Genomic DNA, 72,089 nt, shown 5'->3' with positions numbered 1-72,089 from the left:
GTGCTGCAATGAACACAGGGGTGCATGTATCTTTGAATTATAGTTTTGTCCAGATATATGCCCAGGTGTGGGATTGCTGGATAATACAGCAACTCTATTTTTAGGGTTTTTTTTTTTTTTTTGAGGAAACTTCATACTGTTTTCCATAGTGGCTATAGCATATAAACATCAGTTTTCACTCTTTATCCCCTCTTTGAGCAAGCATATTCAGGAAAAAGAGAAAAGTACATTAAAATTTCCCAAATCACTGCCGTCATTACACCTTTCCCCATTAGGAAGCTATCATAATGGTCTAGCTGAGACATAAGTATAGCTTGCTTTCTGATGGAAAGAAGTAGAGAGCAAGAAAGGGAGAGGAAAGTAGGCAGGTGTTGGAAATATTTCAGAAGTATAACTAGTAGAATTGGCTGCTGGATTAGATGGTAGGGGGTGAAGAAAATGGGAAGCCAAGAATGACTCCTGAGTAATAGGCAGATGGTGGGCCATTTTTCTGGAATGGAGGATACTGGGGAAGAAACAGGTTTGGGGTGGGAAAAGTCAAGGATTCTGTTTTGCACCTAGTAAGTCTGAAATCCAATTAGTCATCCAAGTGATAACACCACTCAGAAGGGAGGTCATAGGTAATGACAAAAATCTGGGAGTCAGCAGCATACAGATGATGCCTAAAGCCCCAAACTCTGATGAAGAAAGGCTCGAGCCATGCATAACTGTAGTACTAGACCTGGAAACTTCTATAGGCCAAGCCATGTCAGGACAAGGGGGAAAATCCTGACCCAATTCAAGCCCACCTCAACGCAAGTTCTCAGAGGCAGTTAACATTTAAGGTCCTGATGCAGGCACCACAAACCCATTTGATTTTAGTGATAGCCACAGAGAGAGAACATGCATTTGTTGGAACTAGGCATCCATTTTCGTACAGACTTTTATCCCAGAGAAAGTAGCGAATAATTATTTGCAACCTGTCATCATGGAGCAAATGCCTGTGCAAGCAGGAGACCAACAAGAAACAAAGTGCTCCCTCCTAATTCTTTTCTCAAAAAGGAGGTGATAATGGACCACCTTGTCAGCCAGAAGCCACCTGGAGGCTGGGCTCTCTAATTTATTCAAAAGGACTGTGGTCTAGCTTTTCACATATACTCAGACATTTTTGTGGTTAGATAGGAACAAGGGGGAAAGAATGCATAGAGCCTTCTAACTAAATAAAGGGAGGGGGCAGAGTGGGGCATTGGGGTGAAAGGACTAATACTCTTTCCAAAAAAATAGCCCCACCCTCTGAAACTCATTTCCATCAGGGTTCCTTTAGAATCACCCTTCTGAAACTATAGGAGATCTCTTCCACCATAAGGGAAATGGGAGGCTGACAAGCAGAAAACAGACACACTCAATAAGGGTTTAGAGACAAGGAGGGGGGAGTTGGGGGCGGGTTGGAGTGGGAGGTTGTGGTTAGCAGACCAGACGTAAGCTATTATACATGGAGGGGATAAACAACAAGGCCCTACTGAAGAGCAGAAAAATATATTCAATGTCCTATGATAAACCAGAAGGGAAAAGAACATTTTTTAAAGAGTGTATTATATATACACTCTTTTTATGTATGTGTGTGTGTGTGTGTGTGTGTGTGTATCTGAATCACTTCACTGTACAGCAGAAATTAACACAGTAAATCAACTACATCAATAAAAATTAAAAAATTAAAAATAAGGGTTTAGGGAAACCTATGTGCACGTCACATAAAGGAATCAGGAAAACAGAAGATGGAAAAGAGGATGTGATTCTTCAAAATGGAGGGTGGAAGAGAAAGAGAAATGAGAAGAGAGAGAAAGGAGGGGAGGGAAAGAGAAGAGAGACAGGAAACAGAAGAGTTTTTTCAGGACTACTACTTAACTGTAACACTTTTGCTCCCTCTGGAGGTCAAGGTCATAAATAACATGTCTGTAAAAGAAAAAAAAAAATCACTGTACTAGAAGCCAAGGCTTCATTTTTCACAGCACCCTTCTTCTTCACTTTAAAATAAGTCAATATTAAAATAAAAGGACAAACAAAGACAAGAAATTAAAATTCTTCTGGCCTTTGGGCACTTTCCACATACTCTGAAATTTGAAGCCCAAGAATTTGGGGTGCTTTGTAAGCAAAGCCAGACTTACAGACTAATCAAGTAACTAAGACAGGCCTTATAAGATGGGAAAAAGGTATAATATTGCACCAGCCTTCACTAATGTATTTCTCCAGACTGCTCGTTGTTTATTTTGAAAACAGGAGGAGTCTGTAGGATAGTATTCCTCCTCTCACCAATATTAAAGTCATTCTGGAAGGATAATGTCTAGACTTTGTTCTAGGTTTTCTATATTTTGACAAGGATATCATCACTGCCAGGCAACTTTGGACTCCAGAAGCAGGTGCATGCAAAAGTTAAATGACCTCATAATTCTAATGACTCTATTCTGGCAGTAATCACCGTATTATTATTATTTGTCTACATAGATCCAGCAGATGATAAAGAAGAAAGCCAAGGAGCCAAAGACAATGAACCTTAATAAAGACAGTGCTCATGAGGCTATTCTTCAAGGTTTCAAGATATTGAAAGTAGCACTGAGAGTAATTTTAGAAAACTTCATTTCAGACTAATAATTTTACAATATAACTGATAATATTTGGATGTAAGAGCAATGTCTCATAGCTTTGGGTTCAATTTGGGTAGGAGTGTTTTATAAATACATAGCCAGAAGGTATATTTCTCCAGCTTTCAAGATTATTGGTGCAATAATTAACTATTCTTTCAGAAGAACAAACACCTATCTGGAATGCTATTTGTGGCCACAGGCGATGAAAAAACAGCATAAGACAAGCCACACCATGACAAAGTACAAAAAGAAACAGAAATGAATTTTTAAAGGTGATTGCAAGCAATTTATTATATAATAGAAGTGACATCTCAATTCACTGAGGGAAAGATCAGCTTTTTAATCAATGGTGTCAGGACAAATGGGTAGCTATTTATCAAAAAACCAGCAAAGTTAAATCTGTATTTCATGCCACAGAAAAGAATAAACTCTAAATATATCAGATACCTAAGTGCAAAAAATGAAACTATACAGGGACTAGAAAAAAATGAGCAAATTCCTCTTCAATCTCAGTGTAGAAACAAAGACTTAAAATACAGAGGCAATAAAAGCAAAGATAATCTGACCACATGAAAATAAATACAAAACATGGCAAAACAAACAAAAACCCACCATAAACAAATAAAAGACAAGTAACAAAATGGGTGAAAGTATTTGCAAAAGGCATATCCCTAATATATAACAAACTCTTAAAAATTAAGGGAGAAAGGCCCAAACTCCCAGTAGAAAAAGGGGAAAAAACTACAAAGAGACAATTCACCTAAAAAATCTAAAAATGGCCTTTATAGTTAGGGAAACTAAAAACAATATTGCAAGACCGTTTCTTATTTATGAGACTGGCAATAATTAGAAAACATGATAATACATCCTGTTGACAAGGCTTATTACTGGTGGGAATGAAGACTAGTATAACCCTTCTATAAGAAAATTGGACAATACTTAATAAAAACTATAGATGCCCTTAACTTTTGTCTCAGCAATCCCATTTTTAGGAATCTACTCCGAAGATAAATTCCCAACATTACAAAATGAGTATTGACAAGATTATTCATTGCAACATTGTAGTTGCAAAATATTAGAAGCAACATAGCTCAATGCCATACATAGATAGGATAGGGGCTAAACTCTCTCGTGGATAAACCATGACACATCCACACACTGGAGTACAAAACAGCTATTAAAAAGGAAAAAGATCTCCATGAATTTATATGGAGTGATTTTTTTCCAGGACACATTAAATTTAAAAAGAAAAATGCAAGAGTATCTATACTATGCTAACTTTCATACAAGACAGAAGAGTGTGTGAATATATATATTGAATATTCATATGTAATCTATATATTCATTTATACTCATTTTTATACAAATGAATGAATACATTTGTATACAAATGAAATGCCACAAGGACCAACCCTAAATTAATGAGATTGGTTATCTGCAGTGAGTGGGAACAGGGCAGAAAAAAATGGGGAAAGAGAAACAGAGTAGTTAAGGGAGGGAGAGGAAATATTCTGAGTATACTTGTTTTAAATAACTCTGATACGTAATGACTGTACAACAGTGTGAATGTATTTAATGCCACTAAACTGTATATTTGAAAAGTTAAAATAGTAAATTTTATGTTATATATATTATACCACAATTTTAAAATAATGTGGGTAAAAAAATAACTCTGATACTTAAAACAATAATGTTTCACATACACCCAAAATAAATAAACGATTAAAATAAACTAGGAGGGAGTTCCCATTGTGGTACAGCAGAAACAAATCCTACTAGGAACCATGAGGTTGCGGGTTCGATCCCTGGCCTCACTCAGTGAGTTAAGGATTTGGCATTGCCATGAGCTGTGGTGTAGGTCACAGACATGGCTTGGATCCCACATTGCTGTGGCTATGGTGTAGGCCGGCAGCTGTAGCTCTGATTAGACCCCTAGCTTGGGAACCTCCATATGCCATAGGTGCAGCCCTGAGAAGCAAAAAATAAAATAAAATAAAATAAAACTAGGAGGTGGCGAGAACCCAAGATGGAATAAGCAGTAACAAATGAACTTAACTGGATTACAGATGAATGATGTACCCACAAGAAGGAGGTGGGAAAACGAAGAGCTATCCTAAGAAGCAGTTATTTTGATGATCTAGTACAAAAAGAAGCAAAGACAGAAAGAAATGTACACAAATATTATACTCAGCAAATTTGTGAATACTGGTTATGAACAAACAAGTACATATTTTTTGATTAATGGGAGCTAGGTTTCTCACTATCAAAGGAAGACATTACAAATAAGGAAGAGGTGGTGAAGTGCTGGAATGAAGCCTATGGTATTAGACTAATATTTATATGGATATCTAAAGAAATAGATAAAAATGTGTGTGTATATATATAGGTTATTTTTTATTTTTTTTTAGGGCCGCATCTGAGGCATATGGAAGTACCCAGGCTAGGGGTTGAATTGTAGCTGCAGCTGCTGGCCTACACCACAGCCACAGCAATGCAAGATCCTTAACCCACTGAGTGAGGCAAAGGATCAAACCCGCAACCTAATGAATACTAGTCGGGTTCTTAACCTGCTGAGCCACAATGGGAACTCCAATGCATGGATTAATGTTGATACACATATTTCCTAGCTCCATCCTCTGAGAGGGCCTAGAGCCAATGAGCACATCTCACTCTAAGATCTTGGTTTCCAAATACCATTCTCAGTAACTGGGACCAAACCTCCTTGGAGAAATGGCTGATTCCAAGCCTGGGGCAGGAAACAGAATATGTACCTGGAACATCTTCTGGTGCTCGAAAAATGACAGGGGCATGCTGAAAGGACACAGGAGCCAAGTGGAAGGAGCCAAGGTAGGAACAGCACATGTTTTGACACTTGAGCTCAATATACACAATGATAGTGATGGATTAGATCCATGAGTACAAATTGATAAAATAAATCAGTATTCCAATTAATAAATGTGGAAGGAATAATGGAAATAGAAAATCAGAGTGAGGCAAACACCATAATTGCAGAGAATGAGCCATCAGTGAATGGTAAAATTAGTAGGCAGTATTTCCTGTCATGGTTCAGCAGTTAGTGAATCTGACTAGCATCCATGAATACATGGGTTCGATCCCTGGCCTTGCTCAGTGGGTTAAGGATCCAGCGTTGCCATGAGCTGTGGTGTAGATTGCAGATGTGGCTCGGACCCCATGTGGCTGTGGCTGTGGCTGTGGTGTAGGCAGGTAGCTACAACTCCAACTGGACCCCTAGCCTGGGAATCTCCATATGCCACAGGTGCAGCCCTAAAAAGACTAAATAAATAAATAAATAAAATTACTAGGCATATTATTATTGGACATAGGACAGTCTCAAAGTAGCTCCCTGCAAGACACTTAGTGATTATAAAGGGGGGAAACAGTCACCTTACAGTGCAGAAACCTGGCATACAACACCCTAATTAAGTGACCAAAGTGAACATCACCAGTAATGAGACATGGCAACACCAGGTACCCCTGATGGGACGCACTGAGAAGGACACACAGAACTCCTCTAGTATTCTTACCAAAAATGCATCAGCTCAGTCTAATCATGAGAAATCATCAAACTCAAATTGAGGGATATTCTACAAAATAATTGACCAGTACTCCCCAAAAGTGTCAAGGTCATGAAAGACAAAGACTATTAGAGAGCTTACAGAGACATACCACTAAATGCAACACGTGATCCTGGACTAGGATCCAGGAGCAGAAGAATTTCTTCAATATTAGTAGGAAAATGTTGAATTTGAATAAAGTTTACAGATTAGCTTATGGTAGATTATCAATGTAAATATCCTTATTATTCTATTCAATAAGTGTAAACATGAGAGAAAGGTGGGTGAAGGGTATATGGGAACTCTATTTTATTTTTGCAAGTCTTGTCTTGCTTATTTCAAGATGGAAAGATTTTTAAAGGATGAAGAAGTGGTTCTGTGAAATGAAAACATGTCCATGTGGCACATTTCTGAAGGGTATTACATGTATAATGCTTTCTTATAATTACTGAGCTTAAATTGCTCTGCAGATGTGTAAATCCTGTAGGAAGAATGTTGGACACCAGAAAAAAACTTTAGCAGAACAATGCTTTATGTAAAAATCATAACATAACATAAAGTAAAATACAACCTACAGCCTATTTTTATTTATTTATTTATTTTTTATCTTTTTAGAGCCACACTCGTGGCACATGGATGTTCCCAGGCTAGGGGTCAAATTAGAGCTGTAGCCACCAGCCTGAGTCACAGCCATAGCAACACCAGTTCCGAGCTGCATCTGCAACCTACACCACAGCTCATGGCAACACTGGATCCTTAACCCACTGAGTGAGGCTAGGGTCAAACCTGCGGCCTCATGGATACTAGTGAGATTCATTTCCACTAGGCCACAAGGGGAACTCCAGTCTATTTCTCTATTTAGCAGATTTGGGGAAATAGGCATAATAATGAATAAGCATAAAAATGAATATTTGCGCTATTTCTAGTTTCAGAAATATAACAAAATAGTCACTAGATGCATAGTATGTGCTGAGAATTAAGCTGGAGCCTATTAAGTTTGCAAAATTTTAATAGATACCTCTTATGTACTTGCTGTAAATACTTTTGGTCCCACTTCTTGAAGTTAACACTTGCATGGCCAGCCTTAGCCAACAGGAGGCAGAAACCAATGGATAAATGCTTCCCGATTTTGTTCCCCAGGTAAACTGTCCTGGGACACATTTAAAAGAATATCCCATCAAGACTGAGTATCAGTCACCCACAGGAATGGACAAGTTAATAATGTATCACTAGAGAGAGAGGACAAGATGGCGGAGGAGTAGGGGGACACTCTCGCCCTCTCCCACAAACACAACAAAAAAAGCACATCTACAGAATAAATGACTCGCACAGAACAGCAACCAATCGCTGGCAGAGGAACCTAAACTCCAATAACGGCAAGAAGTTTGTGACATTACTGGGCAGAACGGGAGAAAAGAGGAGAGTGAGAGAAGGTGAATTCGATCGGGACGGGCGCTCCCGAAAGGGAACTGCGGAGGAGAAAGGGATCCTGCACCCTGGAAAGTCACCTACACGGGGGAAAGATCAAATGAACCGGAGGAATCTCCAGATGCAGAGAAGAGTGTAGCAGTAAGTTGGAGTACAGAAAAGCCAATCAAGAACCCAACGGACCATCTGAACTACGGGCACAGTCACCAAAAATTGAGACGCTTGGGTGGGGGCTGGGCACTGAATCCTCGGCTCCAGAGGTTAGTCCCCAGGAAAGGGCCGGGGGACGCCTGGGTGGGGGCTGGGCACCGAAACCTCAGCCCCAGAGGTTAGTCCCCAGGAAAGGGATGGGGGACGCCTGGATGGAGGCTGGGCACCGAGACCTCAGCTCCAGAGGTTAGTCCCCGGGCTGGGGGGGCGGGGTGGAGCAGAAACTGCTTGGGAGGTCTAGAAACCATTTGACTGCCTGGGAGACTAGAAAACAAAGCCGTCGCAGAGGAAGGGAGCAATACTCTAGGAGCGGGGAAGTGGAAAGCCGCATCAGAGGGAACCTGGGAGAAGAGCCTGGTCTGCGCCCGTGCTGGGGAGGGAAGAGAAGAAGGGGTGGGTCCCCATAGAATACCCCCCACGCCACAGCAAGCTTACAGGCCCGCTAGCTAGCTGAAAGCTGTGCTTCCCAGTGCAGCCCCTCCCCCCACCCCCGCCACCCCCTACGCTCTCACCGAACCTGGGGCTGCCTGCCATTCAGGAGGGCTGGCCTCAACAATTGCCTGAAGCCTACCACCGCAGGGGCTGTCCCTGCACAGGCCTGCTTGCCCTTTGGAGGGGCTACACTTCCGCAGAGTAGCACCAAACACCACTAGCCCCCGAGAAAAGGCCTGCAGCCCAGAAAAGCTAGAACAAGCCTAGCCAGGCAGTGAATAGATCTGCCTAATTCTCGGATGGTTTTTCTGAGTCGGGCTGCCCCGGAGAGGAGTCTCTTCGGTTTCCAATGGCCCTGCTACCCGCCCAAGCCCCCAGGGGATGACCTAGTGGATCAGCTGCATAGGACTGCCAGCTCCAAGCAGGACCCCCTGCAGCCCAGAGAAGCTGCAACAAGCTTGGCTGAGTCGGGAAAAGATCTCAGACGGTCTTTCTGAGTCGGGCTGCCCTGGGGAGGAGCCTCTTGGGTTTCCAGTGGCCCTGCTACCCGCCCAAGCCCCCAGGGGGTGCCCCAGTCCCGCAGAATAGCTGCTCAGCACCATCAGCCCCCTAGAAGAGCCCCTGCAGCCCAGAAAAGCTGCAACAAGCTTGGTCAGACTGTGAAAAGATCCACCTACATTCTCAGGCCGTCCTTCTGAGTTGGGCTACCCTAGGGAAGAGCCTCTTAGGTTCTCAGTGACCCAGATAGCTTCTCCAGCCCCCAGGGGGTGCTGCACTCCTGAGGAACAGCTGCCCAACACCGCCAACCCCCTGCAAGAACCCCACAGCCCAAAAACACCAGAGCAAGCTCTGCATGACCAAGTGAAATCTGCTACCATCGTGGTGTGGACCTCCCAGTCCTGTCTGCCCTCAGGAAGTCCTCCTTTGCTTCAAAGAAACACTGTTAGCCCCATCAACACTCCAGAAAAGCCACACTGCCTCAAAAAAGATTGACCAACAACGCCAGCCCTCAGGAAATATTCCACGGCAGTGACAAGGCAAGCACTGCCCGATCACGGACAGTACAACTCCCTCAGGAGAAAGAAAACAACAAGCAAGATGAAGAAGCTGAGAAACCACCCCCAGTCAAACTAACAGGAGGACTCACCTAAAACAGTTGACAATGAAACAGATCTCTGCAGTCTGACAGACCTGGAGTTTAAAAGAGAAATAGTGAAAATACTGAAGGAATTAAGAGAAGATATGAACAGTAATGCAGATACCCTCAGAAAGGAACTAGAAAATATAAGGAGGAGCCAAGAAAAACTAGAACATTCATTTGCAGAGATGCAAACTGAACCAGAGGAAGTAAAAACCAGAATGAATAATGCAGAATAACGAATCAGTGATATGGAAGATAGAATAATGGAAATCACTCAATCCGGTCAACAGACAGAAAACCGAATCAAAAAACTGGAAAGCAATATAAGAGACCTATGGGATAATATAAAGCGGACCAATCTACGCATAATAGGAATTCCAGAAGGAGTAGAAAAAGATAAGGGGATGGAAAATATATTTGAAGAAATTATTGCTGGAAACTTCCCAAATCTAAAGGATACTGGGTTCAAGATACAAGAAGCACAGAGGGCCCCAAACAAACTGAACCCAAACAGACCCACAGCAAGACACATCATAATAAAAATGGCAAAAGTTAGTGATAAAGAGAGGATCCTAAAGGCAGCAAGAGAAAAACAGATTGTTACCTACAAGGGAACCCCCATAAGAATATCAGCTGATTTCTCTACAGAAACACTACAGGCCAGGAGGGAATGGCAAGAGATATTTAAAGTGCTAAAAGGAAAAAATATGCAACCTAGAATACTCTATCCAGCAAGAATATCATTTAAAATAGAAGGGGAAATAAAAATTTTTCCCAACAAACAAAAACTTAAAGAATACAGCAACACAAAACCCAGGTTAAAGGAAATATTGAAAGGGCTTCTCTAAACCAAAAAGAAAGGAAGGAAAGGGAAGAAAAAAGAAAAGAAAAAAAAAAGAAGAAGAAGAAGAGGAAGAACTAGGACTGAGGAAACCGCAATCAGAGAGCAGTCACTCAAATAAGCCAGCATACAGATTTAATCATGAACATGCTTCAAACAAAATAAAATTAAAAAGAAAAAAATAAAAAGAGTCATCAAAACCATAAAATGTGGGCAAGGGATGTTAGGAAGTAAATAACCCTTTTTGTTTGTTTGTATGTTTCTCTTCTTAATTTTATATATAGTAATGAAGTGTTTGAACTTACAGGACCATCAGGCTAAAACACACAATTATGGGAAGGGGTTAGCATACTTAAAAAACAGGGCAACCACAAGCCAAAACCAAATATTGCATTTGCAAAAAATGAAAAAAAAAATACACTCAAGCAGATAATAACAGGAGACCATCCAACCAAAAAAAAAAAAAAAAAAAAAAAGAGAAAGGAAGAATGGAGAACCATAGAATCAACTGGAACACGAGGTTCAAATGGCAATAAATAATCATCTATCAATTATCACCTTAAATGTCAATGGACTGAATGCCCCAATCAAAAGACACAGAGTGGCTGAGTGGATAAAAAGGCAAAAACATTCAATATGCTGCCTACAAGAAACTCACCTTAGGACAAAAGATACATATAGATTGAAAGTGAAAGGGTGGGGAAAAATATTTCACGCCAATAGACATGACAGAAAAGCAGGAGTCACAACGCTCATATCAGACAAAATAGACTTTAAAACAAAAGACATAAAGAAAGACAAAGAAGGACACTACTTAATGATTAAGGGATCCATCCAAGGCGAGGATGTTACTATCGTCAACATATATGCCCCAAATATAGGAGAACCCAGATACATACAACAAATATTAACAGACATAAAGGGAGATATTGATGAGAATACAATCATAGTAGGAGACCTTAATACCCCCCTCACATCAATGGACAGATCCTCTAGACAGAAAACCAATAAAGCAACAGAGATCCTAAAGGAAACAATAGAAAAGTTAGACTTCATTGATATCTTCAGGACACTACATCCAAAAAAAGCAGAATACACATTCTTCTCAAATGCTCATGGAACATTCTCAAGAATCGACCACATATTGGGACACAAAGCTAACCTCAATAAATTTAGGAGCATAGAAATTATCTCAAGTATCTTCTCTGACCACAATGCCATGAAATTAGAAACAAACCATGGGAAAAGGAAAGAGAAAAAACCTACTGCATGGAGACTAAACAACATGCTACTAAAAAACCAATGGGTCAATGAGGAAATCAAGAAGGAAATTAAAAACTACCTTGAAACAAATGATAATGAAGACACAACCTCTCAAAATCTATGGGATGCTGCGAAAGCAGTGCTCAGAGGGAAATTTATAGCAATACAGGCCTTTCTCAAAAAAGAAGAAAGATCCCAAATTGACAACTTAACCCTCCACCTAAATGAATTAGAAAAAGAAGAATAAAAAAGTCCTAAAGTCAGCAGAAGGAAGGAAATTATAAAGATCAAAGAAGAAATCAATAAAATAGAGACTCAAAAAACAATAGAGAAAATTAATAAAACCAAGAGCTGGTTCTTTGAAAAGGTAAACAAAATTGACAAACCCCTGGCCAGACTCACTAAAAAGAGGAGAGAAAGAACCCAAATAACCAAAATTATAAATGAAAAAGGAGAAATCACAACAGATACAGCAGAAATACAAAAAACCATAAGAGAATACTATGAACAACTATATGGCAACAAGTTTGACAATCTGGAAGAAATGGACAATTTTCTAGAATCTTACAGCCTGCCAAAACTGAATCAAGTAGAAACAGACAAGCTGAACAGACCGATCACTAGAAATGAAATTGAAGAGGTCATAAAATCACTCCCTACAAATAAAAGTCCAGGACCAGATGGCTTCACAGGTGAATTTTATCAAACATATAAAGAGGAATTGGTGCCCATCCTCCTTAAACTCTTTCAAAAGGTTGAAGAAGAAGGAATACTCCCAAAGACATTCTATGAGGCCACCATCACCCTCATTCCAAAACCAGGCAGAGATACCACCAAAAAAGAAAACTATCGGCCAATATCATTGATGAATATAGATGCGAAAATTCTCAACAAAACCTTAGCCAACCGAATCCAACAACATACCAAAAAAATTATACACAATGGCCAGGTTTGGTTCATCCCAGGTTCACAAGGATGGTACAACATACGCAAATCAATCAGCATCATACACCACAGTAACAAAAAAAAAGTCAAAAATCGTATGATCATCTCAATAGACGCAGAAAAAGCATTTGACAAAGTCCAACATCCATTCATGATCAAGACCCTCGCCAAAGTGGGTATAGAGGGAACATTCCTGAATATCATCAAAGCCATTTATGACTAACCCACAGCAAATATAATACTCAATGGGGAAAAACTGAAAGCCTTCTCACTCAAATCTGGAACAAGACAGGGATGCCCACTCTCACCACTGCTCTTCAACATAGTTTTGGAAGTCCTAGCCACAGCAATTAGACAAACAAAAGAAATAAAAGGCATCCATATAGGAAGAGAAGAAATAAAACTGTCACTGTATGCAGATGACATGATACTATACATAGAAAACCCTAAGGACTCAACCCCAAAACTACTTGAACTGATTAATAAATTCAGCAAAGTAGCAGGATATAAGATTAACATTCAGAAGTCAGTTGCATTTCTGTATACCAGCAATGAAATATTAGAAAAGGAATACAAAAACACGATACCTTTTAAAATTGCACCTCACAAAATCAAATACCTCGGAATACACCTGACCAAGGAGGTAAAGGACCTATATGCCGAGAACTATAAAACTTTAATCAAAGAAATCAAAGAAGATGTAAAGAAATGGAAAGATATTCCATGTTCCTGGATTAGGAAAATCAATATTGTAAAAATGGCCATACTACCCAAAGCAATCTACAGATTCAATGCAATCCCTATCAAATTACCCAGGACATTTTTCACAGAACTAGAACAAACAATCCAAAAATTTATATGGAACCACAAAAGACCCAGAATCGCCAAAGCAATCCTGAGAAACAAAAACCAAGCAGGAGGCATAACTCTCCCAGACTTCAAGAAATACTACAAAGCCACAGTCATCAAAACAGTGTGGTACTGGTATCAAAACAGACAGACAGACCAATGGAACAGAATAGAGAACCCGGAAAGAAACCCCGCCACCTATGGTCAATTAATCTTTGACAAGGGAGGCAAGAACATAAAATGGGAAAAAGAAAGTCTATTCAGCAAGCATTGCTGGGAAACCTGGACAGCTGCATGCAAAGCAATGAAACTAGAACACACCCTCACACCATGCACAAACATAAACTCCAAATGGCTGAAAGACTTAAATATACGACAGGACACCATCAAACTCCTAGAAGAAAACATAGGCAAAACACTCTCTGACATCAACATCATGAATATTTTCTCAGGGCAGTCTCCCAAAGCAATAGAAATTAGAGCAAAAATAAACCCATGGGACCTCATCAAACTGAAAAGCTTTTGCACAGCAAAGGAAACCCAAAAGAAAACAAAAAGACAACTTACAGAATGGGAGAAAATAGTTTCAAATGATGCAACTGACAAGGGCTTAATCTCTAAAATATATAAGCAACTGATACAACCCAACAGCAAAAAAGCCAATCAATCAATGGAAAAATGGGCAAAAGACCTGAATAGACATTTCTCCAAAGAAGATATACAGATGGCCAACAAACACATGAAAAAATGCTCAACATCACTGATTATAAGAGAAATGCAAATCAAAACTACCATGAGATATCACCTCACACCAGTCAGAATGGCCATCATTAATAAATCCACAAATTACAAGTGCTGGAGGGGCTGTGGAGAAAAGGGAACCCTCCTGCACTGCTGGTGGGAATGTAAACTGGTACAGCCACTATGGAGAACAGTTTGGAGATACCTTAGAAATCTATACATAGAACTTTCATATGACCCCACAATCCCACTCTTGGGCATCTATCCGGACAAAACTCTACTTAAAAGAGACACGCACACCCGCATGTTCATTGCAGCACTATTCACAATAGCCAGGACATGGAAACAACCCAAATGTCCATTGACAGATGATTGGATTCGGAAGAAGTGGTATATATCCACAATGGAATACTACTAAGCCATAAAAAAGAACAAAATAACGCCATTTGCAGCAACATGGATGGAGCTAGAGAATCTCATACTGAGTGAAATGAGCCAGAAAGACAAAGGCAAATACCATATGATATCACTTATAACTGGAATCTAATATCCAGCACAAATGAACATCTCCTCAGAAAAGAAAATCATGGACTTGGAGAAGAGACTTGTGGCTGCCAGATGGGAGGGGGAGGGAGTGGGAGGGATCGGGAGCTTGGGCTTATCAGACACAACTTAGAATAGATTTACAAGGAGATCCTGCTGAATAGCATTGAGAACTATGTCTAGATACTCATGTTGCAACAGAAGAAAGGGTGGGGGAAAAATATAATTGTAATGTATACATGTAAGGATAACCTGACCCCCTTTCTGTACAGTGGGAAAAAAAAAAAAAAAAGTTTTCTTAGGGAAACTGTGTATCACAGAATGAAAAAAAAAAAACCAATAAAATACAAGTAATGATTTCTCAAAAGTAAAAAAAAAAAAAAAAAGTATCACTATATTAGTTTTCCTTCCTTCCCTGTTCAATTTCCCTGATTCCTGATCTTGCTCAATGGGATCACTTCCAAACTACTTGCTCACCAGCCTTTGTCCTGGGCTCTGCTTTTCAAGAATGGGGAGCAGGGTCAGAGGGAGCATAGGGGAGGGATGGCAGAGACCCAAGCTAAGAAAAAGATATAGGCTTGTCTTTACATGAATATGAAATAGATAATAATCAGTGGGAGTATATTACCAAGTGCATAAAATAGTCATAAAGATGTCCACGAATGAGAATTCTATCCAGCGAACAATCTGTTCCAGATGTAGGTAGATTGTGAAATGATCCCTGAAGGAGTAATAACTGTTTGAGAGAGTGACAGACTAAACAGAGGGCATTCCTTATCCATGAAGGGACGACTCAGGAACAAGATCAAGATGGGGTTTCTTGTCACATGGAAATGAAGACTGTCAAAAGACTGCATCAGCACTCCTCAAGGACTTGTTATGTACATGAGCTCTTAAAGAAATCCATCATTAGCCAGCAAAGATGAAAAATGAAAGCATTTTGATCTGGAAAGGAAAAATATGTATTTGAGCCTTGTTTATATGAAATGTAAGTCCTATTTTTTTTAAGGGAGAAATTCCTTCTGTGAAATACCAGATAGGAAATATTTGGTTTACTTAAGAAAGGAACAAAAAAGGCAGGGGAGCCTAAAAGAAATACAATGTAGCAAGATTTCCACTCAGGTTGTTAATAAAAATAAATTCAACCCTATTGAAACTTAATTTTTAGTAAAACAGCTACCTAAAAATTCATGTCAACCACAATCACATAATTTTATTAAGTGGCACACAAAACTTTTGTACCCTTCTCACCCTGTTTCCTTTCTTTATGGTAATATATTTGTTTGTTTTCTTTGAAAGATGTATTAGCCACTTCCCTGAAGAGCAAAAAATAGGAACTATGAACGAAGACTGTGGTTAGCCTGTACCCAAGTCCCTTGCCAGTCTGAAATTTCAGCTGGAAAAATAATCAACCTTTAAACATAATGCAATCTAAATCTGGTCCAGAAATCCAGCAAGGTTTTGAAGATTTGGAAGAGAGCTGCTTCTTCTGGGATGAATGACTCCTTCCAAGTGTGGGAAACACACACAAAGGAGTTTAGTGTAAATGAATAAAAAATAATGTTTGACTCAGAGAGTTCACTCCTATTACCTCCATATTTAACACATCTGCTGAGGATGACTTGTAAGTTTCTAAATCCCATGGCCATGAGATAAGTTTTCCTCAATATATCAAATCATGTGCTTTCATTTTGCCTTTTTCAGGGTTTCAAAAGATGGATTCAAGCTTTTAGGAAATCTAACTACCACATACAGTTATACAGCTTATGCACTGCACAAATATGCCAAGGGGTTGTAAGGACCAAGGAGGGGGTTGGCTGGCCCCAAGAAAATGCATGAATATAAATATATATACGCAAAACTGTACATAATTTTCAGGGGATCCCAAACCCTCTGAAGCCCAGATCACAAGTTCAAAACCCCCTGATCTATTCATCTCCATCCAAATAAATGAGGTTGATATTTTACAATAATGATTGACAATCTGTTGCTGAGTCAATCGTACCTCAGACATAAAACTAATCACAAATGTGCCTTCTTTAAGGAAAAAGAAAATCTGTTTTTACTAAGTTAATTAACTATTTTGTCCTCTGCTACAAAACAGATTTTTATCTAGATAAGATCTTAACACAATAACGCTCAAGTATTTTCTCCGCAATTTCTCTTCTGCCCCATGAAAGGTCACTCTCTGGCCTTTATAAATTTAATAAAGAGCTAACATAATGGAAAGTGTAGCCAGAAGTAAAAGTCACATTTATAACTTCATGATATCTGCTTTGTATCATTTTAAAGTTTCACTAAAATGAGTAGAATTTATCATTGGAAAGTATTGCTCAGCATAACCTGAGTGAAATGACACAGGAACATAGCCTTAGATACATACATTTATCTGTTAAACCCAACTGACTTAATAAAAAAAAATGACAATAAAAGAGAGGAAGAAAACATCGCACAACTTCAGGATGCATCTATAAATTCAAACTCAATTCTGTTTGTCACATCATCACTCTTATGCCTTAGCATAAAAAAAAGCCTCAATGTAATAGTTAAATGATCTTCCATGATAAAACATTTTTGTTAATCCTCAGTTTTCTCAAAACACTACTAAAGTAAGAGTAAAGAGGGTTTTTTTTAGTGTAAACCCACAATACTAAAAAGAATAGAAGATTACTTCTGTTTAGGCAAATTAGTGGAGTGGATAATTTGAGAAAAACTCCTAAGCCATCTAAAAGTTCTGGATAAAATGGTTTTTTAAATCTCTTTAAATTCATGGCTAGGCATTTAAGGAGAAACTCTCCATAGGCCAAAAATGAAGCAAAAACTTGAATCAAGTGAGACAGCTAACAGCTACTGCTGATCATTAGCAGATTTGATTTCCAGCTTTTTGGTCTTTATAAAAACAGGGGCATCAGAAAAAAAAAAGCCAAGAATGACAGTTCATATGAGAGGAGACTTGACAATAACTAATTCCCTCAGAGATAAGATGAACAGAGGACACAGTAGGAAAACCTGCCTATTTTACTCACCGTAGCTCTGGGCGAAGGGAAAGCTCTTTTCTGAAAGTTTCTATCCACAAGCTGACCCTGCACATAGAGACAAAAATCTATTGTACCCTAAGTGTGAAAAACTCCATAGTGAGAATTTAACTTAAAACACCCCAAGTGACAGGCAGAAATAAATGCCAATCCAACAATTAAAAAAAAAAAAAAGGCACTATTCACAATAGTCAAGACATGGAAACAACCCAAATGTCCATTGACAGATGACTGGATTAGGAAGCTGTGGTGTATATATACACAATGGAACACTACTGAGCCATAAAAAAGAACAAAATAATGCCATCTGCAGCAACATGGATGGAACTAGAGACTCTCATACTGAGTGAAGTAAATCAGAAAGAGAAAGACAAATACCATATGATATCCCTTATATCTGGAATCTAATATATGGTACAAATGAACCTTTCCACAGAAAAGAAAAATCATGGACTTGGAGAATAGAATTGTGGTTGCCAAGGGGGAGGTGGAGGAAGTGGGATGGATTGGGAGCTTGGGGTTAATAGATGCAAACTATTGCTTTTGGAATGGATTAGCAATGAGATCCTGCTGTGTAGCTCTAGGAACTATGTCTTGTCACTTACGATGGAGCATGATAATCTGAGAAAAAAGAATGTATACATGTATGTACAACTGGGTCACCGTGCTGTAAAGGAGAAAAAAATAATTGTATTGAAGAAATAACAATAAAAAAAAGAAAGAAATACAAATCCTAGAGGAACAAACCCTAAAGTGAGGCCTCCAAGTGTTTACAGATAAAGTAAATATGACCTTACAATCAAAAATCTTTAGGTACAGGAGGAAACAAATTAGCATACATGACTAAGTCTCAACAGAAGACAACCACATTAGACTCGCAATGACTAGAAATAATTACATTACATATATTTAAGTATAAAAAGATAATAGTTAAAATATGAACAGGTAGACTTCATAAGTAGAGTGTCTAGAAATTAAAAATATGTAACTGAATTTAGAAACTCAATGAAGAGATAAAATAGATTAGATCTTACTGAAGAAAGAATTACTATGTGAGTTCTGAACAAATTACTCAGAATGAAGGAAAGAATAATAAAGAGATAAAACATTTAAAATGAAATTTAGGAGTTCCCGTCGTGGCGCAGTGGTTAACGAATCCGACTAGGAACCATGAGGTTGCGGGTTTGATCCCTGCCCTTGCTCAGTGGGTTAAGGACCCGGTGTTGCCGTGAGCTGTGGTGTAGGTTGCAGATGCGGCTCGGATCCTGCGCTGCTGTGGCTCTGGCATGGGCTGGTGGCTATAGCTCCGATTCGACCCCTAGCCTGGGAACCTCCATATGCCACGGGAAGTGGCCCTAGAAAAGGCAAAAAGACAAAAAAAAAAAAAAAAATGGCATTTAATAGATATTAAGAACCGAGGGAGAATGTTTAACATATCTCTAGTAAGACTGTCAGAAGGAGCTAATAGATAGTACAAGGATGAGGGAATATTCAAGGTCATACTAGCTAAAAAATTCTCCCAAAATGATAAAACACAGATTTTTTATCAGATTCAAGAATCCAGATCAGGGGAGTTCCCATCGTGGCTCAGTAGTTAACGAATCCGACTAGGAACCATGAGGTTGCAGGTTCCATCCCTGGCCTCACTCAGTAGGTTAAGGATCCACTACTGCTGTGAGCTGTGGTGTAGGTTGCAGACATGGCTCGGATCTGGTGTTGCTATGGCTGTGGTGTAGGCCGGCAGCAATAGCTCCAATTAGACCCCTAACCTGGGAACTTCCATATGCTGCAGGTGCCATCCTAGAAAAGACAAAAAAAAGAATCCAGATCAATCCTAAAAAGTTTAAATAAATATAGTCACACCTAGACACTACAGAAGAGCAAAAGGCAGATCATAAATGTAATCAGAGGAAAAAAGACAGGCTACCTTTAAAAAAAAATCAATGTAGTAACTAGCTTCTAAAATTCAGAAGACCTACTCCAGGGAGAAGTAGAATGTGCCTGAAATCATGGTACATGATGCAAAAAACAATAGTGACCAAAATAAATGGAAAATCTATGGGAAAATCTAAATTAACATTGACTGTGTCAACTAAAAATTGGCCCTTGCCATTTGCCTCTATAAGGATTAAGTCACTAGCCACTACAGCCTGTGACTTTCAACACGCCCTTGGAAGGAGTTCAGGGTGGAGATCAGGATGAGGCACTCTGTGCTCTGGGAAAACTGGCAGAATATGCTTTCAGATAGATTATTTTCAGGAGAAGATTTTATGATCACAATTCTTGCATTGCCTCACATGTAGAAAAAAGCTAAAATCATTAATGGTGACATCTGCTCCTCGTGACTAGCAGCAAGTCTCAGCCAAACTGTGTGCTTGCCTGCACATCCCCCACCCACCCTTCACTAAAATCATGTGTAATACTGACCTCTTCCCCTACCTCTCTGGAACAGTTTCTCAAAATTATCTGAAATGCTGTCTCCCAGACTATAGTCTTCATTTAGCCCCAAATAAAACTTAATTCACAACTCTCATATTGTGCTTTTTTTTTTCAATCAACTACTGTATAAGGCAGCAACAAAAATAATAATATCTAAATTATGGAGTCAAATAGAACTAAAAATAATAATAGCTTACATGCTATTTGGGAGATGGGCAAAAATTAGTGACTACAGTTTGAATTTGTTAAGTTAAACATGCTTGTTAGAACAACAAAAAAATTAAAATAACATCATTTTCAATGAAGGGAAAGATGGAATTTTTTTTAATTTGTTAAATCTCCATCAATCCAAAAAAAAGAAGAATATATGTATATAGAAATAGGATACTTACGGAGTTTCCTCTGCGGCGCAACAGGATTGGTGGTGTCTCTGGAGTACTGGTATGCACGTTCCATACCTGGCCCAGCATGTGCGTTAAGGATCTGGTAGCTGTAGCTCAGATCTGATCCCTGGCCTGGGAACTCCATATGCCTTGGGGCAGCTGGGAAAAACAAAACAAAACCATAATTCTTTGGAGTTCCCACTCTGGTGCAATGGGATCAGCAGAGTCTCTGAAACCAGTATGCAAGTTCACCCCCAGCCCAGCGTGGTGAGTTAAAGGATCTGGCATAGATAGCTGCAGCATAGGTTGCAACTGTGGCTCAGATCTGATGCCTGTCCAGTGAACTCCATATGCCCATTGGCGGCCAAAAAAGAAAAAAAGTCAGAACACTTAAAAAGCACAAAATAGGGGGAGTTCCCGTCGTGGCGCAGTGGTTAACGAATCCGACTAGGAACCAAGAGGTTGCGGGTTCGGTCCCTGCCCTTGCTCAGTGGGTTAACGATCCGGCGTTGCCGTGAGCTGTGGTGTAGGTTGCAGACGCGGCTCGGATTCTGAGTTGCTGTGGCTCTGGCGTAGGCCGGTGGCTACAGCTCCGATTCGACCCCTAGCCTGGGAACCTCCATATGCCGCGGGAGCGGCCCAAGAAATAGCAACAATAACAACAACAGCAAAAAAAGACAAAAGACAAAAAAAAAAAAAAAAAAAAAAAAAAAGCACAAAATAAGGTGGTAGGAAGAACTCCAACTATATCACTAACCACAATAAATAGTAAAGGACTAAATCAGTAAAAGATCCATATCTCACCACCTATTTTATAGATAAAGTTATTGGAACATAGCTTCACTCATTGATAAACAGATGTTCAAGGCTGTTCTTGTGCTACAAGAGTAAAGTTGAATTCTTCAACAACGTCTCACTCTGACTTTCCTAATTACCATAAATCTCTCTGCGTATTTGTACAAGAGCAATCTGGACAAGCTTTTAATGTTCTAACTTAATTACATGGGAATCAGTAGAGGCCAAAGACTTACAAACTTTCTCTTGACCTAGTAGCAAAACCTACTGACCTGGTAAGGGCAATAGCTACAGCACCTAACCTAGTAAAGACTTCTACAGATTTTGTTTTAGGGTCTCCTTTAACTTGATATGTGTTATCCTGTACAATCTTTGTCGCTTGCTGGAAATACACATTTCTGAGCAAGTGAGCTTACTCTCCATGAAATCCTATTATTTCCTCTTTCATACTTTCCATTCATTGTCAGAGTATTTTAAATAATGCTACTCTTCTTCTATTACCTGGAAATGGTAATAGAAGAACTCTATTTAACCCATGTGTACGAGCAATCTATATGCCAAATTGATTTATTATAAAATCCAGACTTAAAAGTCTTTGTTGATGGATCATATCTTCAGACTTAGAAAAATATCAGGAGAGAGGCACCATAACATATCTCACTTCACCTCTAGAATATGACCCTTTGCAAAAGGCAAAATTTGCCTAGATGAAAAGATTCATTACACTCACCAGAGCTTGTTGGTTACAGAAAGACAAAAGTCCAATGAGGACACAAGTTCAATCCCTGGCCTCTCTCATTGGTTAAGGATCTGGCATTGCCGTGAGCTGTGGTGTAGGTTGCAGATGTGGCTGGCAGCTCAAGTTGCTGTGGCTGTGGTTGGTGTAGGCCGGCGGCTACAGCTCCAATTAGACCTCTAGACCGGGAACCTCCATACGCCTCGGGTACGGCCCTAAAAAGACAAAAAATAAAGACAAAAGAATTGATATATAAACTGATAGCAGATATGCTCTGGATACAACCGGGTCCCTGTTCTCAGCAGGGAATCCATTTAAGGTAAGTTAGCAAAATAAAAAGAACTTTTTAAGTGATCTAATACTTCCTAAGATGTTAGTTATTTAAAAGATCAGAACTCATTCCCCAAATGGGTAACACTCCACAAAATACCCTGGCTGATCTGTGTGTGAGACAGGCATCCCTTACTAAGATCCTAGCATCCATGAAATGTCAAAAGACTGATCCTTTGGAGAGGATCTAAGAGGCTACTACAAAATGCCAGGAAATTAGATCCAGAGTCAAAAAGAGGTGCTGGGAGAAATCTGGATGCAGATCGCAGAAGGATAATCTCTGGCCTTTTCAGCATGGAATGTTGTAAAGTTTACATGAAACTACTCACCCCAGCAAGGAAAAACTGGCCACTGTACTGAATCAACATCAGCTTATGTATTAGGGTTCTCCAGAGAAAAAGAACCAATAGAATAAATACAGATATAGGAGACAGATCAAAATGGCAGAGTAGGAAGATGCTGAGCTCCCCTCCCCTCAGAACAACAACTACTTAGAGTGACTCCTGCTGAAATCAACCTGAGAACTAGCAGGACAGCTTTTCTGTACCCAAGGCTGTAAGAAAGACCCACAAGGAGTCTGGTAAGAAGGGAGAAGTATTGGGGACAGAGAAGAGGAGGGAAATACAAGCTCAGAGATCCTCGGGGGTGAGAGGTTTGAGCCACATATTAGGCACCCAGCCCTGGGACCTGACACCAGAAAGATGAGCCCCCTACACTAAAGTGACCTTATAAAACACATTAAAGAGTCCTTTTTAAGTGAAAAGGAAAAGCCTACAATAAGAAATAAGAAATTACAGGAAAGGAAATATCCCCTGCTAATAGCAAATATGTAGTAAAGGCTCTAAATTAACCACTTAAATAAGCTAGTATGAAAGCTAAAAGACAAAAATTGTAGAGTCAACTATAACATTTAAGTATGACATCAAAAACACAACATGGGGGTAGCAAAAAAAGGTAGAGCTTTTAAAATATGTTAGAACTTAAATGTCTGTCAGCTTAAAACAAGTAGGTCAACACATATGAATTCCATGATATCCATGAATCAAAAATCTATAAAATGTCCAAAAGATTAGAGAAAACAGAAACACACACACACAAAAAAAATCATCAAACCAAAAGGGAAGAATCTAAAAGAAGAAAATAACACATAAGAACTACAGAAACAATGAGAAGATATCTCTCTCTAGTGACGGGAGCACCAATTTTTCTGGGAGTGTTACTAAAGAGCTTAAATTCTCTACAGGCAAACCTTGGAGATACTTCAGGCTTAGTTCTAGACCACTGAAATAAAGTAAACACTGCAACAGAGCAAGTCACACAAATTTTTCAGTTTCCCATTGCATACAAAAGCTGTTTACATTATAGTCTATTAAATGTGCAATAGCATGGTGTCTTTTAAAATGTACATACCTTAACTTAAAAACACTTTATTGCTAAAAAATGCTAACCATCATCTGATCCTTCTGTGAATCATTATCTTTTTGCTGGTGGATGGTCCTGCCTCCAGGTTGCTGGCTCCTGACTGATCAGTGTGATGGTTGCTGAAGGTTGGGGTGTCTGTGGCAATTTCTTAAAATAAGACAGAAGTGAAGTTTGCCACATCAGTTGACTCTTCCATTCATGAACAACTTCTCTGTAGTCTGCAATGCTGTTTCATAGCATTTTATCCACAGAACTTCTTTCAAATTTGGAGTCAATCCTCTCAAACCCTGGTACTGCTTCATCAATTAAGTATATAATATTTTAAATCCTTTGTTCTCATTTCAATAATCTTCACAACGTTTTCAACAGAAGTAGACCCCATCTCAAGAAACCAGTTTCTGTGCTCATCCATAAGAAACAGTCCTCATCCACTCAAGTTTTATCTTGAGATTGTAGCAATTCAGTCACATCTTTAGGCTCCACTTCTAATTCTAGTTCTCTTGCTGTTTCCACCACACATGCAATCATTTCCTCCACTGAAGTATTGACTCCTTAAAGTCATCCATGAGGGCTGAAATCAACTTCTTCCAAATGCCTGTTGGTAGTCTGACCTCTTCCTATGAACTATGGATATACTTAATGGCATCTAGTATGAAAATCTTTCCAGATTTTCAATTTACTTTGCCTAGATTTATCAGAGAAATCACTACCTATGGCAGCTTTAGCCGTAAGAAAAGTATGTATATTCTGCTTTTTGAAAAGTATGTATATTCTGCTTTTTTTTGGATGTAATGTCCTGAAAATACAAATTGAGTCTGTTCTGTCATATCATTTAGATCTGTTGCCTTACTGATTTTGTCTCAAAGATCTGTCCACTGATGTGTGGTGTTAGTCTCCTATTATTATTGTATTCCTGTCAATTTCTCCCTTTATGTCTGGTAGTATTTATGTACTTGGGTGCTCACATATTGGGCACATATATGTTGATGGGTATAATATCATCTCCTTGATCTTTTTAGCATTATATAGTGTCCTTTATCTTTCTTTATAGACACTGTTTTAAAGCCTACTTTGGCTGATATGAGTATTGTGACCCTCGATTTCCGGTCATTTCCATTTGCATGAAATATCTTTTTACGTTCTCTCATGTTTTTTTGTTTGTTTGTTTTTGACCATGTCCATGGTATATGGAAGTTCCCAGGTCAGAGACTAAACCCACACCACAGTTGCAGCCTCTGTCACAGGTGTGGCAACCCCAGATCCTTAACCCACTGTGCCAAAAGGGAAATTCCTCCATCCCTTCACTTTGAATCTATGTGTACTTTGCCCTAAAGTGTATCTCTTGTAGGCAACATATCGTAGGCTCTTGTTTTTTTTTTTCATCCAGTCTACCACTCTGTATCTTTTGGTTGGAGCATTTAGTTCACTAATATCTAAGGTTATTATTGATGGATAAGTTTATTGCCCTTTTAAACTTTGCCTCTTTAAACTTTGTTTTCCCATTGATTTTTCTTTTCTTTGTCCCTTTTTTATTTCCTCTTGTGGTTTGATGATTTTCTTTTGTATTATACTTATGTTCTCTTTTCAGTTTTTGTGATTCTATCCTAGGTTTTTGATTAGTGGTTGTTCTGTTATTCAAGTATATTAGCCCCTTTCTCTATCTACTTGCTTTAGACTAGCAGTCATACAGGCTCAAACACATTCTAGAAAAAAAAAAAAATTCTTACTCTCCTCCCCCACATTTTATGATTTTTGGATGTCTCTTTTACATCTTCATGTTCATCCTTTTGCTGTTCATTGTGATTATCATCACTTGCACAGAATTTTGATTTTAAAAAAATCTGTGTAGTGGCTTAAGTGATTTATTTTCTGTGATTTTCTCTTTCCTACAGATTCTTACTTCTTTTTTAGAGAAGACCTCTCAGTATTTCTTTTAGGATAGATAGGTTTAGTGTTGCTTTTTCCCTTTGAGGACTTTGAATATAACTTGTTGCTCCCTTCTCACCTGCAATGTTTCTGTAGAAAAATCAGCTGCTAAACTTATGGGGGGGGGGGTCCCTTGTAATTAATTCTTCATTTTTCTCTCTCTGTCTTTAGCATCCTCTTTTTAACGTTTGCTATTTTTATTATACTATGTTTGGTGTAGGTCTACCTGAGTTTTTCTTGTTGGGGACCCTCTGTGCTTCTTGTAATTGAATGTTTCCTTCCTTAGGTTTGGGAAGTTTTCAGCCATAATTTCATCAAATTCATTTTCAATCCCCTCTTCTTTTTCTTCTCCTTTTGGGATCCCCACTATGTGTAAATTGACATGCTTTATATTATCCCATAGGTTTCTTACACAGTTTTCTTTTTTTAATTTGGGTTTCTGTCTGCTGTTCTTATTGTATGATTTCCAGTATTCTATCTCCCAGATCATTTATCTGTTCTTCTGCATTATTCATTCATCTATTCATTGCCTTTAGTTGAGTTTTCATCTCTATAAACGAATTTTCTAATTTTCTTGGCTCCTCCTTATAGTTTCTAGTTCCTTTTACAGTGATCTGCCCGTTAACAGTCTCTCTTAATTTCTTTAGTATTTTCATTTTCTCCTTTTTGAACTCAGTGTCTATTAGACTGAAGAGGTCTGGTTCGTTGTTCTTCTGGGGTTATTTTCTTGATCTTTCTATTCAGAGTTGTTCCTCTGCCTCTTCATTTTACTTACATTTCTCTCACTCTATGAATTTAGGAGAAACAATTATCTTCTGTGGTCTCAGTATTTTTATGTGGGAACATCCTTGTGTAGCCTACATGAGTTTGGTATTTTTCGTGAGGGCTGTTTTTGGTGTGAATGCCTGCCACCTTTTTCCTCAGTGTATGCTGGCCATTATCCCCTTGATAGGAGATGTGACTTACGTTGTGGTGACCAGAGCCTTCAGTGGATATTGAATGGGGCCTCCTCTTTGCTCTGCAGTTGTCACTGCCCTATCAGGGACAGGGACTTCTCCCTAGTTGTTGAAGCAGAAGCTTCCAGATCCATTTCTGAGCTGCATTCCTGAGCTGCAGTGCAAGGTAGGACTGGACACTTCCACTGGGAGAGGATCCACTGAATATTCCTCTGCCAGAGATACTCTGTTGTGTCACCTGTCACCAGTTGTGTGGGCCCCAAAGTACACTATTGTTGGCACTGCCCTTAGTGCCACCTCAACCATGTGAATACCAGCAACTGGCCCCAGTGTCTCTCAGGAATTATTTTCACAATGCCACCAGTGCAGATTCACTGAAGTCAGGTGCCAGGACTGCATGAGCCATGCAACTGGACCCACTGTAGGAGCTGTGGAGGCAGCTCAGGTCCTGGCACAGCCCAGCCCAACCCCTGCATGCACCTGCCCACAAAGTTCTCAGCTGCTAAGGCCAGACCTGTCCTAGCTGTGGGAGCACCCGCTGTCTTTTTGGATGTCCTGTAGGCACTGAATTTACAAAGCCATCAGCACAGCCACTACAAGAGCCATTGGGAAAGATTTCAGCCCTGCATCCTAAGTCACACAGCCCCTGCAGCTTAGCTGTGGTTACAGCCACATCTCTGCAGTTGGGAACCTGCCAAGGCGGCAGTTGGTGTGCAGTAAGGGCATGCTCTCCCGAGGCCCACAGAGGCAGGCTGAAGCATGGAGGAAGAGGCTAATGTGGCAGCCCTACTCTTCACAAGCCACTTTAACAATGCTGCTTCACTTCTATGGTAGACTCAGGCTTTTTCCACAAACACTCCAGTTACAGCCATCCCATACCAAACACTCCAGCACCTTCAGACTCTCTCCACATGGCCAACACCAGTCCTCTCCCCAAATCTGTCCTCTAAACCCCAAGTTCCAGCACCCAGCCACTGCCTGTACCAGCAGACTCACATTTCAGGCTAAGGCAAGCAGGGCAGTGGCATGACCATCTGTGTAGGTCTCTCTGTTTTGTCTGCCATAGACCAGTTGTTGGGCTTGCCTCTGAAGCTCCCCTTCTGTCCCGGTGATTTCCCTGCAGGTGAAGAGGCTTCTCAGAGTGCAGGAAGTCTTTCCTCTTTCTCAGCTCCCTCCCAGGAGTGAAAGTCCCATCCCACTTCCTTTTTCTTTTTCTTTTTTTTCCTTTCCATCCTATCTAGTTATGTGGAGATCTTTCTTGTCCTTTTCAGGCATTTGAGGTCTTCTGCTAGTGTTCAGGAGGTGTTCTGTGAGAATTGCTCCACTTGTAGATGTACATTTGATGTACTTGTGGGAGGAGGTGAGTTCCGTGTCCTACTACTCCACAATCTCCATTCCTTCCCAGAAATTTATTTCTTAAACAGTGAGATTTCAAAGTCAAAATGACTCCTTGATCCATGGGCTGCAGAATGGCTGTTGTGTCACCAGGGATAAAAACAACATAAATCTCATTGTACATCTCTATCAGAGCTCCTGAGTGACCAGATGCATTATCAATTTCATAATATTAACTAATATTTTGAACGGATTATTTTTTTCTCAATAGCAGCCCTCAACAGTGGGATTAAAATATTCAGTACACTATGTTGTAAACAGACACACTGACTTCCAGGCTTTGTTGTTGCATTTACAGAGCACAAGCAAAGACAATTTAGCATAATTCTTAAGGTCACTCGGATTTTCAGAATGGCAAATGGCTTCAACATAAAGTCACCAGCTTCATTAGTCACTAAAAAGAGTCAGCCTGTCCTTTGAAGCTCTGAAACCAGGCATGACTTCTCTCTAGCTATTAAAATCCTAGATGGCGTCTTCTAATATGTCTATTTAGTCTACACTGAAAATTAGTTTAGTGTAGCCACTTTCATTATTGACCTTAGATTTTTCTGAAAAAAACTGATACAACTTGTACATTAGCACTTGCTACCTCACCTTGCACTTCTAGATTATAGATATGGCTTCTTTCCTTAAACCTCATGAACTAACCTCTGCTAGCTTCAATTTTTTTCTTCTGCAGCTTTCTTACTTCTCTTAGCCTTCATAAAATTGAAGAGTTAGTGCCTTGCTCTGGATTAAGCTTGGGCTTAAGGAAATATTGTGGCTGGTTTGATTTTCTATCCAGACCACTCAAACTTTCTCCTTATCAGCAAGAGAGCTCTTTTGCTTTCTTTTCATTCATGTAGTACTTTTCATTTTAAGAACTTCTCCTTTGCACTCATAACTTGGCCAACTGGCACAAGAGGCCTAGCTTTCAGCCTATCTCAGCTTTCAACACATCTTCCTCACTAAATTTAATCATTTTTAGCTTTTGATCTAAAGTGAAATGTGCAACTCTTCCTTTCACTGAAATACTTAGAAGTCACTATAGGGTTATTCACTGCTCTAATTTCAATATTGTTGTTTCTAAGGGAAGGGGGGGGGCTAAGGAGAGGAAGAGAGATGGGAGAATGGCTGGTCAACGGAGCAGTCAGGACACACACATTTATTGATTACGGTTACCATCTTATTGGGACACGGTTCGTGGCACCCCAAAACAACTACAATAGTAACATCCAAGACCACCAATCACTGATCACCATAACAAATAAAAGTGAAAAAGTCTGAAACATTGAAAGAGTTATCAAAATGCGACAGACACGAAGTGAGCAAATGCTGTTGAAAAAATGGTGTCTGACACAGGGCTGCCATACATCTTCAGCTTGTAAAAAACAGTGTTTGCAAAGAGCAATAAAGCAAAGCACAATAAAACAAGGTATGCCTGTGTCCATATTGGCCCCAATTTCCAGAAAAACTAGAAAGAACAAATGGAATTCTGAAACTCAATTTAGCAAAGCTCTCAGAGACTCTCAAAGTTTTGTGGTCTGATATTCCCAGCTTTAATGATTCCTCTGAAGTTCATCAACCCTTGGCTTATGATTCTAGACATCTAGGAATATTCCATCTGATTCTAGACTATACATACTCTTAGCAAGTAGACATTACCAGATATTGCAAGGGGCTTATGTAATATATCAAGTCTTATTATCAAGTATAAGCAGCCTTTCCTCAAAACCTTCCTAAAACTTGCACAACTAAAACCAAAGATTTGGTCTTCAGGAAGAGACAGTTTTTCTCATGAACTGGTTAAAGCAACAACTGTTGGGGCTGTACACATTTTCCATTGGGAAGAGCACCCACCTTTCCTTGGTTCCATTTCCTTGTAATGAAATCAGGTGATTTTCTGGGTAACTGACAATTTATTAAGTGACTTTTTAGATGGCAAACACAAGGCATCATAGCCAGAAATCTAAAATCCCCTATCATCATATTTAGGAAAAAAATAAAATTGTCTCCGCCAAAACTAGTTCTTGGGACCTTTTGTGGGAGCTCACTTTCACAGATATGGAAGGTGTCTCACTTTATCCAATTTCACAGGTAAAACATACTGTTTCTCTCTTTCACTTTAGATCTTGCCTAATTAATGATCTTGACACTATAAATTTCATCATCTAGAGCCAGACTACTCTTCATAAATGGTGCCAATTAAAAAAAAAAGTTATTCAACAACCCAAGGGGTATTTTAACCAAATACATATGACTAGATGGCCACCAACACAAAACTGGATGTGCAATACAATTACATCTCAAACACAAAAGCCTATTAGCTACTACCTGAAAACTGGACAAGCATTATCACCTTGGTAAACAGCCATACCTGCCCTCAGGATAGTCTGACATCATTCAGGGTCCATTTTGACTCATCAATTTCCCTCTTAGAAAGAGATTAGATAACTTAATGAAGAGAAAAACTGGGTCCTAATCTGAGAACTGAGACCTAGGGAATTCTGAATTGCTTTCTTTCCTCTTGTAGATGCTTTAGCTCATCCTATAAGAGGCCCAGAAGTAGGGTGCCATCTTACACACTATGGTTCAGAGGAAAGCAGGAGCTAGACAAAGCCAACAAGGCTATCAAGTCACACCAAGGAACTCCCCATCCAAGAGGTTCAGGAAAATGAATGGAATAAGAGCCCAATAAACATAATACTGGTGTACTAGAGCATGTGCCATTTTAGGGAGGGAGGGGGGAGGTGTGTGAGGATCTTACATTCACAAACCTAACTGGCATTTTTATTACCACGGAGATCTGGTAAGCTAATAACAGGCAATTTGGCTAATAATCCCATATTTGGTACTGCAAACTTATTACATTGGAAATGAAATCTGTCCTTCCAGCTTAATTTGGGCACTTTTGGCTCTGCTTTATAACTCTACAAACCCTTCTCTTGGTATTTGTATGTATAGGGGCTCAGGTGGGTGACAAGTTTTATAGCCACCATGCAGCTGTTGTCCCATTACATGATTTAAAAAAGGACCCACTAAAAGAACAGAGAAATCTAACACTTAAAGATATTGAAACAACTATCCAAGAAACTTGATCATGATGCCATAAACAGTAGCGAAGCTATGCAATCTAGATCATGAGATCAATACCCATGCAAATCCTTCAATTCAGCCCAAAATAAGGCAATAAAGGGGGCAACACTGAGAACTGAAACCATTTGCACCCACACAGCTTATAGTCAAATAACCTTATTATTTGAATGTCTTTATTCACATGGCATTAATAGTCTAGGACACTTGCCCAGGAAGCTTAAGCTGCAAATAGCCTTATCATTCAAGAATTTCCTCATTGTCATTTAGTATCTTAGACAGGAGTTTGCTCTCCTATCTAAGACACTACTAAGACTGGCAATGCAGTGATTGTCCTTACCATGTATCATAAACAATAAACTCAGCTTTATCACTAGAATGATTTCGGTGTATTTTTAGGAAGCTAGCACTTAACGATAGATTAAGAAGCTTAAATTATAAGGTACCATACAATAAATCTCATATAAGATTACGATAGCATGGAGAAGTAAGTTACTACACTTTAAGGAATGGACTTTAAGGAATACTAATGCCTTGGGGTGTTTGTAGAGTGTGTTACTTTTAAAAGGGGTTCTAAACTCAAATCTAGGAAATAACATGTTGAACAAAGCTAAACTGGTCTTGTTGGTACAGGAACTAATCTACTATGAACATCCAGGAGGAAGAGTATATACATAGGCTTTCCCAAACTCATTTCACCATAAAGTTCTTCTTTATAAAACATCTTGTGGACCAGTGTTCTACAAAAGATAGTCTGAGAAACATTTACCTCTGTACTAAAGCCAGCAATCCTAGGTTCGAGTCTTAATTCCAATACTTACTAGTTGTGAAACCTCAAGCAAGTCTCTTGGCCTCCCCAAGTTTCAATTTTCTTATATGTAAAATAACAATAATAATAATACCTGCCCAATTCACTTATTAAGAAGGTTGCTGTGAGAGTAAAATATGATAAAACTTACAAAAGCCTTTGTAAATTCCAAAGCAACACAGTAATAAAGTGTTTTTAACAATACCTCATATTAGAAGTAAGGTGAATCAATAGGGATCACACGACACAGCACGGAAAATACTGTAACAAAAGTTGTACTGGGTAAAGTTGGATAACTAACACCATCAGAGCTTTCTTTGGAGGTCTACCTCAAGATCAGTGGCAAGTGTTGCAGAATGAATACATTTAGCAAACAGTAAGCTGTCAAAATGCCAAGACATGAATGTGATCCATATGAATTTAACTTGGGCACTTCTCTCGTTACTTTTTCATAATGCTTCAACTGGAAAAACAAAAACCAATACAGAATTTCAGTGTACCCAACTGGTCTTTACTGTTCCTTAGTACCAAGCATCATATTCAATCTTATCTCCCTATATGAAGAGGTAGAAATGTTACTTACTAATGCAACTAAAACTCAAAGATAATCATTCACCTTGATTCTGTCTTTCCAACACAGACACATGGAGAAATGAGATTACTACGGGCCTAAGCAGCAGTCATAGAGTCAAAAGCCAAGAGTCCTTTCTGATCAAAGACATGGGTTCTATTTAACATGAATAGGGCATTTTAGCTCACAGTGGTAAAACATGGCACAGCTTCCAAAAACCCCACTCAAGAGAAAACTTTATGAAGTAGGAAGAAATCAATTGATGTGAGAAGACCTGAATCCATACTTTGTACTGCATCTTATGAGCTGTCTAGTGAGCATACTTACTCATTTCAGACTAGAAGAATGGTTGCCAGACTTCAAATTTTCATGGTTCATTAAATTCTCCAAACTTAGAATACTAACAAGGGATAGTCAACACTGAACTTTAAGGTTTTTTTTTTTTTTTTTTAATCTAGCATTTTTTTTTTTTTTTTTTTTGTCTTTTGTCTTTTGTTGTTGTTGTTGTTGCTATTTCTTGGGCCGCTCCCACGGCATATGGAGGTTCCCAGGCTAGGGGTTGAATCGGAGCTGGAGCTACCGGCCTACGCCAGAGCCACAGCAACGCAGGATCCGAGCCGCGTCTGCAACCTACACCACAGCTCACAGCAACGCTGGATCGTTAACCCACTGAGCAAGGGCAGGGACCGAACCCGCAACCTCATGGTTCCTAGTCGGATTCGTTAACCACTGCGCCATGACGGGAACTCCTAATCTAGCATTTTTATTTTAAAGACATTCAGTGCAAGAATATAACTCGGGATAAAGGAGCCCTTTAATTAAAAAACAAAAACCTGGAGTTCCCGTTGTGGCTCAGCAGAAAGGAATCCAACTAGTATCCATGAGGATGCGGGTTAGATTCCTGGCCCTGCTCAGTGGGTTAAGGATCCAGAGTTGCCATGAACTGTGGTGTACGTTACAGATGCGGCTTTCTTTCCCATGTTGCTGTGGTTATGGTGTAGACTGGCAGCTACAGCTCTGATTCAACCCCTAGCTGGGGAACTTCCATATGCCACAGGTGCAACCTTAAAAAGCAAAACAAAACAAAACAAAACCCCACAGTTTCCCATCATCTACTACCATTTCTCTGTAATATCATTTTGTGCAATTTGTGTATTCTAAGATTAAAAAACAGCCTGGGAGTTCCCGTCGTGGCTCAGTGGTTAACGAATCTGACTAGGAACCATGAGGTTGCGGGTTCGATCCCTGGCCTTGCTCAGTGGGTTGAGGATCCGGCGTTGCCGTGAGCTGTGGTGTAAGTCACAGACGCGGCTCAGGTCCCGCGTTGCTGTGGCTCTGGTGTGGGCCGGTGGCTACGGCTCCAATTCGACCCCTAGCCTGGGAAACTCCATATGCCACGGGAGCGGCCCAAGAAATGGCAAAAAGACCAAAAAAAAAAACAAAAAAACAAAAAAACAAAAAAAAAAACAGCCTGAAGGCTGAGGCCAATTAATAATCTGAACTCATAAACACTAGACATTTTACATGCAGTATCTAACTGAAAGCTATCAAGAAGTGTGGCTTCCCCAGTGATGTATCAAAGCATCCATTGATAAGGGGCTCCAAAATTGCATCAAAAGTCATCATACTCCTTGCAGGTTTGCAAAAAAAAAAACAAAAAACAAAAAACAAAAAAAACACTTTAAAAATATATAGTCTATTAAACAGTAGGGGTTATTCAACTGGAATCCCCTTTAAAATACATCAGTTAAGAAACATTTCATATTGAGTTACTTGCATATGCTAAATTATGACTGGAATTTTCATATACATTAATCTCATTTATTCCTGACAACAAACAAAAAATAAACTTTAAAAACCCCACATATTTCAGAAGACATAAATATATCTCATCCTTTATTTCCTCCTCCTCAAAGGGTACAAATTAACATTGAAAGTGTTAATTCTCTCAACACTTTCAATTTACATTGCTCCCACTCTCAGTAAACTCAAGTAACCCTCAAAAATGACCCAAGAATTTGCTCACTAAACAAAATAAAATCCAAAAAGGATTTAAACTCACCCCTAGTGAGGATGGAGTTGGCTTCACCTGAAGCACAGGGCTGCAGTGCAATGGAGAACTAAAATCTAGGTTCTGAGGTGAAGGATGTGAGGGTTAGAACAAACACCAGTATTTATTATGAGTAAAGGCAGGAGAGCCTTTTTCTTTTCTTGCTCCCCCATCTCAGTAGACTGAGGACCAAAGTTAGTTCCTTGCGACACTCACATATCAGTCAACATTAACAGCTTTACTATTTGACTGTCTTTATTCACATGGCATTTACGATCTAGGAAAACTGCCCAGGAAGCTAAAGTTACAAATAACCTTACTGCTTGTTTCAAGAACTTCCTCATGTATCTCAACACTATACTAATCAACTTACCCTCATTTCACAAATATGAAAAATCAATCTTCAGAGGTGGCAGTCACACTCCTAGTTAGCAGCTGGGAAAAGTTTTGAAGCCAGGTTCCTTGACCTCTGCCCAGAAGTCTCCCCACACTATACTTTGTCTCAAAGTAACAGTGAGTTTCAGGCCCCAAAGAGTAGACAGTCAGGTTTTTGAGCCAACAGATGAGAGCAATGATTACCTTATTAAAGGTAGAGAATCTCATAAGTCACTTTATTCACAAATCAAAGCCTCAAGATGTACTGTGATTTGTTCAATGTCACTCAGGTAACTGGTATAATAAATGCAAGAGAAGAAATATGACAAGATAGTATGTGATTTAACTGCCAGAGAATGGCAAAAACACAAAACAGTTTATTTATGAAATACACGACTGTGGGCCAAAAAGGACTCAAAAGATTTGAGCCGACTCTTGAACAAACAGATGGAATGAGGCACAGTAGAGCAAACAGTTCATTTGTTAATGCAGTTTGAGAAGTATTAGTTGGGTTTGGGTGGTGGAGACAGAGTTCAGAGCACTTAAAATTTCCAACCAAGTATATACTTGATTCTGTGGAAACGAAAAGAATAAAGTTTAGAGAAAGTTTCTTAGGAATGCCTTGGTATTGATATTTTGAAACTTCTTAAGTACTTACTTGCATTGATATATTCTAACCTACTACTAATCTTATTTCTATTACATACTTTATTAAAACAGTGAAGCTTGGAAAGTTTTAAAAATACTAAGTTATTCTTCAAAATGAAGTATATTTTTCAATGAATTTAAAACTATGACTCTTAATTATGCTTAAGTTTAAAAGAAGTTTCAGATAAATCAAACCTCTATTTGGTAAACTGACTTATATTTTCATTTTCAGGATACAACCAGTCTGAGTTGTGATACTACAATGAAAACAGGCTTATAAATAATGTCACAGAGCCAAATGGGTCGACAGGAAGGACAGCTGATTTCATTAATGGCCACAATACAGTACTGATATTGTCTCCATTTGTATGAGTTAATCGAAATAAGCAATCATTAAGGAGAAGGAACATTTTGAATGTTTAGTTCAAATATGTACAATCTTATATATTAATGTTCTAATTTTAATTTGTTTTCCTAGTTTTAATGGTTTTAAAATAAGTGTAAAAGTTGCTGGATATGCAATTCCAACATAACTAAATCTATAAATAGGATATTCAGTGTAAAATTTACTTTTAAAATTATACAATTAGACTCAGTAGGACCACACAAATTCCAATCCCAAACAATTTTCTGATTAATAAGAGATCCATGTCAGAAGTAATGTTTTGTCAATCATACCTTAATAAAGCTGGGGAAAAGAATTTATTGAAAGAATTTTAACTTAAACTACTGTGATGAATCAGAATATTCTGAATTAAAAGGTTCACTCAAAAATGTTTATCACAAGTTCAGAACTAAGCCATTTTATGCGCTGGGCTCAATAAGGACACAAATGACTTGAGAAAACTGCTTTCAAAAGCACCGCTTACAGTAATAACCTTGACTCCTCCAATGTGTACAAGACTGCAAATACTAAATTCTTGTATTTCTGACGAGCATTTGTTACAGTATTCTGATAGGAGTAAAAATCTTTAAATTTTAGTGTAGTGTTGTTTTTTTTTTAAGGGCCACACTTGTGGCATATGGAGGTTCCCAGGCTAGGGGTAGAATCACAGCTACAGCTGCCAGCCTACACAACAGCCACACAGGATCTGAGCCACATCTGCAACCTACACCACAGCTGGAGGCAAGGCCAGATACTTAAGCCACTGAGAGAGGCCAGGGATCAAATCACAACCTCATGGATAGTAGTCAAGTTCATTACCAGAATCACAATGGAAACTCCCTAAAATTTGAATTTATATTGTAATTTCACATTTAGATTAGTAAATTTTCACTACTTATACTGAAGATAGGCACAAGATTTTAAATTTTGCGGATTCAAATTTCTTCCATAGCTCTCTGCGCCTATTCACCTGAATGATAGATAAAGTTCAGTTATCACATACTATAGTTAGACTAAATGAATTATTACCAGAAAATAGCACGGATCCAGTACTCAATGAATGAAAAATGTTAGCTATGGGATCTGCATTTAATTTTCTGTCAGTCTTGCTCATTTAAGTATTTAGGCAGTATGTGGCATAAACTGCATTTTCTATTAGAGTGATAGAGGAGGGAGGGCCAAGGGGGCAAGGTTCTCCAGGATGCTGATACACCTTATTCCCTCCTCAACAATTTGCTAGCTAAGCTACCATGTTGAGCCCCTTTACGTCAATGTAGAAACAAAAAGGTTCTGTTAAAGGTAAAATGACCCCAATGTAATTCCTGTAAGCCTCTGGTGTGACAGAAAATTGATTATTCAGACATCTACATTGACAATCCTAAAGAAATACAATATCATATCTTTTCTGAAATACCAAGTCTCTACATATTCAGTCTACTTTAATTTTCTGTATATATATTTTCTAATCATTAAAAACTTAAACTTGATAATGTCATGTATACTATAACACTAGAAAATAGAACAATTAATTAATGAGTATTTTTCTCTATCATCTCAAGTAACAGAAGATGTGTATGACTCCAGCCTTTTGATTACACTTATCAAATACATATATGGTGACACAACTATTCAACATTGTCAAATACAAAGGAGTTAAGCATTTCTAAATATGAAACTAGAAATGACACCTGTCTTCAGCTTCAGTCAAGTGCTTAGAAAAGTTTATTTTGTGCTTAGAATATTCTTCTAAAGCACCAAAAAGTTATTACACAACCAAACTCTTCAATGGTAGAATATTTAATATTCTAAAGGAGAAGACTTTAAAGACAACTTGTACATTATGATACTGTAAATCTAATGGATTCACACAGCAGAACCTAGACAAGAGGGGACATCACAGAAATCATTATCATAATGGAGAGGCAACCCATTCTGAATATTGATGGTTTTCCCCCTCTTTGTGGCTTAAAAAGTTCTTTATTGCCACTCCACACACCCACCCCACCCCACCTTTTGCTGTAAGGTAAAAAGCTCTGTTCTAACTCTTTAAAGAGTAAAAATATATTAAATGTTCTATCCTGCTGATTCTCACCTGTGAAATACCACACAATAGAAAGTATAGTAGAATACAGTTTGTCTTCCAAAAACATAAGAAGCATACACCGACTTTGTAAAAGCAATTAAGAACTTTCTATGTGAAGACAAATCTACATTGAAAACATACACTCCAAGATGCTTTTTCCTGAGTAGAATGTTAACTTTTGTATCAAATTAAGTTTCTATGAAATTTTTAAAACGTAAAATACCAAAGGCTTTTCCACAAAATCAAATAAAAATTAGGAATGTTCACCTTCATATTCAAAAAAAAGTTCAAGTAGATGTTCAGCAAGAGTAATGTAAAATCTTAAACAAGTGGCCAACTAGACAGCTCTTCAATTTTAAGAATTCCACAGTAAAGTTCAGTTTGAAACAATAAATAAAAAGGACTATTAAAACATGAAAAGCATTTTCAGGAGAGTATCCAACATGGAAAATGAAAAATGTAACCCATGGTAAGAAAAATTAAATCATACACTAAAAAGAGAACAAAGGTGGCAACCACTCTTTATAGAAATCAAAGCAACACAATGGACTCATAAAAACTTCCTAAACATATTCTCTGCTATGTGCAGAAAAGTATAAAGAAAAAACAGTGTAATTTTTATTAGTTGAATAATCTAAATCTATGATGAAATTTTGGACCTTATCTCTAAAAGAACCAGAGTTGTCACTGAAATACACATTCCTTGAGACAATGGGCAAAGTTCCCATTTATGGGAAATACACTCTCTTCTTCACACAGTGAAACGGAGAAAAATTGTTAACAAACGAGAAATCTTTTTCTATAATCTCCTTAAATACCTCATTAATGCAATACTTTGGAAATGTTAATTTTTCAACTCAGACTTGAAAAGGTTATTAAGAAACACAAAGAAATCTTATTGCTTGGCACAGATTTTTCAAAAATTAAAGAGCTGTTTGAACCACCATGCTGTTCTCAAATCCTATTTCAAACTTTTTCACAGAATGCTACTTTTATTTTCCGAAGGTAGACTATTGACTCTAATGCAATCTAGACTGAACCCTGCAATATACAAGCCAAGTCACAGTTCACTTCAAACCAAAAGAAATGATCAATCTTCTGTTCATGTCAAAATCATATAAAATATTTGTAAAAGTTAACTAGGATTTATCTGTGGCCAATGAAGGACCTACGGAACGTTGTCTTATGGCATTCTGTGCAAAGTCTTTGTTTGTTCCTTCTTTGCTTTCAGATTCTTCTTCTGAAACATCTTCTTCATCAGCCTCTTGTTCCTCCTCCACTTTTTTCAAAGGTTGAGAAGATTCTGGTAATAATTTTTCTTAAGGATAAAGAACAAAGGTTTTTGGTTGATGTATTAGAGCTGTGGTAAAGTACAGTCAATATACAACTCATATGCCCATAAACTGCTTTAGCATTTATTTATCAATCACTTTTAGATTTCCAAAAGGAAAAAGTTATCTTTAAGAATAAATGATACTGTAAAAATAATTCATTTGGAAGATATATTTTACTTAACCATCATTTTACCTACCTATTCATAAACTGAACTGAAATTAATGAACCAGAAAAATGCTACAAATACGGATGTTGTAAGAAAACAGGCTGCATTAAATACAACTATCTTATATTCATTTGCTATTAAGTCTTCTAGTTAATAAGTACACTGAAATAAACTTCAACACTACCCTTATTTCAGTTCCCAGACAATCAAGAATCAGACTCTTACAGCTAAAGGCTATTTTTCCAAGCATGTTTTTTTCTTCTTTTTTAAAATGATTTCATAAATGTGCTTTTTTCCCCACATAATTTTTATTAATGTATAATTATAAACAATATAATATACAAATCATAATTGTACAGCTCAATGAATTTTTTAATACGTATACACACATGTATAAATGCCCCCTTTTCAATAGGGTCTGTTGCTAGGTAACTTAATCTTTAAAACACACCATGTTACTAAGACACAAAACACAGAATCTGGCCAATGAGCTTTTCTCTGTTTGGTGATCTGAGACTGTGTCTAATCCCAAGCATCCAGAACGGAGGGGTAAGAACACGGGGTATAAGGTAGAAGAAACTCCGTGAAGGAATTACTATAGTGGACAATCTGGTCTGTTTGGCATCCCTCTTTCTGTTGGGTTAATAACCCCTTCCCTACACCACATTCCATGTGGTTGTGGTGAGCTCAACGGTTTATAGAGCAGTGGTTTTCCACCAGGGTGATTTTGCCCCCTAAGGAACACTTGGCAATACCTGGAGATACTTTTGGTTGTTACAAACTAAGAAGGGTGGTGCTACTGGCAAGCAGGGGCATGCTGCCGAATATTCAATAATGTATAAAAGACAGTTTGTCACAATTAAGAATTATTCTCGGAGTTCCTGTCGTGGCTCAGTGGTTAACGAATCTGACTAGGAACCATGGGGTTGCAGGTTCGATCCCCGGCCTTGCTCAGTGGGTAAAGAATCCGGCGTTGCTATGAGCTGTGGCATAGGTTGCAGACGCAGTTCGGATCCCGTGATGCAGAGGCTCTGGTGAATGCCGGCGGCCACAGCTCTGATTCAACCCCTAGCCTGGGAACCTCCATATGCCATAGGAGCAGCCCAAGAAATGGCAAAAAAAAAAAAAAAAAAAAAAAAAAAGAATTATTAAGCCCTTGGAGTTCCCATAGCAGCTCAGCAGAAATGAACCTTGACTAGTATCCATGAGGATGTAGGTTCAATCCCTGGCCTCATTCAGTGGGTTAAAGATCTGGCATTGCTGCAAACTGTGGTGTAGGCCAGCAGCTACTGATCCAACTCCACCCCTAGCCTGGGTAGGTCCATATGCCACAGGTGTGCCCTTAAAAAGGAAAAAAAAATTGCCCAGTCCTTGGAGTTCCCATTGAGGCTCAGGGGGTTAAGGACCTGACAGAGTTGCTGTGATGATGCAGGTTCAATCTGTGGCATCAGTCAGTAGGTTAAGGATCCAGTGTTGCTGAAAGCTGTGGTGTAGGCTTCAGATGCCGCTTGAATACGGTGTTGCTATGGCTGTGGCATAGGCCTCAGCTGCAGCTCCCATTCAAACTCTGGCCTGGAAACTTCCACATGCCACAAGTGTGGCCGTAAAAAGAAAAAAAAAAAAAAAAAAAAATAGAAATATATAGCCCAAAAGGCCAACAGTGTCATGCAGTGTCATGGTTGAGACACCCTGATTTACAGTGACTTCCAAAACGTACATCCTTTATACAAGTGGAATACAGCAGAATTTTTCCAAAAGATAGAGTGTAGAGAGAAGTCTATTTTCTTCTTACTCTGGGATGATGAGCTAGAACTTTCTATAGTCATTTTATGCTAAGAACTGCAAAGAGCCAAAAAAGGAGCAAGCAAAGTCAGACAACTGAGCAATTCAGAAACTTAACATCTTAACATCTAAGACCCAGGATCCAGTCAACTCTGCCCTCAGGCTTCCTCACTACATGAATAAATTCCTATTCTGCTTAAAGCCAGACTCAGCTTGGTCTTCCTCCAGCAACTCAAAACCTAAACCAAACACACATAATGGGAAACAACTCAAACCATACAGCCACTATAGAATGGGCAACATCACATTACCAGCTGTGTCACAGGTTACTTAAAAGAAATCTGTTGTGAGGTTAAGGTTTCTGAAGTGAGATAAATATAAAACATACATTCACTGACTCTTAAGTAATCTGTGCTTAGTATATTTTTTCCCCTACAGGTCAGTGGCCCCTGATGGATAAAATTATTCCCTCCATGTGTTCTTTAAGTATTTTTTTCTTTTGGTCTTTTGTCTTTTAGGGCCACACCAGCAGTATATGGAGGTTCCCAGGCTAGGGGTCCAATCAGAACTATAGGCATCAGCCTACACCAGAGCCACAGCAATGCGGGATCCAAGCTACATCTGCAACCTTCACCACAGCTCACGGCAATGCCAGATCCTTAACTCACTGAGCAAGGCCAGGGATCGAACCTGAGTCCTCATGGATGCTAGTTGAGTTTGCTTACTGCTGAGCCACGACGGGAACTCTTCCTTTTAAGTATTGCTGTAACTACCTAATAAAAATTTTTTTAAAACCCTATCAGTTATTCTAATTATATAAACCCATCTTGTAGTAAAGCAAAGTGTCAAATGACAATCCTGAAGTGACTACAGCAATTGCTTTTCCCAACATCCTATGAGAAAACAGAATTGACCAGCATACAAAGAAAAAATCTTCAACTGTGGTCACAAACCGATGAATGACTTCAAGAGTGGAATACATTCAATTTTTTGGACCCAAGTATATTCAAATGGATCCATGAATTTCATGATATTTTCTTTCTTTTTTCTTTTTAGGGCCACACCTGCGGCATATGGAAATTCATAGGCTAGGGGTTGAATCAGTGCTTCAGCTGCCAGCCTGTCCCACAGCAACACCAGAGCTGAGCCGCATCTGTGACTTACACCACAACTTACAGCAACTCCAGATCATTAACCCACATAGCAAGGCCAGGAATCAAACTTGCATCCTCATGGATACTAGTCGGGTTTTTAATCCACTGAGCCACAACAGGAACTCCCCAATGGTGTTTTCAAATAAACTGATGTCAGATCAATGGTATCAAACACTGCATAACTTATACACAGTGTTAAAATTCTCCACAATATAAAAACCAATAACCATGTTCCTAAATCCACTGGGCTGTCATTCTTACGTTAAATATATATACTCCTTCCCCCACCACTCCATATTTAGAAACCTAAGCTACAAAGGCAACACAGACTTACAGAAATGAACGAGATTACAGTGAATAAAAGAAACATTTTAAAAATACACTTACTGGTAGGATATGGCTGTGGTCTACGCCTTTTTGAAGGACAAAGGCAATCTGCCACAAATATCATGCACTGTAAAAATAAACATCATATGAATATACAATACAAAGCTAGTGCAACTACATTAAATTATCAAATTCTAGTACTTTTCTTCCTATGAAAATTAACTACTTACGAGTCCTAATAAGAGTCCCGAAAGCAGAGTTGCTAAAGCAAACACTGTATATGATCCCCAGACCGGTAATCCAAGGTCTTCAATAAAATAGTTATGGCAAGTCTAAAATCAAAAGAAAAAAAACAAACAAACAAAAAAAAACACCTAAAAACATGATCTTTTTTAAAAAATTGACAGTACCAAAAATAATTAAAATAGAAATAAAATTTCAGCCCATACCCTGATGCACATAGATAGCTGAAAGAGTGCTGACATACTACTCATCCTAAAATAAAAGAGATGAATGAAAAACAATCAGATACATAGCTTTGAAGTAGAATACATGTGTATTATCTCTAGCTTCTACTTTTTGCTCTATACTTTCACAAACACAATAGATTTCACTGCTGGTGTAACTCAAGATTAGTGATACATAACTGATTTCAAGCCCATAGTAAGGACTGTTAATGAAAATCAACAGTTTCTGAATTTTTGCCACTCTATGATGTCCTCATAAACAAAACACATGATAAATTTTTTTTTCCTTTTCTCCTTCCTATTGTTTGACTTTAACCTTTCACCTTTCATCTGATGATTTCTCCAATATACTAGAGTACAGGTTACAAGCTCTATGAAACCAGTTGGTTTGAAGTTAGGTACACTGTAGGTAGGCAAATGGCAACTCTTATTCACCCTTAAAGTCCTCCAAAGGACGAGCAGAGAAGGAAGCCTGAAGAAAAACTGGGAGCATTTGAACTGGCCCTTCCAACCTAAGAATAACCCTCCTTTTGTATTAAAGTTAAATAAAACTCACGACAGCATTAGTTTGATATAGCATAATGATACACAAAATAATTATAAAAGAAATAAATACTTCATCACCATATAAGTAAAACTATTATTTTCACATAATTAAACCCCAGTAGTTTACATGGGCAGTTAGAAAAAAGCATACTCCAATAACTAGGTTTGTGAGTTCTCTCTAACATAAGAGGGTCCACCAACACAATTCACACATAAGCCAGAACTCCTATACACAGAATGGCCTAATCCAGTCCCTAATCGCTGAGTGGGTAAACCTGCCATGGTGAACCTGGGAGCACCCCCAGTCAGTCTACCAATAAAAACGAAAAGGAGTGCTGCCCTGGAGAGTCAAAAGAGATGTCACATGCAACCCCCTTCCACCAGAGAGGGTAAGAATCGTTTACAACATGAGATTTCAAACAAAAATCAGTTATATTTTCAGTTCAACATAGAAAGGTACTTTAATCATGTCACTTCTGTTGTTTAAAACACAAAACAGGAATAGGAATAAGGAAGTGAAACATAAATACTATGTAGCCTCCCTGTAGTTTGTGCTACTTAGATGCTGCCAGGAGTACTAGATGCCTTAATTGGGCTGGGCACTGTGGTTCAGTGGGGGGATTCTGAGAGCAAAAGGACAATTCAATTCAGAGGTGTAAGGAAAGGTGCTAAAGATAAAGCTCTATTTCAAAATATTTCTTGGGGGAGTTCCTGTTATGGCTCAGCATAACAAACCCAACTAGATCCATGAGGATGCAGGTTTGATCCCTGGCCTCACTCAGTAGGTTAAGGATCTGGCAATGCCGTGAGCTGTGGTGTAGATCGCAGATGCAGCTCTGATCCCAAGTTGCTGTGGCTGTGGTGCAGGCCTTCAGCTACAGCTCTGATTCAACCCCTAGCCTGGGAACTTCCATATGCTGCGGGTGCAGCCCTAAAAAGACAAAAACAAGCCCAAACAAAACAAAACATTTCTTAGGGCTGATCTTACTCCCACTACCAGAATCCATTATCCCAACTCCCCAGTCTCCAAGGGCAAGTGTGCTAGAGGAAAGATATAGTCTAGCCACACCAGGATGGCCTCAGCAAAACTCAATACTCCCAGAGGTCTCTGAAATGACTCGTGAGGTGCTGCTCCCCAAAACAGTATCAGAAAACACTCTTGCTATGGTCGGTCCCTACTGCTCCACAGTGAGCTGCTATGAAGAAATATACCTTCTAACTACACATAAAGCTCAGTAACTAGTCAGGCCATTAGAATCATTGTTCATCCATACTATTCATATAAAGTTATCAGACAGGTGGAATAATTCAATCTCATTAAATCAAGAACTGAAACTTAAAGGCAGCATGAGTAGGTGTATGTTGGACGATTTCATTCAAATGTTAAGCTCAAACGATAGCTTTACCCATTATACTGCTCACATTCTTAGGAGGTTTAGTTTTTGGTGATACAAATGACCACATCTATAGTGCTGAAATACTCCTAAAAAAGGTTTCAGCTTAATTCTATAGAAATGTCTCCTTCTAGCTTAACAAGATCAAAGTATCTGTTAGACTAAGAAGGTAAAGTCAAACTAAACATCACATAGTAAATCAGAACATACCCTAAGAGTTCTAGAATTAAAACTAAGTACAAATGCTTTATTTAAACAAAATATTATGTGTTTCACTTAATTCTGAAATAAATAAGAAAAAAACTCCTCATACTTACAAAATAGAACCTGGACCAAACCATGAGGAAATGGGTTCAATACTCTTCCACTCTTTTTCACTTATAAAGTTTATGAAGTCCTTCTTAGTCCTCGGGCCTTGATAGCGCCTAAATTCACCGTCTTTACAACTAAAGAATATCATAAGTAAATATTAATCAGTACCAAATAAATAAACTTTGTATTTGTTTTGCTATTCCTATAACCTCATTTTTACAAGCAATCCTAATATTCAAAACATCAGCAATGCACTGCCTATCCTTGACATCTGAGACCCAAATTTAATTAAATATTAAGGTTTTATTTTTAAACAATGTTAAGTCTTAAGACCGCTGTTGTTACTCTTCCAAACTATGAAACACAGTATAAGTAGTTACATGTCAATTCTATCTCATTAAAAACCTGAGGGAAAAAAGATAAGCAGTAAGTAGATAAATCTCAGAAAAATCACTTTTAAGCCACAATATACACGTTAAAGCAATGACTTCATGAAAAAGTGGTTAGAATCATATGTAGCATTTATTATTAACTCTTGTTAAATGAGAGGTTAAAAATTAGAGGCCTTGTTCTGGCATTTTCAGTCATAATCACATCATCTCTGCCATTATGCTTTAAACAGTGATTCTATTTTACAGTCTGCTTTGCGTTCTTCCTGACACCCACCCCCTCCTTTTCCGTTCCCAACGTATGGAACTGGTATAGGATCATAACTGCTCTCCCTGTTCCCACATCTCCACCATTTCCAAACTACTTTAAATAATACTGCCAGTCTAATCCTACTTAATTAACACTTCTATTTTTATCACTTAGGTACAAATATTTTCCATAGCTCCTCACTACCCACAGCAAGGTTAGAGGGCCCTAATCCACCCAGAGCCAAAGACGACAAGGAAGGGTCCACTCAAAACTCCAAAGTTTTGCACAGAAAAGGGCACGTGAGCTATTTTTGAAGGTCAGGTAAGATCTCAAGAGGCAGAAATTAGGGGAATTGGCATGATAAACAACATGACTAAAAGAAAAGGGCAACAAATTCCAGAAAATTTCAGGCAGTGATTAGAAAAGAATAGCCAGTTACCCAGACATGTGGAAAAAAGGACTTGGTGAAAAAGGAAAGAAGTACTTATAGAGAGAGAATAGACATTTATATAGATACAAAGGGAGTAGGGGCGACTAAAAAGGCACAGGGAAGCATACAAAGATGAAAAAATGATGATAAAGAAAATCAAGATACCTACACACAGAACTGCCAACTTCTTGTCTTTATAACCTTAAATAAGAGAAGTGCTGGCTGGCATTTAGCCAACAGCTAGGTGAACACTAAGGTTCAGGGCAGATATAGAGATTTAAGGTTTCTCATGACCACTTGGGAAGATAAAGACAAACTAAAAAGCCTAACACTGAAGACTACATGATCGTATTCATTCTGATTTAACCATTTCACTTACCACTGTTCCCAAAGTTGAGCCACAGCACCTTCTTAGCTAATATTTGAACATATCATGCTATTTATGACTGAGACTGTCCTTAGGATGGAATGCTTACTCAGCACTCCTGAAAATTCTACCTCCAAGGGTGAGTTTAAACTCTGTATTTTCTAGGAACCAGTCCAGCGTAGTGATTTTTTTCCCCTTACCAAATTTCCTACAGTACTTATCACAACTCTGGGCTCACATTCATTTACTGTGCTGAATGGTATCACACCATTTCTCACGCACATCATCTTCTAAAACAATTACAATCTCTGAAATCACCAATTGTTCATACATCATTCATCTAAAGGGACCTAAGGAAATAAGCCTTCCAATAAACTTACTGAATATAATGCTCTTTAAACACAATCCAGAACAGAGGCCTACTATTCTGATTAAAGTATGATGCATCTTTCTCCATAACTACAGAATCTTCAAATACTTACTGATAAATAGTAGGAAGAGCAGTTATGATAAATCGTCCACTTAGTCCTACGAATGATAAAGAAAGACTAGAAATAAATACAAGAAATAACACACAACAGGTTTTATATGGGACAATTACTTACTATTTAAAGTTGATTCTATATAATTTAGATACTAATAGGCAAAGAATATGAAATTATACCTAAAAATAGTTGAGTTTTATAACATAAACAATGAAAGAAATTCCAATTATGTACTTAAAGCGACTTAAAATCTACTAAACATTATCTCAATTTAAAAGTATGTAAAGTCTGGAGTTCCCATGGCGCAGTGGAAATGAATCCAACTAGGAACCATGAGGTTGCAAGTTTGATCTCTGGCCTTGCTCAGTGGGTTAAGGATTTGGTGTTGCCGTGAGCTGTGGTGTAGGTTGGACCTGGCGTTGCTATGGGTATGGTGTAGGCCAGCAGCTGAAGCTCTGACTATATCCCTAGCCTGGGAAACTCCATATGCCACAGGAGCGGTGCTAAAAACCAAATAATAATAATAAAAAGTATGTAGAGTCTGAATATCGAACACATTTGTGAATGTATATATAAACATTTGATCAAGTATACTACAATAAGATTACTGCAAGGAGTCACAAGATAGCACAATATAATGAGTTTTAAGTCTAAAATTATATGAAATTGAATTTGATAATCAAGAAAAAATGAAGTTTCTAAGGTGTGATTACAAGTGGAAACTATTATGAATCTTTCATTAGGTTGGCAATGTCATTATTAACCCTAGCATTATTCACCATGTGTTAAACACTAAAATAACTAAGGAATAATTTATGCCTCAGTTTTCTTATCTGTCAAATGAGGATATTACCTCTCCCACAAGGTAAGAACTATTAATGCAAAACATTTGAAGCAGTACCTCTAATAAGTGCTCACCAAGTATTAGCAATTATTACCATTTGGGATAAGGGCAGTCAAGAATCCAGGTTTACTGTGACCAAGAACAGGTAAGATGAGGCTGGTCTAAGAAAGAAGTAGCCATAAGGACAGGGCCTGCTACTTGTCCAGGGGGCTTTGTAATTAAGAGCTCATGATGACAAATCAGTTAATGATTACATGTGGAACCCAATTAAAGAGATTCACCTCCCTTGTCAGGGAATTTTACCCTGGCTCTACAGAGAATCTCAACCACATGATCCTTATTCTGAAGTCTGCTATAGATGCAAATGTTCGGTTGACCAATGTCCATCTGGACCACAATGTCCCATGGCTTCTCAGAGACATCTTACGTACTAGTCTGGGGCTGGGGATGCAAAGGGGAAAAGATCAGAGGCAGTTACGTGGGGAAGAATGGAGGGAGGAAGATGCCCCCAAGGTCGCTTAGAGTGATCCATGCCTGCTGTGGCTCAGCAGAAACGAACCTGACTGGTATCCAGGAGTACTCAGGTTCAATCCCTGGCCTCGATCAGTGGGTTAAAAATCCGGTACTGCTGTGAGCTGTGGTGTAGGTCATAGATTCGGCCCGGATCCTGTGTTGCTGTGGCTGTGGTGTAGGCCACCAGCTACAGCTCCAATTTGACCCCCAGCCTGGAAACTTCCACATGCTTCACCCGCGGCCCTGAATGAAAAAAAAAAAACAAAACTAGTGAAAGTTAAGAGTTAAGACCGTTTAACGTGGAAAAAGGAAAAACAGATCATCTCGAATTGCAAAAAAAAACTAACCAGACTTACAGTACCTGGCTGCTCTGTGACATCTACTTTTGCAACATTAACCTCGAGATCTTCTCCCCATTCAGCAAAACTTTCCCATTCTGGTTGAAGGTTCTGACAAGCAGGACACCATGGAGCATAACTAAAAAACATAATTTTTTTTAAACATTCTAATAATATTGGGATAAAAATGCTAATATGCTTAACATAAAGAATATACTAAAAACAAGATAGCAAAGTGGCTAATTTTATAAAGATGAAAAGGTTTTAAGTGCAGGTCTAACTCTCTGGAAATCAAGAATTATGAACTGATAATGCTAATCACAGAAAAGTAATTCTGAGAATTAAGACACAAGGACTTTTTCACGTGCAAAACAGCTCCTTAAGAACCTTTGGATTTATGGAGTTCCCTTTGTGGCTCAGTGGTTAATGAACCTGACTAGGATCTCTAAGGATTCAGATTAGATCCCTGGCCTCGCTCAGTGGGTTAAGGATCCAGCGTTGCTGTGAGCTGTGGTGTAGGTCGCAGACGCAGCTCAGATCCCACGTGGCTGTGGCGTAGGCCGGCAGCTGTAGCCCTATTAGACCCCTAGCCTAGGAACTTCCATATGCCGTTAACTGCAACCTAAAAAGCAAAAAGAAAAAAAAAAGAAAGAAAGAAAAGAAAAAAGAAATTAAAAAAAAACTTTGGATTAAGAAAAAAGAAATTAAAAAAAACCTTTGGATTTCTCTATGAAACTGTATCCAGAAAGCTCCAAGTCAAATCTGGAGTTCATCAGTTTTAATAATTTTATGTGCAGGAGTCACAAATGCAACGTGCTAATAGAAGAAAAAAAGGAAGCACCCAGGGCTATGGTAAATAGGAAACACATGCCCCCTCCTACAAAGGAAAATGACAGTCAACAGGGAACTACTGGCCCAGTCCAAATTAAAAGGAGCTGAAAAAAATCTTCATTTTTATGTAAAAATGTTACCCAGAACTTAACCCAGACACAAACACTAGGCAGGCCAAAAAAAATTCTTAGGCCAGAACTTGGTCAACCTCAGATTTACAAATCTATGGCCAAACATACTAGCTTTTTATTTACTCTTTTAGTACTTAGTCTTTAGAGGCCCTGAATCTTTCCTAGGATTTGATTTTTCTCGTTTTATAATTATCTCATAATTTAATGGAACCAGGCTTTTTTTTGGAACCAGGAACCTACACCTGTTAAAAATATGAGTACAGTTTCTGTAGTTCATTATACTTTCTTCACTTATTTTATGGAAATAAAACTCCCAAAAGTTATAGGCAATGTGGAACAAGACTAGTACTGTCCACAAAAGGCAAAATCTCTAAAAAAATGTATTACAAACAAATCTCTCTGTTAAAAAAAACTCCTGATCAGGAGGGATTTAACGTAGACAATCTAACTTGTAGTAAGAACAGACAGCATTAGAAACCCTTGACCCTTTTTCATGTTCCTTTTGTTTCTTAGGTGCTTTTAAAATACTTAACCTCATATAAATTATGGACATGATGAGGAAAGAAAAGAAAAAAATACTATGGTATACTCTAATTTCACACAGATATTCTAATTCAAAAACCCTACTACTTCACTTTTGATTACTACTATATTGATATAGTTTGATCCAGTGAGTTAATAAAAATCTCCTTGAGGAGTTCCCGTTGTGGCGCAGTGGTTAACAAATCCAACTAGGAACGATGAGGCTGCGGGTTCAATCCCTGGCCTTGCTCAGTGGGTTAAGGATCCGGCGTTGCCGAGAGCTGTGGCGTAGGTTGCAGACGCTGCTCGGATCCCGTGTTGCTGTGGCTCTGGAGTAGGCCGGCATCTACAGCTCCGATTAGACCCCTAGCCTGGGAACCTCCATATGCTGAAGGAGCCCCCCTAGAAAAGGCAAAAAGACAAAAAAAAAATTAAAAATTTAAAAAAAATAAAAATCTCCTTGAGTAACACTCGAATGTATTTTGCACATTAGTTCATAATTACTATTGCTTAACACATTATTTATGAAACTGTGAACATTTTATGGAGACAAGCTAAAACAAGTTACCGAGGACAATGAAACCAAATGCTGTCCCTGGTTATGTTTCCTCTCCTCTGTAGCTCCAAGGGTGCCTGAAAATTCATTTTACTGAGTTATAAACTATATGCATACTACATAAACATTTCTCCTATTTTGTCCTTCACATAAATGATCTATGCTTGATTTAATGACTGAAGAGTTACTGATTTGGCCTTCTGGGATGTATACTTTCACCTTCCTCCTTAACTAGCAACCCAATCACAGAAGAAAACACCCACCTGAACCCAGTTAAAGAAGGGGGCTGTTCTACAACATCAACATAATTAAAGCTTTTTAGGTACAGCTTTTCCTACCTGTAAAGTGTAGGAAATAACAAGTATCTTGTAGAATTTGTAAAGAATTTAAGTATGACAAGGCATATGACGTGTTTACAGGTGTCTAGTACACAGTTAACACTCAATAATGGTGTTTTTCACTAATATCACTAATACCATTAGTATCAATAATACTGTCACCACCATTACCAATTTAGTGACTAAAGCAAAGGCAGATAGTTTACTACCTACCAATGCATAAGGGACATGATCATAATGGAATCACCAGACACATGATTTTATTCAAACAATAAATGACGACCTGACACTCTTTTAAGAGTTTATAATCACTCACAATTAATTTTCTTTTTTAAATGCAATACCACTTAGAGAGACATAAGAGTAACAACCTAGGACATTCAGTACTTTGCAAAAACACACACCCAAAGGAAAAATGAGATGTGGGCAAAAAGAAAAGCGAACACACACACACGCCCGATTCATAAAATTTAAAATAAACTAAAAAGACCTCAAATTCTAACATTCTAAGTGGACTACTTTTTAAGGACAATTAGACAAAAGGAGAGGAAAGGCTGCAACTCAATTTCCTCTTCTGCAGTTTGGTAAAAATAACTCTGGAAGTCTGTAAGACTCACAAGAAAATCAATGTATAGCAACTAGTCAGACTAACCTCCCCATCCCCAAAAACCTTGAAGAAAAGTTGAGAGAATTCAAAGCTGAAAGCAGCCTCTACATACACCGCAGCCCTAGCAACCAAACTAGGGTGCACACTTCAGAAAAAAAAACTTAAAAGTATTACCCGGTCGCAAACGAAGGGGTGGGATGAAAGCAGCCGAAGATCCCAAGAGTTAGGGGATTCCGAGCAGTCGGGGGCTCCCGTGCCGCGGCTCGGAGCCGCAGCGCCGAAGAGCCTAGGACGCTCGGGAGAGGAAGGAGAATGAAGTCGGGGCTCCAGACTAGGATCCAGTACCCCGGCCCACAGAAGGGCCCCCAGACCACCGTCCCGCACTCACAATTCTATCATCCACTCTCCTTCCAGCAACTCTTTCCAGTTCTCGTCGGTGATGATGCGCACGTCGCTCCGCCGCCCGTGGGTCCAGGGAGCCTCCCACAGCAACAGCAGCAACACCGCCAAGGGGACCATAGGACTCCCGGAGGGCGCCATGTCCGCCGCTCGCCCTCCCCACAGCAAGCGCTGCGGCCCCCACCTTCGCGTAACCTCTCCTCACTTCCGTCCGTGCGAGCTCATCTGCTCGTGCGCATGAGCGCGGCGAGGCTCGCGCGCGCGCCTTGAGGACTCTCAATGCGCATGACGAGACCAGGTCTCAGTGGGTTGGTTTAGCAGCGAAGGAGCGCGCCTATTCCCTAGTGCGCATGACAAAAAAGCATTCCCTTCCTTTCTGCTTTTCCCGAATATGGTGTCGGAAGAGAGGCGGAGGGCGTGGTGTAGAAAGTGGGGTGGGACTTCGGAGAGAACAGCTTCAAAGTCTGCGGCAGGATTTTGGCGCCAAAAGTTTGGCGTTTATACTAACTTAAGGCGATTGGTAAGTCTATGCTAAAGCAGTTTCCGGCTAACTGCCTGTCAGGGTTTTCTTTTTTTTTTCCTTTTGAAAAATTTTGTAGGACAGTTAATGGATGTTTGTATGAGTCAGAAAGTTTAGTGCACTTTATGCACTTTAGGGTATATGTTGTCCCTCTTTTTTTTTTCTTTTTTTGGTTTTGGGTTTTTTTTTTAATGCAGTAGTTACAGAGAGGATAGATCAGAAATTCAAAATGGAGCAAGACACAGAGGCTGCTTGTAACAGATATTTCAGATTTTTTCCTTAAGCATCTGTAAATACAAATCAAAATGTGCACTGAGTTTGGTATTAATCAGTCAAATGAAAATAATTGCATTTACACCTCCTCACTTCATATTCTCTCCTAAACTCAATCCAATTGACTGATTCCTCCCAATCCCCACCCTTCCCTGAAAGGCCTTTTCTAGGACATTAGTAATTTGCATGTTAACATTCATCTTACTTGACTGCCAGCAAGCATTCTGTCACCACACCCTCCTTGAAATGGGTTATGTGGTACCTCATTTGTTTTTTTGTTTGTTTTTCCTCCTTCCTCACTAGCTGCTCTTTCTGAAACGTCTTGGCTGGTTCTCCTCTACTAATTTCCAGACATTGACTGGCCCCTGGATGCTGTACTGGCCCCCCTCCTCTTAATCTCAAACTTCTCCAGGTGACCTCACTTCTGGCTTTAAAAAGCATATGACTGTCATTTCCAGCCCTGACCTTTCTGGGAACTTCAGACCTGTATCTTGTTTTAAAAACAACAACAACAAAATTCAACCCAGTAAATTTAAAGATCTATTTGTCATAAGTCAGGCACCATTCCATCTGGCAACTAGAAGGGCTCTCCAAGAGGTTATACAATGGAAGGCTTTTATAGGAAGAAGGGTGAGGCAAAGGAGTTCTTGGCGAGAGAAAAGAAAGGATTATTTTTTAGGACTTTTGAGGGGAAGGGCACTGGCAAGGGCTTTATCGGTATAGATTCCTCTTCTTTAAATCTCTGTTTGCTGTCATGGGAAGCAAATGATTCCATTTTTTAACAACATTAAACTCTTTGCTGGACATCTCTTGGATATCTTATAGGGAGCTTAAACATAACAGGATCAAAAAAAGTTTCGATTCTCCCTCTTCAGGTCTTCTCAATTAAGAGCCTCAAGGTTGTAAATCAACTATATTTTAATAAAAAATAAAAATAGGAGTTCCCATCATGGCTCAGTGGGATAGTTAACAAATCCAACTAGGAAGCATGAGGTTGCAGGTTCAATCCCTGGCCTCGCTCAGTGGGTTAAGGATGTGGCGCTGCCGTGAGCTGTGGTGTAGGTCGCAGATGTGGCTTGGATCCAGTGTTGCTGTGGCTCTGGCGTAGGCTGGTAGCTACAGCTCCGATTAGACCCCTAGCCTGGGAACCTCCATATGCCGTGGGTGCGGCCCTGAAAGGACAAAAAGACATAAATAAATAAATAAATAAATAGCCCTGAGGTCCATCTGATTGCTCAAGACAAAAGTTTACATTTTAATTCTTTAATATTGTTCTCTTTCTTCACCGTCTCTTCATGTACTCCATCAGCAAGTCCCATAAACTCTACCTCCACCAATTTCCATCTCTACATCCAAGACCTTGGTCCAAGTTTCTATCATTTCTTGCCTCACCTGCAATAATAGATTGCTAACTGACTGCTCTGTGTCCTCTCTTGCTTCTCTAAATAAGATCTAGCAATTTCTCCTTAAAACACTCCAGGTGGTTCCCACTGTACTTGACATTAAATCCAAACTCCTTAAAATCATTACTGTGGCTTAAAAAGTCCTACAGGATCTGACATCTGCCTAACTGCTACCTCATGTAGTGCTGGCTCTCCTCCTCCCTACCTGCTACATCTCAGGAGATCCCTAAATATGTCAAACTAGCCTCACACTAGAGATTTGGCACTAGCTGTTCCTTCTGTCTAGACTTCTCCACTCATCCTCACATCATTCCTTTGTGTCATTGATCTCAAAAGTTACCTCAAAAAGGCATTTATTTCCTGACCACCTCATCTAAGGAGCCCTCATGGTCATATCAATAGCTCATATTATCCATCATATTCCTCCATGCTAATTCTCTGCAAAATATTAAACTGACATGCGTATTTGTTTATTATCTTATTTCTTTCCTCACCTAATAAGAATGGAAGTTTCATGATAGTGGAAACTTCTCAATTTTGTTCACTACTATAATCTCCACGGTTTAGTACCAAGCCACTATTAGAACCTAGCACATAGTAAATGCTCAATAATTCAGTATTTGTTAAATGAATGAGTTAATGAGGAAAACATCATTATACATATGCTGTGCTTTTATCATAATATATGGGCTGCACTGATTAAAAGAGTGTAAATATATTATTATATGAAATATAGAGATAATACTTGCCATTTATACCTCACAAAGTTGGTAAAAAGATAAAATTAATTATGTTCATAAATATTCTTTTTAAACTAAATCATTCATGATAAATTTGTTATTAATTTTTTAATATTTCATTTACAAAAGAAATGCAGTTTTATGACTAAAATGCACAAAGTATAAAAGATTGGAAAGTGAGAAGAAATATCTTCTAAATTCTCTTCCTATCTCCTGTCAGAATTTGTACCCCTTAGGCAACAGCTATTAATATTTTCTTTTGTGTGATTTCAGAACTTTGCTATGCACATAGACTACTCTTTAAAAAACACACACCAGAGTTTCTGTTGTGGCCCAGTGGTAACAAATCCGACTAGTATCCATGAGGACGCAGATTTGGTGCCTGGCCCCACTCAGTGGGTTAAGGATTCTGGCCTTGCCCTGAGCTGTGGTGTAGGTTGCAGACGTGGCTCGGATCTGGCATTGCTGTGGCTTATGTTGTAGGCCAGCAGCTGCAGCTCCAATTAGACCCCTAGCCTGGGAACTTCCATATGCTGCCTGTGCCACCATAAAAAAAAAAAAAAAAAAAAGACGAAAAGAAAAAGAAAAACCACACACACACTAATGAGGTCATATTTAAATTCCTAGTCAATTTTTTTCACTTAACAAAACATACATATCAATGTAAAATAGTTCTAATGTGGTCTCAAAACTATTTGTGTGAATATCAAGAAATATATTAAAATCTCCATATAATATCATGGTATTAATAATTTATTAATAATTATTAACCATTGATTTAAATGTAACTAATATAATTAAATGATATTATAAATTAAATATATTTACATTTTATAATATTTAATATATTATTGAATTATTAATACCATTTTTTTCATGCTCTGAATGCTACCTTATTCTGTCAGTCAGTTAAAGCTTGTATGCAGACCAGACCATGTGTACTCTTAACCACTGAGCTTTATTTAGCATATTATAGTTCATCTCTGTATCAACCAAAATACAGGTTACTGTACATCATGAGTGTTTTCTGAAACCAGTGCCACCTCACGAAAGGTCAAAGGCAGTTTAGTGTAGTGATTAAGTAAATAGACTCTGGGTCTAGACTGGGTTCAAATCCTGCATTTACCACTCAGGTGCCCCTCAATCTTTGTCAAGTTGCTTAACCCCTTTGGTTCCTGTGTTTAGAAGAGGGAATAATGATTGTCCTACCTCTTAGAGTTGTTATGAGGATTAGAAGAGTTAACATTTATAAAGTGATTAAAACAGAATTAGTTCATATCCTCCAAGAAACAGAGGCTAAAAAGGAATTAGACCTATAGGGGCTTATTGGGGGAAAGGTCTGTGAAGGATATGGGGAAGAGGAGCAGGAGCAGGTGGAAGAGCTTTCACACTGCACTATAGGTCTGACCCCTGTGAAAGGGCAAGGAGAAGGAGGATTGGGAAGGGCTGGGAAGAGCCTCAGACCAATCCCAGTACGGTTCTAAGAAAGGCTTGGCCAGATCAATAGGGAGTTCTGCCAAAATTGCCTAGTAGAGGAATCCCACATCAGTCAGAAAAGGCTGGCACTGGTATATTGGCTGGGAGCAGTAGTTAGAGGGGCAGGGAAGGGAACATGGTCTCAGCATTCACAGTGGCAGCAGCTGAGGATCAGCAGACTTCTTGAAGGCATCTGAGTAGTGCATTTCCGGGCCACACAGGGCTTGGCACATAGCAAATACTACTAAGTGTTGATAAATAAATAATGAGACATGAGCATATAGGTCAATTCTGTTGAATAGAAATACAATGAAAATCACATGCATAATTTTAAATTTTCTTATGGCCATATTTTTCAAAGAAAAAATTCAAGTTACTTTTAATAGTGTTTGAATAATGTAATTGAAAAACATCATCTAATAGCCCAATATCAAACTCTAAATTTTAATAGTGTTCGAATAACGTAATTGAAAAACATCAATCTAATAGCCCAATATCAAACTCTAAATTTTGATAACAAAGAGAATATACTTTCTTTTCAGTTACTCAGAGAACTTTTACTAAAATTAACTTATAGAAAACTACAGAGAAAAGCTCAATAAATTCTAGAAAGGAGAGGAAGGATAGCATAGTGGTTAGCCTGTCTGGGGTAAAACCCACTTCCACCCTTGACTAGCTGACCATGGGTAGTTTTCTCTTGTGCTTCCTCTTTTCAAAACATCACCAATTAGAGAAAGTATAGGACATAATGCTCCAGCAATGTTCACTTGGCCCCTGTGCCAGCTAACAGTTAACTAACCCTTTAGCTGCTGAGGAGGTTCTTAAGAGGAAGGGTAGAGAACAGGGGAGAGAAGCCAGGCTGGCTGCAGTAGCTGGGAGCTTTGTGGAGGTTGATGGCAGAAAGGAAAGTAGAGGGAGGAAGTAGGTGACTCCAGGCAGCAGCTCTTCACCCAACCATCATGGAAATATATTTTAATAGCTAGTGCTGCTTTATAATCACAGTGTAACCAAATAACTGTCCTGGACTTTGTCTTTCTCTTCTTCTGCCAACTAGTTTTTCACTGTTTGGGTTTATTTCATTAGGTTTGGGGGAAGAGCTGTTGATGTTCTAGTTTCACTGCTCCATCTTACCATTAAAAACTCTCAAGGAAATATGATTAAATTTGAGTTACTAAAACCAGATTAACCCTCTTTACTCATCAACCAAGTCATCCAGCCCTTTTACATGTTAACTCCTAGACATATCTCAAATCTGTCCCTTCATCCCACTGTTACGGCTTTGGTATATGCCATTACCTTTTTTTTTTTTGGAGTCGTCTTTATTTTTTTATAACAGTATTATTGATATATGTCACATAGCATATAGTATACCTACTTAAAATGTACAATTTGATGGTTTTTTAGTATATTCACAGAGTTGTGTAACCAAATCAAATTTAGAACATTTTCATCACCCCAAACAGAAACCCCGTATTCATTAGCAATCACTCACCATTTCCACCCAACTATCCCTTTCCCCAGTGATAAGCAACCACCAACTTAAACTTTCTGCCTCTATGGTTTTGGGTACTCTGATTATTTCATATCATATAAATGGAATATTATAATATCTGGTCCATGATGACTAATTTCTTTCTTTTTTTGTTTTTGTATTTTGGAGCCACACCTGCGGCATATGGAGGTTCCCAGGCTGGGGGCTGAATCAGAGCTACAGCTGCAAGCCAGAGCCGCAGCAACGTGGGATCCCAGCCACGTCTGCAACCTACACCATGGCTCTCGGCAACGCCAGATCCTTAACCCACTGAGGAAGGCCAGGGATCGAACCCGCAACTTCATAGTTTCTTTTTTTTTTTTTTTTTTGTCTTTTTGCCATTTCTTGGGCCACTCCCGCGGCATATGGAGGTTCCCAGGCTAGGGGTCTAATCGGAGCTGTAGTCACCAGCCTACACCAGAGCCACAGCAACACAGGATCCGAGCCGCATCTGCAACCTACACCATAGCTCATGGCAACGCCGGATCCTTAACCCACTGAGCAAGGGCAGGGATCAAACCCGCAACCTCACAGTTCCTAACCACTGCGCCACAATGGGAACTCCAACAACTTCATGGTTTCTAGTTGGACTCGCTTCCGTTGTGCCACACAGGAACTCCACTAATTTCTTTATTTAGCACAAGGTATTCAAAGTTCATACAAGTTGAAGCATGTATCAATACTTCATTTCTGTTTATTGCTGAAAAACATTCCATTTTATTAATGTATTTGTTTATCCATTCATCAGTTAATGGACATTTGATTTGTTCTTTTCTTTGGCTCTTGTCAGTTATGCTCCTATGAACATTCACATACAAGTTTTTGAATGGACATAATATTCTCATTTCTTGTGGACACGCACCTGGAAATGGAAATGCTGTGGTGTGATATCTAAGAAACCAACTCTTGCCTAATCCAGGATAACCTATGTTTTCATCTAAGAGTTTTATCATTTTAGTGCATACATTTGTGTCTTTGATCCATGTTGAGTCAATTTTTAGGTATGTTGTGGGATAGGGGATCCAGCTTCATTCTATCTCCTGTGACTACTCAGCTGTCCCAGTTCCATTTGTTGAGAAGACTATTCTTTCACCATTGAATGGTCTTGGCACCCTTGTCAAAAATCAACTGGCCATGGATTTCCAGGGGAGGGGGGGCGTTTCCCCTGAATTTTCAGTTCTATACCATTGATCTGTGTGTCTCTCTTGATGCCAATAGCTCACTGTTTTCATTACTGTGGTTTTAAAATTGGGATTGTTTAAGATTGTTTTACCTGTTCTGGGATGCTTGAATTTTCATATAAATTTTAAAATCAGCTTAACAGTTTCTATTAAGGAGCATGCCTGGATTTTGTAAGAGACTACATTCAATCTATAGAACAAATTGAGAAGTATTATCTTTTTAAAAATATTAAGCCTTCCAGCCCATGAACATGGGAAGTCTTTTTGTTTATTTCAATCTTTGTAATTTTTTTCAGCAATGTTTTATCATTTTCAGATTATACATTGGGCACTTCTTTTATTATGATATTTACTTTTAAGTATTCTTTTTGATGCTAATGTGCATGGGATTGTTTTCTCAATTTCATTTTTGTTTTGTTTATTGCTGCTGTATAGAAATACAGTGGAATTTGGTACTTATCTGTATGCTGCAACTTTGCTGAATGTGTTTATTAGTTCTGATAGGTTTTAGTGGGTTCCTTAGGATTTTTTTATGTAAGATTATGTGATCTACAAGTAGAGATAGTTTTACTTCTGTCTTTTAATTTGGATTACTTCTGTTTAATTTTCTTACCTAATTTCCCTGGTTAGACCTGGCTAAAATGTTGAATAGAAATGACAAGAGTAGACATCCTTGTCTTGTTCCTGTTCTCAGGGAAAACATTTAGCATTTTATCATTAAGTGTGATGTGAGTATGGGTTTTTCATAGATGCCCTTTATAAGGTTGAGGAAGTTTCCTTCTATTGCTAGGTGATTGTGTATTTGTATCCTGAAGGAATGTTGAATTTTATCATATACTTTTTCTGCACATATTGAGATGATCATGTGGTTTCTGTCCTTTATTCTATGGCTTATTAATTGATTTTTGAATGTTAAACTAACTTTGCATTTCTGATATAAATCCCAGTTGGTTATGTTACCAAATCCAAGCTCATACTGCTCATATTAAAAGGCCGATAAATCTAGAGATGAGTTGTTGAGGCAAGGAATAGCGATTTTATTTGGAAAGCCAGCAGACCGAGAATATGGTGGGCTAATGTCCCAAAGAATCATCTTGCCTGGGTTAGGGTACCAATTTCTTTTTTAGAACAAAGGACAGGGGGGAGAAGTAAAGTAAAAAAAAAAAAAAATGCACAATAAGTTGTTGCAAATATTTCCTGGTTCCAGCCAGATTCCAGAGGAGATGTGTTAATTACTGCTTTCCTACAGCCATTCACAGATGAGCTTAAACAAAGGTATTTTCATGTAACACTCAGGCATGAGAGGCAGGGTTCCTGGAGATGGGCAGCACCCTTTACTGATTAACTTGTAGCAAAAGCAATAAAATACAAAGGTTAAAGTAAAAGAAACAGATCCAATGTGGAATTAGATTTTTTCTCCCTGTTACAATTATGGTATTTAGGGTTTTTTTAAAATGCATTGCTAGATTCTGTTAGCTGGTATTTTGTTGAGGATTTTTATATCTGTATTCATGAGAGATACTGTTCTGTAGTTTTCTTTTCTTGTGATGTCTTTATCTCATTTTGTTACCAGGATAATACTAGCCTCATAGAATGAGGTGAGAAGTGTTCCCTCCTTTTCTATCTTTTGGAAGTATTTGTGAAGAATTTCTATTAAGTCTGCTTTAAATGTTTGGTGGAATTCAGCAGCAGTGTCATCTGAGGCTGGGATATTCTTTGTGAGTATCCAATCTCATAAATTTTTTCAGATTTTCTATTTCTTCTTGAGTCAGTTTCAGTAGTTTCTGTCTTTCTAAGAATATGTCTGTTTCATCTAAGTTATCTAATTTGTTGGCCTACAATTGTTCATATTCCCTTATAATCTTTTTTATATCTCTAAAGTCAATATTAATGTCTCTTCTTTTATACCAAATTTTAGTTGTGTGAGTCTTCTCTTTTCTTTTTTTTTTTTTTTCTTGGTCAGTTTAGCTAAAGGTTTGTCAATTTTCTTGATCTTTTCAAAGAACCAACTTTTAGTTTTGTTGGTTTTCTCTATTTTTTATTCACTATTTCATTATTTCTTTCTTTTTGAATTCTTTGAATTTACTTTGCTTTCCCTCTCTCCCTGAAGTATTTTAAAGTATAAGACTAGGTTATTGATTTGAGATGTTTCTTCTTTTTTATTTTTATTTATTTATTTATTTTTTTTAGGGTTGCACCTGTGGCATATAGAAGTTCCCAGGCTAGGGGTCGAATCAGAGCTGCAGCTGCTGCCCTATACCACAACCACAGCAACACCAGATCCAAGCCTCATCTGCAACCTGCACTGCAGCTGCAGCTACACCAGATCCTTAATCCACTGAGTGAGGCCAGGGATCAAACCTGCAAACTTATGGATACCAGTCTGGTTCTTAACCCACTGAGCCACAACAGGATCTCCTCTTCTTTTCTTAATGTAGGCTTCAGACCTCTGAGTTTTCCCTGAACACTTCTTTAGCTATATCCCATAACTTTTTTATGTTGTGTCATTGTTTCATTTATATCAAAGTGTTTACTAGTATCCCTTTTGATAACCTCTTTGTCTGTTGTTTATTTACAAGTTTGACATTCACTTCCATATATTTATGTATTTCCTAAATTTCTTTCTGTTACTAATTTCTAATTTCACTCTTGTGATCAAAGAGCACACTTTGTGCTATTTCAGTTCTTTCTAATTTATTGACACTTGGTTTGTGGCCCAGCATATGATCTACTCCAGTCCTTGAGAAGAATTTGCATTTTTCTGTTACACAGAGTGCTCTATAGATGTCTATTAAGTCTAGCTGGTGTATAGTGTTAGACAAGCCTTTTAATTCCTTGCTGACCTTCTGCCCAAGTGTTCTTTGTATTACTGAAAGTGGAATATTGAAGTCTCCAGCTATTGCTGAATTGTCTTTTTCTCTCTTCGGTTCTAACAGTTTATATTTCATGTGTTTGGGGGCTCTTTTATATATATCTTAATAATTCTTATATATTTCTGATGGATTGACTCTTATTATTATAAATCTTCCCTCTTTATATCTAGTAACATTTTTGTTTTATAATGTTTCATCTGACATTAATAGAGCCACTTGGTGTGATTTTGTTAAAGTAATGCTTGTTATTAGAGCCCTGGGATATCAGATATATAGCTGCCATTCCACAAAAGACCACAAAGGAAATTAAAATAGAGAATTTTACATGAAAAAATGCTCAACATCACTGATTTTTAGAGAAATGCAAATCAAAACTACTATGAGGTACCATCTCACACTAGTCAGAATAGCCATCATTAATAAGTCCACAAATAACGAATGCTGGAGAGGGTGTGGAGAAAAGGGAACCCTCCTACCCTGTTGGTGGGAATTAAATTTGTACAATTACTGTGGAAAAAAGTATGGCGTTACCTTAGAAAACTACGCATAGAACTACCATATGACCCAGCAATCCCACTCTTGGGCATATATCCAGACAAAACTTTCCTTGAAAAAAAACACATTGCAGCACTATTCACAATAGCTAAGACATGCAAACAACCTAAATGTCCAAGGACAGATGATTGGATTAAGATGGGGTACATATACACGATGAAATACTACTCAGCCATAAAAAAGAACAAAATAATGCCATTTGCAGCAACATGGATAGAACTAGAGACTCTCATACTAAGTGAAGTAAGTCAGAGAGAAAGACAAATACCATATGATATCACTTATATCTGGAATCTAATACATGGCACAAATGAACCTTCCCACAGAAAAGAAAATCATGGACATGGAGAACAGACTTGTGGTTACTGAGAGGGAGGGGGAGGCAAGGGGATGGACCAGGAATTTGGGGTTAGTAGATGCAAACTATTGCCTTTGGAATGGCTAAGCAATGAGATCCTGCTGTATAGCACTGGGAACTATATCTAGTTACCTAGAATGGAACATGATAATGTTAGAAAAAGGAATGTATACATGGATGTGTGACTAGGTCACATTGCTGTACAGTAGAAAATTGACAGAACGCATAAACCAGCTATGATGGTAAAAAATAAAAATCATTATTAAAAAAATCTTCAAAAATGATGGAAAAAGGAAAATGAGGAACTGTTCCAGACTCATGAAGACCAAAGACACACAACAGCCAAATGCAGCTTATGATCTCAGGTTGGATTCTGTTCCAAAGGAGAAGATGCTTTATTTTTTTTTTCTAAAGCATATTATTGCGACAACTGGAAATTTTTGAAAGGATCTATGGATTTGAATAGCATATTACATAAAAGTTAATTTCCTGATTTGGATATTAGTACTGTGATTTTGTATAAGAGTGTCCTTGTTTTCAAAAACTACACACAGACCTATTATTAGGAGCAGTAAGACATGTCTCTAGTTTACCCAACTTACACAAAAAGAGGGAAAGCCAGTGTTGTAAAGTGGTAAAAACTGGGAAATCCAGGTTCTTTGAGGTATTCTTGTAACTCAAGTTTGAAAGTAACTTCAAAATAAAAAGCATATTTATAGTTTTTAAAAAATAGAGAATTTTATTACTCATATGTCATGAAGGAAGTATACAGCATTCCTTGAGGGCCCAGGCAGGGAGGGTGAGGCAGGACACAGGCAGAGAGGAGCAAGACATGGGGCACATGCCTTTTATTAGGGTCAGTGAGTGGAGCGCCTTGGGATTCATGGGCAATTCAAACCAAAAAGAGTATTTTTTGGTAAGTTTCACAGAGCACAATCTAAAGGGTGCACAATGTGAAGGCACTGAGAAGACAAGGGGTGGCTGTTTATCCCAAGAGCCACCGAAGGAGTCTTATCAGAAGCTTATATTTACTTGCGACCCTGCAGGCTGTTATCAAGGACAGACACTCACAGGAGGGGCTGGTGTTAGTTCAAGGCCACTGCAGGCTGCTCGGTCACACAAAATGGATGGGGAAGCAACAATATTATAGAGTAGCTTAGCTAAACTCTCCGACAGCTACACTCTCTGTGAGAAAATATCCTCAGATGGTCTCTCAGCTCTTAAGCCAAGATTAGGAAGATTAATTATTCTCCTCTCCCATCTGGATACAGAAGGGCAAAAGTAAGGATCATTCTAAATTTATGAGGTTGGCTTTAAAATTTAACTTTAAAGAAGCCTATTAAATTTTTTATAATGTTCTTCGTGCATAAAATGTTCAAACCTAGCTGGAGAAAATTCTAGCTTTTCAAAGGGATACTATCATATGAAACCCTAAATTAGAGTTAGCAAATGAAGAGTTGGCCGTCTGAAGGATTACTAATCACTGACATAAGTCCTTGGCAAGTTATAGGGTATTTGTAGTTCAAGGTTAGATTAATAAATGTTACAGCAATGGTCCAAAAGGCACAAAGAAAGCTAAAGCTATAGACACTAGACTTAAATTCTGATGTCTGGCCAATTTTAGGAGGAGAAGGAGAAATGTGTTTATTTAGCATTAAAATCTTTGACACAAGTAGCAGTTCTTCTCACACAGATGGCTCAAGGTGCAGAAGGGATCATAAATGATGCAGAGTCAGGAGAAGAAACGCTTACACTGAACCAGGACGGAGATGGTTATCTGAGCAACCGTGGGTCTCAGTTGCCCTGCCCATGAGAATAGGCAGTCAAAAGAACAACATTGCATCTTAACTTATTTTTAACCTATTATATTAAATATAGTAAGTTAAGTATCAAATTTTATAAATGTACACTGATATACCATACTTACATGTAAGTATCTCTCTGAAATTCAATAATTATGGAAAATGACCACTAAATTGTTGTTGTGGCCTGAGTGTGTCTCCCTAAAGTTTGTTGAAGTCCTAAAGAACACACACACACACACACACACACACACACACACACACACACACACACACACAATGTCCCATGCAATGGTATTAAGTGGTGAGACCTTTGTGAAGTAATTGGGTTTATTATTATTATTATTATTTTGTCTTTTTGCCATTTCTTGGGCCGCTCCCACGGCATATGGAGGTTCCCAGGCTAGGGGTCTAATCGGAGCTGTAGCCACCAGCCTACACCGGAGCCACAGCAACACTGGATCTGAGCCGCATCTGCAACCTATACCACAGCTCACGGCAACGCCGGATCCTTAACCCGCTGAGCAAGGGCAGGGATCGAACCCGCAACCTCATGGTTCCTAGTCGGATTCATTAACCACTGCGCCAGACGGGAACTCCAGTAATTAGGTTTAGATGAGGTCATGGGGCTGGAACCCCCATGATGGGATTAGTGCCCTTGCAAGGAGAGGAAGAGAGACCAGAGCTTGTTTTCTTTGCATTTGAAGATAACAGCAAGAAGGCAGCTATCTGCAAACCAGAGGGAGGACCCTCACCAAGAACTCAACCTGCTGATACCTCAATCTTAAACTTCCCAGCCTCTGGAAGTGTGAGAAACCAATGTCTGTGTTTAAGCAGACATAAGCAGAAATAAATGCATGTTGTTAACCCCACCAGATCTGTGGTGTTTTGTTATAGCAGCCTGAATAGACTAGAACAGTCATTTGAAAAGATTAAGGGCAACAAGTCAATACGCTTTGGGTTTTTAATATTTCCATTCTAAATATTACTTGGACCCAGTATCATAAGGGCTGTTTTCACAAAAGCCTAATACCTTTGTTATCTATTGCTGCCTCAAATTACCTCAAGCTTAGCAACTTAAAATAATAATCATGATTTTTCAAGGCCTCTGTGTACCATGAGTTTAGAAGTGGCTTAGTTCCTGGTGGTTCTGGCTGAGAGTCTGTTACGAGATTTTTGACAAGATGTTGATCATGGTATAGTCATCCAAAGGTTTCACTCGTGCTGGAGGATCTAGACCTCACTGGCTCTCACATGCTAACGAGTTGGTGCTGACTGGTAGGAGGCTTCAGCACCTTTCCACAGAAAGTAATTATTCAATGATAGCTTTTGCCTTATCAGTATTTTCTGTTATCATCTAATTTCCACTGTATAGATCTGTGATGGCTGCAAATATCCAGCAAGTGATAATCCAGATACATCACATAATCTGACTCTACCCACTCCTTTCCCCTTGAAGCTTAGAATCCAAACACATGGAACTACACGTAGTTTCCAGAACCTGCAATCACACATACGCTGCCTTTGCTTCCAATATCCCCTCTGTCTAGATGACCCTTCATGCTTCTTTTGCCAATGAACTATTAATCTTATGTAAACATATATATTTAGTTTAAAGAATAATAATTACAAATTCTTATCCCCAGGTTAAGAAATAGAAATAGAAGGCACCCGAGCATTCCACATTAAAAAAAAAAAAAAAAATCGGCATTTGTGATGTTTGTATTTTAAAAACATAGAAGATGAAATCCTTACATTTATGTACCACCTCTACCATGGAGAAACCAGGGAACTTAATTGTGGCCTAAAAGCCATTAAGGGTGGAGTTCCCATTGTGGTGCAGAGGAAACAAATCCAACTGGTAACCATGACCTCGCTCAGTGGGTTAAGGATTCAGTGTTGCCATGAGCCGTGGTGTAGACGGTAGCTGTAGTTCCAATTCAACCCCTTGCCTGGGAACCTCCATATGCTGAGGGTGCAGCCCTAAAAAAACAAAAAAAGAAAAAACCATAAAGGCTCCCAGTCACTCTGCAGAAATGCTGTTAGCAATTAAGTGGTGAAATAGAATTTGATTAATAGAATATTATGAAGAAAAAACAATATTTAAATTTAAGCAGTTTTTTCCTACCATATACTGTTTCTTTTGAAAATCTACAGCATGATTCCTTTGTTTTAAATTAATACAGTGGTTTTCAGGGGACTTTGGGGGTGTCTTTTTATGTTTTTCTTCACTGGTCATAAGGAGCCACTAGGTGGCAGAAGATGCTTCTTTTGATTACAAGGAGAAAACAAAAATATTTTCAGCTGGAAACAGGCTTTCGAAAACATAAAAAACATCACCCTTCATAGGTCAGTGTGTTGGCATTAGTATCCCATGGCCCTGCAGTTAACAATATTGGCTTATTGCCTATATTGTAGTAATGACAACGATAATAATATCAAAGCCACCGTCATTTATTGAATGATTACTCTGTACCAGGCACCAGATGAAGAAGTATCCAGATCTTATGCTGTTTAATTTTCACAGCAGCCAGAAGAAGTAAACACTGTTAATCTCCTTCTTGCAGAAGAGAAAGCTGAGTCTTGAGAATAAACAATATGCCTAAAACACTGATAAGTAGCAGAAGCCAGATTCAAACCAGGTCTGTTGGATTTTAGACTCTAGGGGATTAACAACTTCACAGACCCTCAGAACTGGGGGAATATTTAATTTGGGGGGGAAGGATTAAGCACTCTATCATATAATTAGTATTAGGCACATATTGACTTCAGGTATTTTCTATCATTTTAGATGTCATGTTAATATCTGTGAGCTTAATCCTTAAAGGCCTTATAAAATAGTTTATTAGGGACTTAACAAGTGTGTAGGTTCAACTTCTTACCTCTTTCACCATTTAATGAACATTTGAGCCCAATTCATAACCATCATGTTTAATCCATTCCCTCAAAACCTCCTTTCCATTATGCTTCTCTGTCAAGAAAAGGCAATTTATGAATGAAAGCCAAATTTTCCCCAGTGTTTTGTAGATATTTCTGTAGTCAAAAATTTTTAGGTTCCTTCCAACAGTGTCAAAGACAAGAACAGTATTATAATGGTGTCAATGTACACATGTAGAAAATAAAGTGAAATCAAATGACAGTCATTAAAAAATTAGTTTTTTGCAATTCAGTGTGCTTATCTTCAGAAAACTACACCGTATTCTAAAGCCTCAAACTAATAGAAGGCAGCCTCTTGGCAAAGAGGTGTACTTATTTATTTCCCACATGACAGTTAATAACAGTCTTAAAGATATGGGAAAACTGAGAGACTATGGAGACAATATTAGTTAATGTTAAGCTTTGTGTCAGTGTGTGACTGTTTCATAAATCTGAAATGTGGCTGTGATCATACAAAAATTTTGTTGGGCTATGTCACTCACAGGAAATCTCCTAGGGCTGGTCCTCCTTCTAATTGGTAAAGTTTTACTTAGTGTCTTTTTACTTGTGTTTCCTTTCTGCTTCTTTGTTTGGGGGATAAAAAGGTCTGGGGGTGAGGGGAGTGGAGATGATACCTATACCTACAAGATGTTAATTGAATGAAAGAGTGTCTCCAAATCTTCATGTTCCTAGATGTGAAGGTGGGAGTGCAGGCTAATAGGAGGAAGCTTAAATATCATGTCTGTCTGTTTTTTGTTTTTTGGGTTTTTTTTTTTTTGTCCTTTGTCATTTTAGGGCCTTACCTGCGGCATATGGAAGTTCCCAGGCTAGGGATCAAATCCGAGCTCTAGCTGCCACCTGTGCCACAGCCACAGCCACAGCCACAGCCACACTGGATCCGAACAGCATCTGCAACCTACAGCACAGCTCAGGGCAATGCCAGATCTTTAACCCACTGATCGAGGCCAGGGATCGAACCCTCATTCTCATGAATACTAGTTGGGTTCCTTAACCACTGAGCCACGGTGGGAACTCCTATCATGTCTTTCTTGTTAAGATGTTGTCCTCAAATCATCTAGAATGAATGACGACATATTACACTACATTCACATAATGCTTTGCATTCGAGAAGGTGCTTTCAAAAACATGCTTATCTTTTAAAATAGAGAAAGGAGAGAAGTGGACAGATTAGAATGGTAGTGGATATTGATAGTTTCTTGGCTGTTAAATGTGATACATATTTGTATTAGTATTTAAACTAGCTTGTAGTGTTTTTATTTTTCATTTTGAAGGTCTTCAAATTACAGTAGACGAAATGAAAAATAAAAGATAATAATCCTTTATTTGGCTTCCTTTTAAATATTCAAACTTTATTTGGTCAAACTTAAATGTCTAATATGGCTGTATGTTTTTAATGTGTCAATAAGTTCTGCATGTATATAATTTGAAACTTTTCTAAAAATAAAATAAATAAGGAAAATCCTGTTTCTTAAGACTTTGAGGGAAGGGTTGCTATCACTCTAATTGTAAATTTTACTGACAAGCAACTTTTTGATATTATTATTTCATTAAGCTAAAGAAATAAACAAATATGTTAGGGATTAAGGGCTTAAGGATATTTACTGTCACTTTATTGATTAATTGATTTTTACAGTAGTTTACTGGCTTTTTTTTCTATTTTTAAAGAAAGTTTTACATTTACCTATAATAATTATGAGAGATTTCTTTTTTTAAAAAAGATCGCTCTTCTCACTTTATCATTTAAAATGCTGTACATTTAGAAAGTAATTGTCCTCTATAATATTATTTTAGCCTACTTACTTCCTCTAGCTGTTGGTTAATGTTCTATTTTATCCATTTATTATTTAGGAAGAAATTACTGCCTGTATTTTTATGTTTTGCATGATTTGTGTATGTATTGTAATAAAATCAGTAAAAGTCAGATGTGTTATATATTTGTCTGTACCTTTCTCCCCTTCTCTGAACCTTTATAACACTTTTTGCTTTCCTACTAAAAACAGCTATTTGTGGTTATCTAATAAGCATCAAGGGACATCACTCCACTGAAAATAATAGGGTAGTTTTAACAGAAAGGGGGCAGCCTTGGCAAAGGCATCAAGGATAAAAAATTTCATATTGTGTAATATTGCTTCCACTTCCCCACCGTACTAGGGTAAATAAGGCAAGCTGCTGGGACAGTCAAATCTCACAGGGTTTTGCATTCCTGTAAAGTCTAGGGAGGGTGTTATGGGTTGGCGAACAGCCTTCCACGAGGTCAGTCAGGGTCTCCTTACCTCGTATGGGTCTAATGTGCTAGGATCTCAGACTTCTCTGCTGGATCCTCTGCATCCAGCTGGCACATAGGGACTAAGAAGATATGGAGGATCACATAGGAAGTTTGCATGACAGGCCTGGAAATGGTCAACATGGTTTTTGTCCTTGATTCATTAGCCCTAACTCAGTCATGAGTAAGGGAGGCTGGGAACTATTGTTTAGTTGTGTGATCAGGAGGTAAAGGAACAGGTTTTGTGGAACATGTAGCAGTCTTGCCTAGCCCATGTTAGTAATCCTATCAATGAAGTTTTTCAGCAACTCTGTCACGTCTTCCTTAAACAGAAGCAATTTAAGTTTGGGGCTGCAGGATTTTCAAGCCACGTGCCTGCTCTGCTACCATGCCTAGTCCTTGAATCTTTAGAGCTGACTATAGTGAATTCTGTTGCTGAGAGGTCTTAGATATTATATGGCTCTGGAAGGCTTTAGAGCAGACTGGTTATGGATGAGCATGAAAGAGGGAAAATACACATGCAGTAGCCAAAGGAGGGACACAGATTTACCTGAGTCTGCTGAGGGCACTGTCCAAATGCCAGAATGAGAGTCCTACTGCCATCTTTATAGCTCTCCTCTGAATTCACTTTCTTTTTTTAAATTTTTTTTAATTTAAGTATAGTTGATTTACAATGTTGTATCAATTTCCATGAATTCACTTTCCATTGCCTTTTCCATGACCTGGCTACCACCTCTGGCAGCCAGAGAACTCATGATCAATATGGCCAATATCCATTAATAGAATGAAAACTGAAAACCTGAATAAGAAAATTAATCAGGTTATTGGTTCATGAAGCAAATGCATTAGTGGGTAGTTGAGTGATATCTGAAATAGTTTATAATATTGTGTTTATTCTTATACTGTGAAGAACATTGTGTCTAGCATTGATTTTGATAACTGGGTTATTTGGTTATTGAAAATTACATTCAATTGTATTGATCACCTTTTTAATCTTTGAAACTGACTGTATGTAAATTTGATTTGATGGTTTAAATTTGAATATGTTGTAAAAGGGCCTTAACCCCTTTTACAGAGATTAAAAGAAACCTCATCTGTTAACTTATTTTATTGTTGTTACCATGGAGACCACAGGAGACACAATCTTCATAAATTCATAATGCAAATGAATTAGCCTCCAAGCAATAAATGTTTTTATACATTTATTCACTTCAAGCAATGTTTGATTTGCATTTTGTCAAAAATTAATATGGATTTTTTTTCACTTGCTTAGTTTCATAAATATTCAGCCTAGGCTCATAGGTTATAAACATAAAATTCATTGCAATATTCATTTTATGAGTCTAAGATTATTAATTAGTTCATCATAAAATGTCACAACAAAAAAGCAATTTAATGGTATAAATTGCTTTTATCAGCTACAGATCATTAAAATGTGCAATTATAATGAAAAATCTTATACATAATATCAAGCTTAATATTAATATTCTATTCTAAATTACCTAGCATTCTATAGGATATATATTATCCTATTAAATTTTGGTTTAGTTATTAATAATTATTATTTCAAACTATATACATAAAATGATGATAACCAAAAGTCATGACCGAAAGTAATTTGCTGTTGTCATTTTGGTGTTAGTAATTGTTATGACCAGCAATATTTAGATAGTTCTCTGAACAAACTCTTTGCTCA

The 72,089-nt window shown here is 38.4% G+C and overlaps 1 protein-coding gene across 2 annotated transcripts; it reads right to left on the bottom strand.

The window, feature by feature from the left end:
- On the bottom strand, window positions 35,729-52,877 carry TMX1 (thioredoxin related transmembrane protein 1). Of its 2 annotated transcripts, none has more exons than XM_001928249.4 (8): window positions 52,471-52,877; window positions 49,121-49,236; window positions 47,400-47,445; window positions 45,487-45,615; window positions 43,212-43,257; window positions 42,993-43,094; window positions 42,823-42,889; window positions 35,729-39,316 (listed from the first exon to the last, which is right to left on the bottom strand). In XM_001928249.4, the coding sequence occupies exons 1-8, from the start codon at window positions 52,620-52,622 to the stop codon at window positions 39,138-39,140; spliced, it is 837 nt and encodes a 278-aa protein (XP_001928284.1). In that variant the 5' UTR covers window positions 52,623-52,877; the 3' UTR covers window positions 35,729-39,137. The 2 variants fall into 2 exon arrangements, with proteins under 2 accessions (XP_001928284.1, XP_020957466.1); XM_021101807.1 differs by lacking the exon at window positions 52,471-52,877 and adding an exon at window positions 51,150-51,889 and having other exon boundaries at window positions 35,731-39,316.

This window comes from Sus scrofa, chromosome 1, assembly GCF_000003025.6.
Source record: "Sus scrofa isolate TJ Tabasco breed Duroc chromosome 1, Sscrofa11.1, whole genome shotgun sequence".
Lineage (NCBI taxonomy): Eukaryota > Metazoa > Chordata > Mammalia > Artiodactyla > Suidae > Sus > Sus scrofa.
This window is presented reverse-complemented; position numbering and strand designations above follow the sequence as displayed.

What these genes read in the sequence shown, in the direction of transcription:
- TMX1 (XM_001928249.4), bottom strand. Translation starts at nt 52,622, where the DNA reads ATGGCGCCCTCCGGGAGTCCTATGGTCCCCTTGGCGGTGTTGCTGCTG. An exon ending in GCTCTTCCTACTATTTATCA is followed by an intron (nt 45,616 to 47,399) that starts GTAAGTATTTGA and finishes GATATTCTTTAG; the next exon opens with TTGTAAAGACGGTGAATTTA. An exon ending in TTTGGTCCAGGTTCTATTTT is followed by an intron (nt 43,258 to 45,486) that starts GTAAGTATGAGG and finishes CTTTTATTTTAG; the next exon opens with GATGAGTAGTATGTCAGCAC.